The following is a 55,664-nucleotide window of genomic DNA, read 5'->3' on the forward strand; positions in this document are numbered from 1 at the left end:
GCCTTTTTGCTGCCTCAGATCTTGCTACCTATTTCTAAGTTCAGGTTCTCTGCTCTCTCCTTCCCTCTCTCAGCTCATCCCCCCCCCCCCCAGTTGTTATTCATACCACACTTGGAGAGAGGATGCTTGCTGCAATAACCATAAACCAACCATAAAGACTCTCCAATTGCATTTGATATGTAAAATCATTCCAGGAGATGAGAACTATAAATATGTCAAAGCACAAGCCCTTTGATTGCTTCTTATTCATTTTGTAACATAGTCATTTGAGTTCTGAATTTCTGTTTTGCTTACTGCACAGTTCAAGTGTTTGAATATTTTATAGTGGCTAGCAGGCTTCAAGGGAGAGAGAGAGGAATCTTTATATGAATCCAATTGTAAAGTTATTGCTGGGGTTTTATTGTCAGGTACCTTGAGATTACTTGTGATGAAAAAAAAGCGTATTTTTTTTACTTTTTGTTTTCATGAACTGCCTTTGAAACATATAAGCAAAGCAGACTTTCAACAGAGTCTGCGTTCTTTCTTATAAAGCAGTGTGCAGAAACCTAACTAAGGAAGAATACAGTAAAAAGAGAAAATACAGATTTACTCCTTCCCCCTGTCTCTTTCTCCCCTATCTCTCGCTCACTTCCTCCTTCTCTCTGTCTCCGCATGTCCTCTAGCCATTTGTAAACTTTCAGATGTCTTCCCATCAGCTGGCAGTGTGTGTCAGCGCTACCCAGGGCTTGAGACAGTGACCCAGAATATCAATGGCAGGTGAATCAATGCTATCTTTTTTTTCCCATGCCTATGCTGCTATTGATTTTTCGTTCCCATGCAGTTTATGTAACGCCTGAACTTTGCACAAGTGAACCGTTTAATTTGCAGGGGAAGAAATTGAAAACTATTCCCAGGTTGATGTAAAACAAAACAGCTTGGAATGCAATAAATAAGCGTGTTATTGCAGACAGCACTTTTTACCAGGTCTAACGTATATTTAAATTGTAAACAAAAATATATAGCTTTTTATCCCTTAGGATTTTTGTTTGCAAAATTGTTAAAATGTGTGAAAAATACAATTTTGGGGTCAATCGTCTTCACAAATACATGAAAGACAACTTTAACTCAGGGATCGTGTACATTTAGACTACAGCTTTTTGTAATTCAGCTGTTTCTTTGTTTATCTGAGCCACATTATGATCTATTCTATGGCATACATTCAAACCAGTGTCTTGAAATAGCACAATGCTACAGTGATTTAAATTTGTGTTCCTGTTGGATATATAAGCTGGATGTAATAGAGACATACTCTTGGTCGTAAAGAGGTTCTGTATATTTGCTGGTCTTGTTGGAGTTTAATCTAACACTTTCAGCACTTTCCCTGTAGTTACACAGCAGTTGCTGGGGCTGCCAGGAATTTTTGTTGGCTTCAGTAGTTGAGCCCTTCAGAGGAGATGATAAATGCCTGAAGGTACTGTGGACATGAGGCAGGTGTTGCAGCTTCTCAGAAATCCGCCTTGAGCCAGATCATCAATTTGTACCTCCATGCCTGACAGCAGACTGGAACCAGGATCTGCAGCAGCTCTGCTAAGCCCAGTCCAGCACATTGATATGTACAGTACAGCTAGCAAAAACTGGATAAGCTGAGACTCTGTGTGTACCTTTGAAATACAGACTGGAGAGTTGCTTGTCAACTCTGGAGTAAATCAAACCATTTTTCAGCTGAAGCAGTTTTAAATGTAAGAAGAAAATGTAGGTCTGGTGGTCATCTTGTTTTAAAGAACATTTTTGAATGGCATTGTCCCCAGGATGATGCATACCAAGTTAGGTGTCAGTTGGTTAAGCAGTTTGCAAACAGAGGCAGATTTGAGGTTTGGGCAGGTTTCAGTGAATTTGGTGGCAGCCATTTTGATAGTAAAATCTATCGCAGCAACTTCTGGTTGCTCATGACATATGCGAAGTTTCAGATCAAGCAGTTAACCGGTTTCCCAAGAAGAAGATTTTCAAAGGTTTTACCAAAAAAAAAAAAAAATGCGTCAGGCCGCCATCTTGGTTGACGCGGGAGCGCAATTTATTATTATTATTATTATTATTATTATTATTATTATTATTATTATTATTAGTAGTAGTAGTATTATTATTATTTGCATCTGACTGAACTGTAATCTAGACAGGGTGATACCTGTAAAGTTTCATGTTGATTGGTTACAACGAGTGTGAACAAGAGCAGTTTAAAATTTGGGGAGGGAAAACGAGAATTAAAAAAATAACCTTTACAATAACAATAGGCTACCCAAGCCAGCTTGGAACCCTAATAATAATCCGACATATCAATGTTTGAGTTACAGGCGGAGCTTTGCTGTAAACATGTCAAATAATACCCTACAGTGCTTTCTTTGGCTGAAGCTGGCAGTTAGGTAAATGTATTCAAATGAGTCAATTTTTGTTTTACATATAAATTGCCCGGTGCATGGATAACAATGACATGTAAATACAAAGCTCATTCAGTTTCATTTTTAATGTTTTCACACATTAAAACAAAACAAAACAAAACAATGTAATCGGTGGTATGCAGCGGTACAGTACTTTATTTATTTCAATAACTTCTTTATTCAAAGTATTTAAATTATGAATGTATTTTTTTTTCTTAAATAAATGACACTACCAGAGAAATAAAGAGATGCATAAATAACAAAAGGATGTCCAAAGAGCTTCTTACAAAGTACGCTGGCTAAGGTCACTGGCAAGCGCCTCGGGAGCGATTATTTTCCCTGGTTTATTGCGCTTTTGTTGAGCGCAAGTGCGAGATAAAACGGGCTCTTCAAATAAGAAAGGAGGAGAGGCCGGGTGTCAGTTATTGAAGGTGGTGATCGGGATGAGAACTGGGGCAGATGTGACTGCAGGCGGGACAGCTGACCGCCAGATATATCTGTATAAAAATTGTATTTTCTTCTCCTTCGTTCTTCTTGTAAATGCAGTTTATTTACCTTACTATTTTGTATATACATTGGTTTATTTAAACGTATGTAGATTTACGAAAATGTAGCCAACATAATATAAAACATGCAAACAATACTTCTAATGCAATATTAACAAACCTTCTTGTCTCTCTAAAAGTCGTCTTATCTGTACTGTGAAGTTAATATTTACTGTGTTGTTAAAGTCATATTCTCAAGATAGCAGGTGTCAACCAAATACACACTAATGGACGTAAGCAGAAACGGTTATACTCTTTAGAGACAGGGGGCATCTGGAAGTGTTTTCCATAGTAACATCTGGTCTAGATGCCTAAATGAAAGAAAGTTCATTAAACGATCTCCATTGGTTTTTGAGTTATAGAGACTTACACTAGAGAGCGCCGTGGCTCACCCTATAGGCTAGAGGTTTAAGTTTTTAATGTGATCTGTTTATTATTATTATTATTATTATTATTATTATTATTATTATTATTATTATTGTTGTTATTGTTGTTGTTGTTGTTGTATCTATTTGCTTACTTTGAATCTTCCATTCTCCCGAGTTTATTTAAAATTTTCCGCGAAAAACCAGCGTGGCTCAGAACTCGCCGCCAGAACGCTGACGGCATCTCCGTGGTGACCGTCTTCTATTACCTCCGATTGGTTGACCAGTGGAAATGTATCAATTCCCACTGCTGCAGGATTGGTCGGGGGGCGGTACCTGGGGCCGTGTGAGCCTGCAACGTTCCGGGTTATTGTCAGTTTCGGCCGCTAGTTGCGGGGAGAGGGTACGGCTGTGAGAGAGAGGCAGAGCAAAGCTGCCCGGAACATCCAAATAATCTGAAACAAACAGCGTCAATTCAGAATCAGCAAAGGATGAAAACGGAAACCACGGATCTCCGGTTGTACTGAGGACTTTGTGCGAAAACGAGACATTTACACTTCAAGAAATTTGGGAGAAAGCTGATTAACCAAAGGAAGACAGAGGTTTCCCGATCGAAGCAAGGGATTAAAGGACCTGCCGCGGACACTAAGAGCGTTATCATGAGGAACGCACCGCACTAACGCATCACTGGTAGTCCGGTCTCGGCGTCTGTTTCTGATCAAAGGGATTACATTTTAAATACAACAACTGCAGGCTGTGCCGCTGTTTCCCAAGTACAAGATCAATGGAGTATATATGCCATAATAAATAAATATATCAGCCGAGGGATAGATGCACCCTACACATAAGGTTTGAATTGTAATCCATTATATACAGACCGTATATATTAACCGTCGGTCTTGGGCAAAAACAGGAAACGGAATATTATGTTATCCCTCTGTGCTTTGTAATTGTTAATAACATGCACGCTGTTTTTTAGATGAGTTTTTCTTTTCCCTGGAAATTGCCGTGCATAGCTTAAAAAAAAAAAAAATCAAACTAAAGCAAAGCAACGTTGATTTTTTAAATTTAATTTTATTTATGAGAACGTGTCTCTTTTTTCCCTACACTTAACTGAAATGATTAACATATTTGCCTTTACGAGTTGGAATTGCTGAAATAAAGTAGTTTTTTTTTCCCCCCCCCCGAGAAAAGAAGAAATTTATATATATATAATTTTTTTTTTTATTATTTCCCCAAACGAAAGAAATTCATCTGTTCAAGATGGACCGATACTTTTGAAACACTAATACAGTGTAGTTTTTATCTGGTTCATCCGAGCTCAAAAAACCCAAAACCGAAAGGAACCCTCATCTTTCGCCTCCGGGAATTGTAATAAAAGGGATTATATATCTGAGTTCTGATGTTCAGGAATCGGGATCTCTCTGCCTGTCCGGATCACCGAGCTCTGAAGCCGACTCACGGCGCTTCACCAGCCTGCATTCACAGACTACCCGTCTTCAGTTAAAGCAATTTATGGTAAATGGCTTCTTGTTTAAGTTATTGTCCGTTTTAAATAGAGCTGGGTGTATAGTTCGCACACTGTATGGCTTTTCTTTTCTCTTTGCATGCCATTGTGTTTGCCGTGTTTTGGTGCTAGATGCAGTAGTACGTTACTTTCACTTGGGGAAATACAAGATGGCAAATGACATCGGTTCTGTATGAATTAATCTTATATGAGCTTGTGCCATTGACCTGTGAACGCATAGCTGGCTGACTACACTGTAGAGATTTTTTTTTTGTGTATCATGTGTTTGTCCAGTGTTTGTTTTAACTTTTATAGTTATCTTTTACCAGAGGCGTTAACCCTATGCACTGCATTGTAATAATACTGGTTTTAAATAGTGGCCAGTTTGGACTTTAATCTTTCTGCCGTTAATCTCTCAAAGATGTACATTTTGTGTTGTTGACGTGAAGTAATTGCCGTTTCCACCGTGTGCGACTTTGAGTGGGCAGAGAAATCTTTTATAACTCGAAGCTGTAAAATTTAGGTGGTAGGAGGAGTAGGAACTCCACAGCTGTAAAACTGTACACCGTTTTCTGAAGTGGCTCTTTGGCCTTCTAAAGTTTGCGTTGCTGTGCTGGAATTTTATTGCGTATCATTGGGTCTAGCATCACAGTCTGACCAGTTAAGAAGGGTCAAATCACAGTGTTGCGGAGATCCGAGTTACATATATAATCTTAATGCAACAAATACGTAAAAACGGATTTCAATAAACAGACATCCTCAATTGCTCGGGTGTGTTGAGCGAATTTGAGAAATCAAATAGGTGAAATGAGGTCTCTTGACACACAAGCGGGATTCCTTCTAATTTAATGTTTAATAATGCAGAATTCATGCCCGGTTCGAATACGTAGGCTGCCTTTAGTTTTAAGGGAGTGCCCAGTGCCCACCCGTGGAAGTGTTCAGTCTAGTGGAACTCTGCTCCAGCGGCTTTCTCTTGGTGTCACACAGGTGGCCTTTTATGTTTTCCTTTCATTATTTTAATAGACGACTGTATGTCGAGTTGCCCTCCTATACAAATTCTGGTAACCAAGACGAATGTTGATACTGTTTTCGTGTCAGGGATGTAAACTTTGACATGCAGATGCTGTTTGTTACAGCAAAACAGTGAGGTGGATACATGGAAACGGCGGAACTGCGTATACAATCGCGAGTACGCGAGCTGCGACTTTCCTGAATCTATGTGAACAGCATCTAACCTAATACAGTATGTTAAAGCTGCAGCATTGTTCCACAGTAGTGTTTCTTTTTACCCTAAATAAAAACCCAGTTCAGTCGTGGCTTGAGTGTTATTCCATAGTTTAACCTTTTGTCCTTTCACAGTCCAGTTTGTTTACATTGCTCTCAAACCCGCAATTCTGTGACTGATTTACATATTGCATCTTGCAGCGGTATTAATAACATCTTAAAGTTTATTATGACTCATGAAGCAGAGTATACATTTTACAAAGGGTCGTGTTGTCATGTTTAATTTTTTTTTTGTTCTATATTTTACTGGAAACCTGTGATTTTATATATATATATATATAAATAAATAACAGTGCTGTTCAGTCTGCTGGCTGTGGAGCATTCAAATTTCAGGTGAGAAGTTAAGAGCTTTGCACAACAAAACGCATAGCAGGCCAGATTATAGGTTTGAGGCCCCAAATTGCCAAGAGCTTTGAAGTGGTCCATCAGTGTGATTATCAAATTGCACAGGGGATCTCTGCACACAGCAGCACTCGCAGGACAGACAGGCTATGAGAACATGCCGAGCTGAGATTATAAAACTGCCACCTCGCAGACCTGCTATATTTATGCTATCGATCTGAAGATACTGATGAGCTTGGAGGAGCTGTTTCAGGGTTTGGCTACAATGCTGTGGTAATATCTTATAGTTGCTTCAAGTAATGACTATTGCATCAAGTTATCAGCCACTTACCCAGCCTTTATTTTGTAGGCTGATTGTAAAAACCCTTATAAAAATTCCCCCCATAATTAAAGCATAACATAGAGTAATAAAAACATAGGTAAGTATTGTAAAGCCAAGAGTGGTATGGGAATGCATATATAACAGAAAAACCCATCTCAATGCTTAGATCAGGCAGCATCTATGATATCGAGGGGGGGGGGGGGGCGACAGGATTTTCTATATTTTGCTTGATTTAATGGCAATGCCATTACACTCAACACATACCAGTATTAGGAATGGCACCCCCAGATTATTCCAACAGACATGAATCCTTTTAGATTGTTTTATGAGGACCAAACGTGTCACAGCTTAAACCCTCGTCAGCTGGTTGGTTTAGCGCTGCAAACTGCGACATACTTTAATGTTCCTGCTGCACAGGATCGTGTTTTGAAGAGCAGACATCCTTAATCGCTCGGAAAGCCTTTCCCAGCTACTCTACCTCGGGGGCGGGGGGCTGGCAAGCCAGGAGATGACATTGAATCAAATCTGAGACTACATTAAAGAGCTTGCTTTCCCAGCCTAGACCAGCACCTGCACTAGGGAGCTGTACCAGCGCTGAGGCAAGCCTGACCTGTTCCATTGAATAAAACATAATATAGTGATGTATGGAGGCCGTGAGATGGGCTGCACCTGAGGGGGGTGCAGACAAAGCTGCTTATTTACTCGCCTGCATTTATAACTTTTGGAAGGCAATTTCTGCCAGATTGTCTGTGTGCCCTGTTTTTTCCTAAGCAAATTAAGTACTCCTCAGCCCTTGCAGTGCTTAAGGGTACTTAATGCATCAGCTGTGAGGTATCCAAGGCTACCCTGGTACTGTTGTTCAGCTCATCTGTGCTTTCGTTCTCTTTCAATTGCTTCCATTTATACATCTTTAACTTTGGGGGTTCATTTCAAGATGTTTGTGAATAACGTCCTGTACTTTTTCACTCTCTCTCATTCTCCACCTTGACATATTTCTTTCCTCTGTTCTTCTGAGATCAGTCTCTCCCTCTCTAATTTGATTATGTGTTCATGGACACAGTATCCGGTCCTCTGACAGCATTGCATTGTTAGCATCTGTGGTGAGTGGTGCTTCTGCTGCTTGCTTGATTTGCTGTGTTTTTGGCAGAGCTGCGAGGCCGGGACCTCTTTGGGATTTCCTCATGGCCGCTCAGCTTGTTTCAGACCCCGGGACCCTGGCACTCGGAACTGTGTGACCCTGATTCTCACGGGACAAGACCTCTGTGCGTGTGTGTGTCCTGCATTACATTGTCCCAGACGCCCTAAATTTTAGTATATTCAATCGCAGGAGCTCATTAGTCTTGAAGTGGTTGAAATGCTGGCTCACTTTTAATTTAGGCCAGTGATTCAGCTCTGAGTTGAGTCAAGTCATCTACTCCTGCCAAAAGTTGGAACTCCTATAGCATTTAAAAATGTTTACAACTTCTCTACCTTTATAAGTAAATGGATTTAGTAATGTATTATCGCAAGCCGCCACGTATTCACAGTCCTTTGTACATTTCAGTATCATTTATTGGTAGACAGACTGGGTTCTATATTTTCAATAGGTACCATTGCATTAGATTCAGAGACACAAGCTGTCTTACCTCTAATAATACTGTGCTCATGGTGCACAGTACTGCTGTTCTTTACACAATAAGAAGATTGTTTGTTTTGTTGTGCTCTTAGTATTTGGCAGGATATTCCTATTGAGCTGATATTGGTAGGTTTGGTTTTGTACGTGCATGTTTTTACAGTAATAGTGTGGGATGCTTGTAGAGGTGTTAGTGTGTACGTGTGGGTGCGTTCTTCATCTGCGTAGGAGTAGACTGGAACATGAGCATGAGAAGAGGTCTTTGGCAGGAAACCAAGGCTGGAGCCACAACCTTCTGCCTCTTTTCCCACCTCTTGGTCAAAGCTAACACCCAGCTGCGAGAGTACACAACAGGCCTGACTCCTCCCTTACTCTGGTGTCTGTGAGAGTGGATTTATTCATGGGGGTTTATGGCGAGCAGTCCTTCGAGCAGTCATGCTTGACCTAACGAGGACGGTGAACCCCCTTGCACGATATAGAGGTGGGTCCATTGGGGATTTCTACAGAACTTTCAGGAGGTCCTTACAGGCTATAATCTGCCATCGGGGTCAGCACTCTGGCCAGAGGTACTTGAGGGCACATTCCAAGTGGATTGTTTCCAGGTCCTAGATTTACAAGCTGTTGTATATCTGATCCTAGAGTGGATGGGTAGAAGAATGCTCAGTGGAATGAGGACAAGGAAAAGTGTGATCCATTGAACCCTCCAGACTTCCCTGCATCAGACACTGTTACTGTACCAGCACAGTGGATCAGCCCCTTTTAAAACCACTGTAACTAATGCAGGGTGTCATTAATCTGTAACTTGCTGCAGTTAGATTCAGGATGCTTAATAAATTGCTATGTGTTTGGTTTGCAGAAGTGCTGTGTCAAAGTGGTTGGGGGTTTAGGGGTTGGAGTTTTGGATTGTACCCCAGGGTGCGGCTCCCGCTTGTCTGCTTTGATCGCTCGTTCACGTGGCCTGTTCTCCTTTAATTCTGTTTCATTGGAGGTGGCAATCATTTCTGTGCCGTTTCTGACTTGCTAATTACTGCCGATCATTTCAGGGTTCTCTGGTAGATGGACAGGTTTTAAAAGCAAGTGGACAGGTTTGTCTTGGAGTGAGGCTTTCTGACTCCTCGTTGTAAAATGCCGAAGGATCTAAATTGGCAGCGTCTCTGCAATGAGCCAGGACGAGACACAAGCGCTGTGTTTTGCAAGCGTACCAAAGGAAAAAACCTGCATCGTCTTGCTTGAAACAGACATTGATTCAGAACACATCAAAAAAATGTAATGTGGAAGCATGGACAGTTTTATATATGAGACATAGGAGGAAACCTTGAGATATCATACCAGAGACCAGGTATAAAACTGCTGGGGCTAATAATAGGCAAGCTTGCCTTTAAGACTATTTTATGGCAATGTTAGCACATTTTAATAAAGCAAACAAAGTTCTCCACAAGTGATGACGAAACAGGTCACTGTACATGAAACACTGTCGCTGATGCCTTATTCTGCATGTGCGGCTGTCTAGTAATAAACAGCAAGGTATTGTTCTATCAACCTGCTTGGCTAAGCGCTGATCAGAGAAGATCCAGGATGGTATATATCACCCTATTTATCATGCGACAGGTATGCAGTAATAAGAGGAAACAACTGGAGCCTAAACAAGGTGCAGATTAAAGCTTCCATCCTGCTGAGGCTGCATGCCGCTCAAAGACGGTCTATTGCTAATCGACCCCAAAATTGCAGAGACAGCCTGCTTGCCAAGGTTTTAAAAGCAGTTCCCTCATTGCTATAACAATAATACAAGTGCTTCTTTCAAAGTCACATTGATCTCTGGGGCTGTCTGCGCTCTCGAGTGCAGAGGGTCGAGGCTGTGCTTCCCGTTCAGTGCGTCCTCTGGACTGGCTGCTTCGGAAGTGGGATGGTGGAACAATGGGAATCAGTGTGCAGGGAGGGCGGATGCCATCACCTGAGTGCTTGATTGTACCGGGGCGCTCATGCGGTTAAACGCTGATTGCTGCACCCCGATTGTCTGACCAGAGCACTGGTTTACAATAGCTTTTCTGTAAGGGAACTTCCATTTTCAAACCAACTCTTCAAATGTATTATTCCACTGAGGTGCATTCAACAAGGGCCCCTTTGGCTCCCACACACTTGGTTACAAACACATAGGCAATGGGTACATAAACTACAATGTTGTTGTTTATTAATGTAGGTTTTGATTAACCTGTCCTGTTTTTCTTTTTTTGTTCCCAAGTTCAGGAGGCCACGGCTTGCTTTTCAGCCCCTTGCTCTTTATATACTTGCATTTGGGATTTGTTTCTCTTTCCTTCTATTCCATTGATAGCAGGACCTTGACCAGTGAAAAGAAACTCGGAATCCAGCCAAAACAGCGAGTAACAGGAGAGCTGGAAAGTTCAGCCCTCTCCCCTAATGATACTGAAACTGCGACTGAAGACACCACTATTCTGCCAGCCGCTGGGTCTAGAAACGCTTTGAGGCTATTTAATACTGGCAGCTGCAGTTTCTACCCTCATAGCCAGCACTCTGTTTGGGTTGAACTAAACCCATTGCAATACAAATAGGATTCTGGTTGTTTTAAAGTCTTTTAGAATTGCTCAGGCTTTGTCTAGAATTTTGGATACAGCAAACCTGTGCTTACATTGCAAATGTCTTCTCTAATCTGGCGTTGGTTTCAAATACCAATGAAAATAAACAGAAATAAGACATTTGATGTAGTATGAAAGTTAAACGAGAGACCGATCTTTGACCCGCAACCAAAGGTACCATGTAGCAACAAGCACGAAGACAGAGATGTCCAACTGCACACCCCATAATATCCAGGGAAGCCCTTTTTTCAGGTTCTGTGTTAAACTTCAGTGGTTGTAGCGGGATGGGCCGAGCCCCTGTGTTAATTAACTCTGTTGCCGCTGAGCTGCTGTGCACTTTATTCTTTTGTAATTAGTCCCATTCCTAAAGTAGAACTCACTGGCAAGAAGAAAACAACACACAAAAAACACCAGACTGGGGCCACAGTGCTGGCTGGAGTGGAGGTGGGGGGGGGGCAGGCATTGGCACAGCCGGCACTCTGTCATCGCTCGCCCTCGTGGCCGATTACCGGTTATTTAAAAATGACAAATGTAAACCTTGAGAACTTGGCCACCTAGCACATTGAAAGATAATGGGATTTCCACTGACTGGAGAAACCAATCGCAGCTCGGCAGTAAAGGCTGAAGGCTACAAAAAGAAAAAAAAAAAACAGCGAGACATTTTTATATCATTTTTGATAGTCAAGAATTTGTTATTTTTTTAAATAAAGCTAGGTATCCCTATTTTTGTCATCTCCAGCTAGCAGGCTTGAGTAACACACACACACACACACACTAAAGCACACACTTACGTCAACATGGTAATCAAACTAGAAAATTCTGCCATCCTTGACGTGCCGTCTATAATGCATACAAGCCTATTGACAGTGTTATGGCAGGTGTTCTGCTTTTATCAGTCACTGTGTACACACACACACACACACACACACACCTATGTCTAAGCATTTATTTAAATAACCAGGTGAATACATAGATCACTCCTAGACATACATGGATACGCACACACATGCAGAGCTGTTTTATTACCTCTCGCCTGCTGTTGGAATTGCTTTCCTCCCTCGAGTGAGCCTGTTAAAGCCGGCTTTATTGTGTTAACCTATCTATGTGTCAAGAGCTTGTGTGCCACTCTTTATCGGTGTTTGTATTTGGTTGGTGAGGGAGGGAGGAGAGAAAGGGGGACCTGAGTGAGAATGGATGGCTGGTCACCTCTGCATTCGCAGGGCTAATGACTGGTTGCTAAGCGATTTTTGCATCCACAGTAATCACTTTTTTATCTCTCAAAGATGTCATGTATAATTATAAGGCTGCTGCCATCTTCTGAAATCTGCCTAATGGGGGTTTTAATTTATTTGGGTGATAGAGAGAGAGAGAGAAGGGAGGGTTGCCACTTTACAGTCCCATGCAGGTTTTTTGTTTCTCCCTTCCTTTTGACTTTATTCCCAGGGAGGCTGCAGGCTGATTGCTTTTGGAAGCTGTATTATCTGACTCCACTGGGTTGGAAGCGGCAAAGGTCATTCTGGATTATTTGGTGGAGCAAAGTCATTTTCTCTTGGAAAAGCTAGATTTCCTTGCAGCCCGGGCAGAGATAGCAAGATCATTAAATGCAGTTCTCGCCATCTAAATGCCCTGTGGGGGCCTGTGCCCGCCCCTTTGGGCTTGTTCTTGGTTTTATTAAGATTTTTATTGAGTTGGAGAAGATGGTGACCTTTGCAGCGTAGCAAAACCATTCTGACAGTAAAACTATTCTAGAGTACATTCTCCCATTGCATAGCAGTTTGATCCATTCGTAGAAGCTGAATGTTTTGATAGTGTGCAAGCAGTAGGCTCATAATAAAACCTGGAATGGCTGTTTGATCTCCAAGATCTCCTGTTTGACCCCCCCCCCCCAAAAAAATAAATAAATAAATAAATAAACTGAATAGTGTGGCTGCCATTTATCTGAAACTTAATTTTCCGTTCGACAATCTGTAATAATGATTTACCCTGCTGTGTGGTTTAGCTTCATAAACTATTCATGCCCTATTATGAATGCAATTTTTAATTAGTTTTCTTTTTTTTTTTTCCTTTGTGATATTTAAACAAAATCATCTTTCTGCAGCATGTGATGTGTTTTTATTATTTTGCTGCTGGGCTACATTCTCAGTGGGCTCTGCAGAGATGGTAGCTGTGTGGTGTTACGGGGGAGGTGTACGGCTGGTCCTGCACAGACCGTTTTATTCGGATCCAGCTCTCCACAGGTGAGGGTCGCTGGTGTTGACTGGGTTAATTTACCATTCCAAGTGAAATCACTGAAGAAACAGATGCTTGGGTTCGTGCGGATTGCTGTTCTCCACAGTGTCTAAGAAAGGCAGCAATTGTCACAAATCCAAGCGGCTGTTTCTTCACTTTGAATGGTAAATTAGCTCAATCAACACCCATGACCCCCGCCTAATTGTCATCACTTGATTTCTCAATTTGAATAACATACAGAATGTATATAAAAAAATCTACCTGCAGAATATATGTGTTTGTTTTTGGAACCGTCTCCTAAAACGTAGTCTGCATGCACCTGGTGTGGCTGCTACAACTCTAAAAAACCGACTCCTGAAATGCCGTATGGATTTCACGAAACATTCCTGTTATTACAGTAGGTCTCTGGGTCGCTCTCGTGGAAATCAGTTTCTGGAACTCCAGGGCTAAATTCAGTGCAACTCACGCACGACTCACGCCCAGACGCTCGCAGAGAGATGATTCAGCTCTTTTTAGACTCCTGTCCTCTAGTTCTGCATTCCTTTGATGTCTCACCTCCTGCCAGGGGCTTGTCCTGCTTCCAGAGGAAAAGGGGTGAACCAAGCTCTCTATGGTGCCTTGTAAACACACTCCCAATGAGGGAGAGGTAATGGCCTGGAACTGACAAGGATCCACTGGGAGCTTTTTTTTTTTTTTTTTTATTAAACAGCAGCAGTACAGATTTCTCTTCAGAGACTGAGATAGAGAGTGAGAGCCCTGTAGCAAGAGCTTTGTTCCGTCTGCATGAAAAACTAAATAAAACAAAAAAGGAAGTCTAGACTGAGAGACTCTTAAGAGGAGATGGATGCATGGTGTTCGTTCTCTGGGGATCTCATAAGACTGAACCTCCTAGAGGCAATAGACAATAAGAGAGTTTGTGTGAGCACACAGTGGAAGACAAATAAGTTTCCTTTAACATGTCTTTGAAAACCACACACAAGATTTTCATTCTGATTTAGTTTAAATGAATACTACGTTCCTTAATTTATCGCAAGACTAGTAGCCTGTCATAGTGTAGGTGATTAACTTGTTTTGGCCATGCGTGAAGCCATCAGTTTCAAAATTATGCAAACGACTGACAATCATTTGCAAGTTCTGTTTTACGAGTGACACCTGGCTCAGCCTGTCAGTCATAGGTAGGTTGCCCTGATAAACAGATGGCCATTGACCCTTTTTATTCAAGCAAGTGCATTTTCATAAAACAAAGTTCCAAATGACTGCTTGCATCTTGTGAGGTTTGATACACCTGGAACTTTAACGCGAAACAGTCCTGATCCTGTTGACTTAAAGCTCTGCTAAAGCAAGGTCGGAAAAGGGTTCTACAGCTTTGACCGCGATTTTGTTAAATGGTTTTGCATTGAGCCTTCTGTCAAAATGAGGGCGCAGAGCCGTAAAATTGGATTTAATCCAGGATCAAGTGCGCGATTAACATGGCGAGGAGAGGAACGGTGCACAGCAGGGCAATGGATCCTGGCTGTGGTGTCTTTATTGTAGCAGGAAACAAAACCTGCTTAAAAATGGCTAATATTAGAAATCTAATCTGTCACAAGTGGTGTTCAAGGGCTGGATACGGCTTGCAATCTGCATGTGACTGAGCTTACTGGTTTTACTTGATACTCTCTGAGCCTGTTCTGTATAGCTGATCACTCTCGGTCGGCCCACATCTAGAGCAGGGACACCTCAGGATAAGCACCAAACCAGAAGGAGCTGCATGAGAGATCCCAGGCTCCCTGGAACTCAATAAGGGGTGCAACCTCCAAAATAATGACTTCACAGTTACAGCAGCACAGTATGGAAAATGCACCTCAATATTGAGATCGCCCATGGTTTTAAATGTTATTGCAACTTCACAATTGTGTAAACCGTTTAATTCTACAACCCTCCCAGAACCAAGCTAGATTATTTATAATGCCCCCCCCCCCCCCCCACACCCGCACACCCACTTAACTTTAAAGAATACAGCCCTTGCGCTTTGTATTGTGGAGCTCCCTTCTGACCTTGACCAAGCATCCTCTGCCGATGGCAACTCAATACTCCCTCACCTAGTGTCCCTGTACGAAGCTGCTTGATAACTAGATGTCTGCCATCCGATACTGCCTGCCACGGCCAGCAATCAATCTGGGGATTGATACTTTTTTTTCTTGTGGTGTGACCCAGGAATCTGTGTGTTTTCTGCAGCACCCTGCATTGAAAATACCATTCCTCTGAACACCCAGGGAATGGACTGTACAGCTCACTGCTCACCGCCCCCTTGGTTTTGTAAGAGAATGCCCCGCAAGGGGCTGGACTGTCCATCGTCTCCAGGGTGGCAGGGAGATGCCTGTTAGGAAGTAATGCCCTTTGTTTCACCTCTAAAACACCTAGTGTATGGGTTAAATGTGTAATTCATTACTTTTAGCCAGAATGGGGTTTTCTCAATCTGAGAAGAATGACCCTCAATATACATATTTAAAGTGGTTTGTAATGTGCTTCAAGATGTGCAAGCGCTGTGTGGGAGTGCTAGAGACTCGGCAGTGGGTCCCAATGGGAAAGGTCTGTAGTTGCGCCTTTTACAATATCAGGAAGACAGTGATCATGATTACAGCTCTGGATTGGGAGCCAGGCAATGCCCACTGGGAAATGCTTTTTTTTCTGCAATTTTGTCTCTTAATTCCGCTGCACTTTACCATTGTACATCAGAATGTAGCCAGTTCTGAAAGGAAGGGTGCGCAGCGTTTACACGAAACCATACTGTAGTAGAAACAAAACACCGAGAGTGACTGGATATCACTGACCTTGACAGCCTGTGTGCCTGCTGACCTTGCCTTCACCCTGTTCACCATAGGCCCGGCTTGAACTGGATATTCCAGCGACGGGGGTTTAGAGAAAATACAAACAGTTTTTTTGTGTCTGTCGACTTTTTAAAATAATACTGTTGTGATATTGGAGCCATTGCAGAGGTTGAAATGGCAGCAAACTGGGATGTTTCCGCTGTCCTGAATTACACCCGCGACACAAAAATAAGCCTCATTTCAGAGACCATCTGTGTTTTGTTATTTTTATTTTTAGTGAGGCTTTTTTAAATGTAACAATAACATTGTGCTGTTCTGCCCTGAGAGTGTGTGTGTGTGTGCGCGCATGCATTCCTGTATGTTGGAGAGTTTGATTGCTAGGATGAAACATCCAGGTGTGAATGTGGGATTGACTGGTATTGATTTTAATAAAGGCGTAATGCTTATTTAAACACCTGAACCTGAGAGCCATACTCTCACCACCTCCTATTTTCCTTTACAGTGGCACAAAGAACGCTGTCTGGGATAAAGGTGCCATTTGTTAAATAGCTCTGTTACTGCAAAGTATAGCTAATAGACACCGAACGGTCGTCTCTTCATTGAATGTATTTGTTAATATTGTCACGTTAGCATGCGTATTGTTTGAATGTTACTTCTGTTACCTTCCAGGAGTTTTCCTTTTGTGTGGAGTTCTGTGCTTGTGGGCAACAGATGTCAGCATTTTGTTTTTTGAAGTCGTTCCGCAGCGAGATTGTTTCAACATTTGACACTCCAGCCCGCTGTAAACTAACAATGCAGGAACTAACTCTGCTTAGAGGGGTTTGCCCTGAGCCTGACCCTGGCTGATTATTAGGGAAGGATGAACGCTCTCTGCAGTTGGAACCAAGTTGCCATGCTCAATAGAAGGCTCCATCTGTCCCCTGCTATCTGCTGGTTTGCTGGAGTGGTGTGTGTGTGTCTCTCTGTGAGCTGTGAAAAGAGCCTGTCTATGGGAGCACTTGTGAATAGGGGCTGGAGTGGGGGGGAGCAGTCTTTGTGTTTGTTCACAGGCTCCAGGGCTAAAGGGTTACCCCTGTCCCCAAACAAACTCCTCTCCGAGCGAGGCCAGTCACTCCCAGAGAGAGGAGCTTGGTTACTGAGTCATTTATCTGCCAGTCTATTCAGAAAGCTGCTTTCTATTCATCAAACTATCTAACTGTCTTTTCTCTGTCTGTCTTTAAAGGGAGGCTTTTATTAGCATTAAAGACATTAACAGAATACTCTGGGATGAAATCAATCAATACTTTATGAAGTCCTCTTTATTATATTTATATGTGTTGAATGCATATGAACATCCAGGACTGTGACAGGCTTCAACTCCTTATTAAAGCACAGCTAGTATTCAAAAGTAGCACTAGTTTTTTTAAAACTGTGTTTCTATTGGACAGTATAAACAGTGTCCTATGAAACCCCAAAGAGAAAAAGAGACAAAGCATCGTCCTTCTCGACCTCTCAGTGCGGCAGCTGGATAGAGAATTGTACCCTGACCCAATGTTTGCTTGTGGGTATTTTTTGGGGGGCATGTTGACAAAGTGAAACAGCTTGTGATTCCAGATTGGCCTAGATGTGTCCTAGATCGTTTTAACGTTGTCAGCTAAAAGTATAAGTAATATTCTAACTGCTGAAACACTTGAGCTGCTCGGAGTTAATGCTGCATGCAGACACAGTGCTGGGGTCCGTTAAACCCAGCCGTGAGTTTCAGCTTGTGGGGGTGGGACAGTAATGACTGTGGAAGGGCTGCTGTTTAATACATTGTAGCAAAAGTTACCAGTACCTTGGGAAGACTAGGATCAGAGGCTGAATGTATGTGTCTTGAGAGGTGTGTGGTTGTGAGTGACACATTCCGCATGGCTTTGCTATTCTGCTGTGTTTCTCTTGGCATGGAACAGATTCAGGTGTCCTCTCTATAGTGGAAGTACTTTTGTTTTACTAATTCTCCCAGATACTGCTCAAGTTGGATAGGTAATTATCCAGGGAATGCGATGGTGACATAAAGATATCGCGGTGTGCCTATTACACAAACTGCTGTCTGTTTACCTGCCACTTAATGACATGCCCTATGACAACTAGTCAACACATAGGACTATAGTTGAATTCTTTCACTGGACTTGAATGGATTTGGGTGGCAGACTGATTTTATTGAAGGCGAGTGAGTTAGTCCGTTGAGGATTATAGCTGTCTTCTTGAATCTGGACTGTGCTCTTGAAATCCCTTAAGAGAAATTACTTACAGTGGTTCACAATGGTTAAAGCACAGTTAGAAACATGCCTCTCCCTGGACCTAGCCCCAAGGCACCACTGCCTCCCAGTCCATCGGTTCTATACGTTGTGTCCCACTGTCTCCCAGTCCATCGGCTCTAACTATTAGGCCCCATTCCCTCCCAGTCCCTTTACTCTCACCACCAGGCTGCACTGCCTCCTAGTCTCTCGCCACTGACTACTCTTCTGTCTTAAATCTGAACAGCATTGTTATCTCCTAATCTAAACAGCCCTCGACTATCTCTCCTGGCCAGCAGCTAATTGCTGACCAGCTTGGCGAGGCTCTGGCTCTTTATCGAGGAGCCTCAGCAGTGAAACCCCCGGCTGGGTGAAGTAAGGGCATATCGTCTTTGTGTGTCTCTCTCAGCTACCGCCAGGACCCTCTGTGCTTCCTGTGCAATTAACATGATTTAAACCGGCATTACTGTCCTCTGCTAAATAACAGGGCTGGAGAGCTTTATTCAACGCACACAGGTATCGCCCTAAAGAGCCAGTGAGAAATCTGCACAGCCCAGACAGCCATGCTTCATTCGAAAGCAGACCTCAATGAGGGGAAAAAAATTGCAGTGACAGCACAATGAATAAATTGAATAGGCTCCCACAGTAAATTGTCTATCGCTTGTGACAAATGATCTGATGGGAGTAAGCAGGCTTGAGACGTTTACATCCCAACAGAGCAGAGAAAAAGCGACCTTGCTGCTGCTTAGCATGTGCTCCTGTATTTAATTCTGTACTGAAGTCAAGGTGTTTCTGCGGTGCAGAGCATGGCGCGTTGCAGCATCTCCTTTTCAGGAATGCTCAAGCGGTTTGCTCAATCCTGGCTGCAGGGCACTGTATATTTCATAACACTGTATTCGGTCAGGTGGCTGTGGTAGGAGTAATTAGTCAACTACTTAAAATGCTATTGTCTGTAGTTATAAAGCATCTCTTGTAATGTTAAACCGCTTGGTTGTATGTGGATCCAAGTCCAGTTCTGCAGCTGCAGTGTGTATTACCAGATTTCTACAGGTTGGATAGAGAGTACCTTGGGTGCTTCTTATTTAGAAGCTTTTTCTGGGCAAGTCACACTGCGGTCTTTTTGAAAGCAGCATTTTGCTTATATTCAGCTGCGATGCCAATTTATGCAAACTATTAAAAATTAACCAGCACAGTCTTTTATTATTTAATCCAAAAGTAATAGATTCCATTAAATAATGCATGAGCAAAGCTTTATAGATGAGACTGGAATTAGTGTCTGTCAAATGCCAGCCCCAGTCTCTATAGTGTGAGCTCAGCAGAGGGGAATGGTTCCAGTTAGGTTTTCATTATTACAATAAGACTTGATTTCCAGGGGATGTAGGAGTCTGATGTGGACCTGTGAAGAAATGAAGCCCACACTTGTCTGATGCTTGTATTTGCTGATGAATGGCAGCCCAAACGTTGGTCTACTGTCTAGGTACAAAAACAAGGGGAACTGACTGTTTTATCAGAATGGCAGTGATGCCCTCTGAATTAACCACCCTCATAGTACATTAAAAAACCTTCTTAATGTCTCTGTTCAGCAATACTGGAGAAAGCTCAGGTTTGGTTGCAAAAAATCGTTCCTGGAAACCTTGTTCCAGACTTATTAAATCTGTGTGCACGGCAGAAGCTTTGTGACTAGTTTCATTTTGAGACCGCGGTGAAACTTGCAGGCCACAGTGGAAGCAGACTGAGTGTAAAAGTGTGAGTTTGAAGTAAAGGGAGACGGTTTGACAGCGAGGACCGAAAGTGCCATTTTGATGCATGAAGTTATTAACTGAGTTTTAATTGTGATGCGATGATGATGCACCATTGTGTGTGCATCATATATAAAGTGAATCCAGACTCTGAAGCCGTGACGTCTGTATAACTGGAGGCATTACCAGTGAGACTGAACGCAAGCCATCAAAGTCGCTTTAATTCAGTTTAAAGATACTTGGAAAGTAAACGCTGAACAACGGACTTCATTGCAATATTGATGGTAACATTCAAAATAAATTCATAATTTAAAAGAATTGTTACTAGTATGCCACGCACTTCAGAGTTTTGGTACTCATTAAATCTCTGCCTTTACTTGACAGCTCCTTGAAACAGCATTGCATTTCCCTGAAGTTTCAGATTGTACTTATTAGGGCACTTCTTCTATAAAAATGCCCCTTTTATGTTCTAGCCATAAATCTCAGTTTGCATTATTAAAATTCAAAAGCCGAGGGGAGCAGGAATTAAAAGTTTTTAAGCCTGTTTGGTTTTTTTTAAGCCCTGGTTACCTTCAGTGCACCCTGACTAATCCCAGGCCTGTGATGTGGACACTTTCTCAAAAGTGAGAGAAGAATCACAACCTCATCCAGACAAGCCCCCCCCCCCCCCCCCCCCCCCCCCCCCCCCCCACACAACGAAAAGGATCACATGGAGCAGAGGTGAAGAAAATGATCATCCTGCTCTTGCACGCTAATGTAATCTCTAACTGGATCTTCAAACAGAAAAAAGCACAGCTAGAATTGCTTTTTAGATTAACATTTAATTATTAACAGGACCCCAGTTGAAAGGCCTGGGGGTCGTGTGTGTTGGAGAGAGAGAATTAAAGCCATTTCAGTACGCATTAGGCAGGGCCAATGGAGACATTTCAGAGCGTGGAGAGAGAGTGAAACAGAGAGTTGAGAGTCGAAGGTTGTTTGCCAGTACAACAGCAGCATGCCATGTTTTATTACTGCCTTTGGCAAGGTGTCGGGAGAAAGGTTGCTTTTTTATCCCCCCATTACATTTACTATGCTGGAATTTATAGAATGCGGCTTCTTGCCGTTTCTGATCAAAATATGCCAACTTCCATCTGCAGGTGTGAATTGCTGAGTCCCACGTGCTCCCTGGCTGTGCCTGTGTGAAGGACATGCAGGGTGAGGCCAAAGGGAAGACTGGGACAACAAACCCAAACAACAGTCCTTGAAGCAGGCTAGGAAAGACACCTAATACTACAGATGAAAAGGGATTAGACAACTCAAAAAGGACAAGGCACGCCTTTGTTCTCTAATCTAAGCCCTTGGTGCAATTCATTGAGCAGTTCCAAAAACCTTTGCGTTCCGACCGGCTGTGATTGTATTTCTTTATTTCTGTAGTTTTTCAATGCACAAGTGGTTTTTCAGTTTTTTGTTTGTGTAATTGTGGATAGCGGATGTTTTGTTAAGGGGTGGCTTCCTGAATCCTGTCTCAGCTGTAAACCACCTATGGTCTGTTGGCTTTTCCAGTCTGTGGCACTGATGGGAGTTGTCAAGTTGTCTGTGAACTTGTAGCACTGTAGACCTAGTGTTGAGTGAGGTATTTCAGGAGAGGTTGATTAGTTTTATTTTGTTTCTGAAGCAAGCAAAAAATAACTAAAACTTGATTTGGAGACCTACAAGTTTGCTTTCAAGTTTGCACTGACCTGAGGCGCTGAAAGATTTTGAGAGGTGTTTAAAACATGCACCTTCCTTTATTGCACCCATGTAACTGCACCCTGTGTGCTGCCAGCAATGAGACCCTGTTATCTTTTAATACAAGACACAGCCTGGGGAATTAACATTGCTCGCAGATAATAACCAATCAACTCAAGGCTCTATAATTAGACACCTTTTCAGGCTAAAACTTTGGGGGAAAATGATTGGCCTGTCAAAGGGAGCCTTATCAAAATCCTTGGGAATGAAAAGATCAATGGCGGGACGCGGCGTGTTATCTCCTTGCAGAAACCTTCGCCGGGCCAGAGCTCCCAGATAAGAGGGCCTTATCAGCGGGCTGTGTCGCGGAAAGTGCAAACGATTTTGTGTCATTGGGGCTCAATGCGTTATATAATTTATTTATTTATTTATTTTTTATTAAAAAACACCAAGACCTTTGCAGGTATAAATAGAGACTAGAGATCTCCGATTGGGTCTGGGAAATGAGGTTAATGAAATTAATCATGGAAATTAGCATGATAAAAAAAGAAGCGAGTCGCCTATTGAAAGAGAACAGTGTGTACTGGAATGACTGGAGCGTGTCTGGAGCCTGTGTGCTCAAGTGATCCAAGACAACAAGAGAAGGGGAACTAGCTCCGTTACAGACACTGTGAAATCTTTTACCCTCCAGAATCTCATGCACTGCTTTTACAATGCAATTTTTTTATATAGTACCCTTCACGCCATGGCACCTCAGAGCACTTTGCAAAGTATAAAACAAACTTAAACAAACTACTTAATTGACTGTAGCAGATTAAAGAAAATACCTGGCAGCTTTTAAGCGGGTCTGCTGAAACAGTCGCTTGTCAGATTAAAAAAAAAAAAAAAAGATTGCAATGTTCCCTGGAGTGCCTGCTGGGAATATATGCCAGCGTGGTACATGAAGTGAGGACCTGTCTATACCAGACAGATTAGAAAGTCTCTAATGAGAGCGAGAGATCCGGGATTCCATAACTGATGTTCCTTCAGTGTGGAAGAGGAAGCTGTTGAAGGGGAAGTGTGGGCTACTGTCTGGGCATCTGTCTATCTAAACAATCACAACAGTGTATCTCTCCAAACCTAGTTACACCTGCTCAAGCATATTGAGATGTATTGCGCATGCAATGTGTGGCTAGTTAACACAGGACCTTATTTTCCTTTTTATTGTGCGCTTTTATCTAAAGCAGAAATCCGCTGCCTGCCTGCTGTTCTGGTAGATACAGTTTGCTTAATTGTGCATTATTGATTGCTGCACTGTATTTATCGCTTTCTCAACAGCCCTTGTTTTTCCTTTTTCTGATACCAGTCTCTCCGCCTGGTGACTGATCGGTTTCTTTTGAAACGTCTGTAGCTTCTTGAATGCTTGTGACACAGTGCTTGGTTAGTTGCCCACTTGCATGCGTTCTGTTACTTCCTGCAGCGTATGTGTTGGTGACGGGTTGGTTTCTTAACCTCACCGTATTCTATGGGGACCCCCATTCCTTCCTTGTGAAAGGGGATCTGCCTACCTAGCAGGGAAGGGGGGACCCCAGTGAGCTTGCCCAGCAGAAGGCTCCATTAATCAGTGAGAGGGCTGGGACACGGGGCTCCTGTGGAGCAGTTTGTTCTTGTAGTGCACAGCAGGGGAAAAAAGAAAGGAGAAGCAGGAGAAGATTGAGCTAAATTGGATCAGGCTGATTGGAATTAGTTGAACTACAGACGGATCTAACAGAGATGATGTGGTGCCTCTGAGCTGGAGTTCAGCCAGGTGTCCTACACTTTCCTAGTGTCCCAGGTGTCCTACACTGCGTCTGTGCTGCTGAACCCTTTCAAAACTGCAATAGGGACCCTCCTTTGCATTTGCCTTCAAGCTGAATATTTTGAACATGTAAAAGTTCTAGAATATCAAACAAGCCTAGCAGTAATGATACAGAAAAGATTGTTGATAGGCTTGAGCAATGCAGAAGTGTGTCTTTTTGTATGTGTGTGTTTGGTGCACTTGGTACTGCATTTCTACTGTGTGGGAAGCTGGTTTCAACTGTTTTCAAAATACTTCATCTACCGTCTCTTACTGATCCCAACACGCCTTGCCTGGCTTCATTTTCTTTTAGAAGCACAGAGTTGATTCACTGCCTGATGTGTGTAAGTGTAAAAAGCAAACGCCACAGGACACAACAGACTATTGTTTGTTTTCGTGCCTTTATCCCCGTCTAAGCATATCTCGAAGATTACCTGTGTGACCCGTACTGAACAGTTCGGTCACTCTTTACAGTCCGAGACAGAGGCATTGCGATTTGTATAGCCCAAGGTTAGCTGCTTGTTTGTGTTTTGCATTTCTCTTGTGGAATGCACACTGCTTATGAAATGAAGCCCCCTCCCCCATGTACTTTTAATGAAGACAAAACAGTGGATTATTTACAGTACCCCTCCACAGTCATTCACAGCAGGGCTGTGTATGGCGCTTGTACTATATATGGCTCATTAAGCTCCACAATATTTAACTTTAGTGGTTAAGCATCCCATTCAAGACAATGACATTTTAAGAGAAATACAAGGATACTTTCCCACATACTGACATCATGTGTTCATCCAGAAAGTCCTAATCCTTTCACATTGTTTGTTTGTCACTATTCAGTTGTCTCTTTATTTTTAGTGCCCCTAACCTGTTTAATGTTGCAGTCTGAAACGTTCCCATTTGATCTGTTAGTGATTGTCTCTTAAGAGTACACTGGTCTTCAGCAAAGCTCTTTTAGCTCTGATTTACTGATGTTTTGTGGGCTGTTTAAAACTGCAGCGCTGTCACTATCGTTTGCACAGAACTTGGATCTGAAGGTAGGTGTTTGTAGATTGATATTTTTTTTAGATGCTTTGCCAAAAGTGCTTGGTGTTTACAGAACAGCTGTCAGCACATGGAACATGGCTTGAACCAGCGGATCAATGTTTTCTTATAAAGCAATCTGGCATGCTCATAAACTTGTATTGTACTGTGCAGAGAGCAGTAAATATTGCTCAAGAACAAAAAAAAGCCACAATATCAGGGAAGCAGAGTAATGTTGAGGTGTATTTTTTTTATTATTATTATTATTATTATCGATTTCACGAGTTGAAATGAAGATAACGTACCTCACTGAGTTGAAGTCTAATTTTAACAGCAAGGTCCCGCTGGCGGAAAGTTTAGCTGCAGGCGCGAAGCTAGAATAAAAAATAGAAACGTCAATGCCAACGGTCTTAGTTGGGAGAGTTATTGGTTTTGTTCTTGCTGGTTTTGCAGCATTGAAAGCTTTCTTTCTCCCATTGTAATGCTGCTATAAATGGACGAGTGATGAATGCAGTTGTGAAAAGATAATTTAGCAAGACACGACGGGAGCTGCTTCTGTGGTGGGGGTGAGAGGATCGATAGATGGTAATGCCTATGGAGAGATCCAACATGAATTGCAGCCCACGGTTTTGGCCTCGTCGGCAAATGCTAGCATTCTTTTTGCAAAGCTGATGATGTTTCTTCCCTTGATAAGATTTCCTTTACAATCTTTTTAAAGAATAGGAAACCTCATGCACAGAATTGCCTTCTACCAAACTGCATTTTAAGCGGGTTCTGCAGTTTGAGGGAGGTTGCACATCCAAGCTCTCGTAGGTGTTTGTACTCGCACATCCATGCCCTATTGTATGCCCCAGATACGGGACTGTTTGCTGTGACGGGGGGCTGGCAGTCTGGGCTCCTAATGGGGTCTTTCAAACACCCTGCATTCATCTGTCAGCGAGGGGGGGGGGGATTAGCAGGGACAGACAGTGTCTTGTTAAAGGGACACAGAATGGAAGTTTTGAGCAGGCTGATTGGATTAACTTGCCTAGGCTTATAAAGAGCAGGCACGGCGGCTGGTTAAAGGGCAGGCTAGTGTGTTCTGAAGCAGTCGGCAGGTTCCCATTCAGTTAGGGACAGACTGCCCCTGTTTGAAATCTGGCACTCAGTGCCTAAGTAATAGGGAACGTAGCACTAAGTGGACAAATATAGTAGCAGTAATTTTTTTTTCATTGCATGCAGCACCATCAGGTGGCTTAATATTGTAAATGCACAAATTATCGTAATGGGAAACCCACAACTAGGTATCTTTTTCCTCCTAATACACAAATACATATGAATCTTAAAAACAAATTCATAGGCAAAAGACTGTGGCAGTATCTCGATGGAAATGATAGATTTGAGAGACGCGCTGTATAGCTGGCTAGATACAATATAGATGGATAGATTAGACGGATGGCTGGACATGCAGAGATATCTGTCCCCAGTGATCTTTTACTGCTCCACCAAAACTTCCTTTCAGTCTCACCCCCAGCTGCTCCCTTCTCAAGGTGTTGATTTAGAGCTGCTCTGAATATGACCTCTGACTCTGGAGTTCAAAGGTGAGCAGAGTTGCATTGTGCTTCTCCCGAAGCAGTAACTCCTTATTTTTGGCTGGTGGATGGGCACGTTCTTCCAGGTGTCCTGTTTCTCCCGTGCTATGGTGTGTTGGGAGCTGGTGTCCCGTATGCCACCGATGGGAATTTGGGTCTTTAATCTCAAACCCGGCAAAATATTTGATCTTGCTATTCAAACATTCATCTTCAGAAATAACAAACTACTTCTTTTAGCACTAATGAAAGAAAGACATATATACACAATAAATAAAAACACCAATCCAGAAGTATTATTTTGCCACAGAGATCAACAGGATATTGCTTTTTGTAGCATGGAGTTCAGGAGTGTACAGGCTTTTTGAGAAGGTTTCAGTATATAATATTGAACATCTGTGTTTTTTTTTTCTTTTTGGTTTGTATTTTTAATCACAAACTCAGTGTTTACTGTAGATGTCCGTCAAAATAGCACTATATATAATGAAGAAGAAAAGCAACTGAAAATATCTAGATAATTTAAAAGCTAAAGCTTTTCATGTTGTCGCTCCAGTGAAGGTGCTGAAGAATGCAACCCCAAGTAAAGACGAGAGAGTGACAAACCTTACTCTCTGAAATGCAAATCTTTTTCCTTTTATTCTCTTAAAAGCAGTAATAGAAGAAAATTGGTTTTGAAACTTGGAAAAAAAAAAAAAAAAAACTTCCATTCAGAGAGGATAATGCCTTTTCAGAATACATTTGCTGAAGAGAAGATGGAGAGTAACACAACTGTCTTTCATTTACAGAGTCGGGTAGACTGGCAAGCGAGAGGAGATGGGGCTGGGTTTTCTTGTAAAAACTGCTTCTGCGTCTAAGGGCTTCAATGCAGATGTCCCTGTGACTGATGCATGAAAAGCAGGGTTGAAGAGGTTTCTCGTGGATGCTGTGGATTTGCCAGTGTCTTTTGGGTGGGGTGTTTGTTTAGACGCAGTTTGGTATTGACACACCAGTGGAGAGTGGGTGGCAGCAGTGCTCCGCATTAGTCATTCAGCTCTTAATTCTTCTAATTGACCGCTTTCAGAATAAAACGCTCAGAAGGAAAATGAAATAATGGATCGGGGAGATTATTAGTCCCTTTTAAAAAATAAATAAATAAACAAACACAGAAAGGAAATGAAAAATAAACTTGAATTGATGCAGTGTACATCACTGCTCTAGACAGTAGCGCTGACAGCCAGAATGAAATATTTGGTTTTGTTCTTTTGTTAGAGACTAGGCAGCGTGGCATGTCTGGAAATTAAAATGTTTGATGGTGACGGGAAGTGACAGAGGAGCTGCGAGACAAACACACACAGAAGAGATGCAGGCAACGAAAGCTGTTGTTTTTTTTACTCTTCGCTAATGTGAACGGTGGTCTGCACCGGCTCTCAAAACAACATAGCCTTGCTGCTGCCTGCGCTGTCCTGCACACTCACTCAGTTTCGGCTCCAATGGATTTTATTTGTATTGTTAATTGTCGCTAGTAGTGTTGATTTGAATTGGATCAGACAGTAGCATCTTCCAACACTTTGTATTTAACTGAAGCACTTTCAGTGAGGTTAATTATCTGTAATAAAATATTGTCATCTTCCATTTTGCAACTGGTTAAAGGAGGTGGGGCTGAGGAACCCTACACTTGCTATCAATTGGCTTAAGGCAGCCACTGAAGAGAAATCTATAGAGGCTCTCCTTAGCTTTCTAATACCTTTCTAATACCTGTTTTAATCTGCAGTTTTATGTCTATGAAGAATACAACAAAGGTGGTCATTGTTTTAGAAGAAACTCCTTAGCCCAGTAGACAGGCATTTAGCTAATTCAGCTGCCTTCATCATAATTCCAAATGCATCCCAACCTGGAAACGCTAATGCAGTAACAGGAACACAGTTGCTTTAGCAAATTGGCTTTGTTTGCTGTTTAATTGCGGTCTCATTTTTATTTTTTCATTTTTTTAGTGTGTGTCTGTGAATTCCTCAGCCCGCGGTTTCCTTGCCCTTGTTGCAGCACCCTGGCATCTGCAGGAGGGAGCTGAGAGGAGATTTATGGCTTGATGGGAGATTGATTAGAGCCATCAATGGTCCTGATGTACGCTTGGCACTCTGCTCAGCCCCCCTCCCCTCTCTCTGCTGCCGCCGAAATCCACTGGCTGTCACACAGGGGCTGGAGTTGCCATAGAAAGAGTGCTGTTTTAGCCATTTTCATTCCCTGCACTCGATGGATAAAGTCATTAATCAAACTGGCAACACCACCCAGAAAGAACTAGCAGATTCAACAAGGGCTAGCGTTGCTGTGACCTGTAAACAAGTGGATGGATAGATGACACGGGGAAAGCCGTATCCACAGTGTGTTTATCGGGTGCCTAACTTTAGAGCTGGCTTACACCATGCAAAAAGAGCCTTACCAAAAGAGCCAAGAAGCTTTCAGGAAGTCTTTGTTGTAGGTGGATGTAGAGGAAGGAGATTAGTACTTTAACCCTTTCAGTCCTGAATTGTTTTTGATTATTGAGTACACAAGAGAACAGGACAATTTTGTGCATATGTTTCTACGCTAGATCAAACTGGGACCTCTGAGTTCCAGTGTGATTTCCAAATAGCATATGCCAACATGCGCGCCAAGATAAAGTGGGACCTTGAGATCCACCCAGGACAAAGGGTGAAGTGACCCTTCCAGCCTTTTGTTTTTTTAAGCCCATTCCTGCTTTCCACCTTTTGTGTCTCTAAAGCTGTCTTTCTGGTGAGAGCGAATTACAGAAAGCGATGTGTTTCTAGCCTGGGCTCCTCTGCCCATGTGTTTGCGATGGACGCTGATTTAATGCTGTTTTTTCCCCCCTGTCTGTTTCCACAGATCCCTGTGTGGTGGCGCTCCCCTTGGTAGTCGACCCCACGCTCCACCATGTTGGCCTGTCTGCAGAGAAGGCAGAACCCCCAGCCTCAGCATCTGGCCTGCCCCAGCAAGATGCTGGAGACACCCTCCACCACCAGCCACAAATGTGAGTCAGGGAGTGGGAGGAGGGGTTGGGGGCTGTCTGCTTGGAGGTCCTCAATATATACACAGTGTAGACTTCTAATAACCACTCAAGTGCAGCCACCCTGCACGTTCAGCCTTAATTTGAGCCCTTCTACATCAATTTGACATTTATTTCGCATATATTGTTGCAATGTCTGAAACACAGTTCATAAAAAAGGCAAAAGGCAGTAGTGGGTGGTGATGAGGGGCTGGCTACTTTATCATATTGTCTTTGTATTGTTGCTGCTTTTGGCCTTTTGGTCAAGGAACTCTTCCCAGCTCATCCCCACGTTTGTAAATTTGGCAATTGTAAAATATATATGAAGTTGCTTTTACAGTCGATGCTATTTGCGTTTTCCTGTGAGGATTGCAGTGTTGTGCTAATCTTATAAACCGCCCCGGTTTCAGATCTACCTTTCCTTTCTAATCCTGAACTCATTTTAAAGGCCTGTTGGAGTCCGGCCTGGGGGAGCACATTTGGTATATAAATATATATATTTTTGTGAACGTGACACTTCAGCCACCAGCTCTTCTTCAGCATCAATACTATTAAGTGAGACCCGACGGCAGGCTGCGAGACCCCAGCAGCATTCCTCACCTCTCCAATAACGTTCCAGCTAATCACTCCTTCAACTCGAGCCCTCCACGGCCCGCTTGCTCGTTGGGAAGAACTAGGACAAGGTTAGCCTTTTCTGTACAGCTTTTATCCGCACTACATTTACAGAGAAAGGAAATGGAATTTGCCGTGCAGAGGGCAGAGTGCGTGTAGCCAATAGGCTTTATTAATGAGGTTTCAGAATCGTTTAAACGGGGCCCCCAGAGGACCGATGGGGTGAAACCCAATGCAGATCAAGTGCTGCTCTTATTTACTGCTTTATTTCCAGTTGTTTAGAAAAAAGTTAGGCTTTTTTTCCTGGAGCTTTAAGACCCTCTCAACCCATGCTAGGCTGGAAAAAAAGATAATGAATACGTTTCTGCTGTAGGCTGTAATGGGGAGACCCACAAACCCAGTTCAGACATGTTCCCATGTGACAGTTTCAGCACATAATCATTGATATACCGACTAATAACTAACCTCCTTTAAGAACCATAAGGCCATAAAAATACAGTATTGATTTTCTATGAAGTGATTCCAACATTTTTTTTTTAAAGATTAGGATTTACTGAAATTTTAAAGCTTTGGAGGTGAAGGGGGTTTGTAGCCCAGAATAGTAATGGGGTATTGGAATGCACCTCCTTTTTAAGAAGGCATCCTGCAGTATGATGTCATCCGGTCTGTAGTGGGGCAAGTGCCCCATCGTATACAACCTACCATACTATCTTCATATGCAATAGCCATGCTGGCGTGCTGAGCATGGCTCAGCTTCTGAGATTCGTGATGTGGTGATCAGCCATGGATACAAAGTAAAGAGTACAGGAGAAGAGACCGAGTTGTATTTATTTTTGCTGCACTTTGCTCAAAAGCAAGAGGAAAATATATAAAATAACCCTGCATGGAGAGCTGTATTTCTGTGTTGCGGCACAATTCATTGATGGGGCTCCCATTAAAAAAAAAAAAAAAAAAAGACTCCTGGTTCCCTCAATAAAACAAGGCTTAACTGGTTCTAACATCCGCTGGAAGCATTGAAATCAGCTTGCCAGACAATCAATTTCCAAGTGCTGGGCCTTGCGAACGATTCAAGTGAGGCAGAGGGACGTTTCCATTATCACAGTCGTCTCGCAGTCTCGACAGGCAGAGAGAGAGAGACGAGCGTTTTAAAAAGCCATTGACCGAGTGCCCTGGTAAATATCATATCGGATTAGCTTCACCGGGGCGGCCTTTTGATTTTTAGCTCGACTTGAATTAAAAGGAATGCCGAGCATTACTTAAATTATAAATCATAGCGCTGCTTTCAGCTTCTCCAAATCCCCTGTCTACGGCTGCACTCCCTGTCATTTTAAATTAAATTCCTGCCAGTCCCCCCCCCCCCTTTTGTTTCTGGATGTCGACTAATGTTGTGGAAGTAATAAATAAATAAATAAATAAATAAATAAATCCTCAATGGAGTTGTATCCTTCTGTTATTTTAATCTTTTATTACCAGGCGCTCATTCTAATAAGACTCGTTTGCATGCCTGGCATTTGCCTTGCAAGCATTTAGGAAGCCATACCCTTCCCTTAATCATGTTCCACATGCATCTCTACTGATCACTGTGGAACTGAAGTTTTCATTGTGTGTTTTTTTTTACCATCTTTTTGGCCCTCAACCACTAAAGGAAAACAGTGGAAGTCTAATCCATTTTACCAAGGTACTGTTTTTTCTCCCCAGCCCCAATCAATGTGGAGTTTTGTAGTCTGTTTGTGTTAATCCACCTTCTTCTGCCCTGATTGGGGCTTGTTAGTGGAGTATTGACCCAGGCTGAGGGAGTGACAGGAAAAGATCTTCACCGGCCCTTGTCTGAATCAAGGACAGAGCCCTGCTTGCTTCCAATGACACCCCTCTGTAAAAAGCACAGCTGTATAGCAGTGAACTGCGCTTGCTGTTCTGGTTGTCAGCTGTGTCCATCTTCAGGGCCAGTTTGCAAACGGTGTTGGGCAGGAATCAGGATCTTGTGCCTGCAGCTGAGGTCAACTGACTTGACTGCTGTTTTAATTTTTTAATTCAGCCCTAAGCAAAGTAAGGAAAACAACTTGTTTGCAGGGGGGTAAATATCCCTTGTGTCAGGGCTTTAGTGTGACGTGATATGTATAGCCGTGTGTATGCTGCGTGTTTTGATTACGCCTTTTGAACTGCTCACCCAGTTATGTTGAAACTTGGTTTGGGCATTCATAATCTATGCATGATTCCTGGCTATTGAATGTTCTATTCCAGATTTGAACATTTTTGCATGTTACTCCAGTCCCTCCACATACTGTGAAAGTGTGATCAGCATGGCTGTTGACAAGCCAGTTCTACTGTTGTTTGGTACCAGCGGTGACTCGGCTTAGCCGAGTAGCGGGGGGATCGAGTCAGTTGCTGCCCTGCCCTGTTGATGGCTTGCTCTCTTAATTGGAAGTGAGGCTGGCTCTGAAATCGGTACATATGGGACAGTGATATCATCCCACTGCTGCACAGTGAAGCCTGGGGAACGGTGCAGCCCCTTGCTGGGTAAACGTGGGTGAGCTTAAAGCATGCAGCATGCCATGTGGTTTAAAAATATGTTTTTCACTTGGGGGTGATATTGGTACCTTTTTATATGCCCAGAATGTATTTGCATGTGTGTTCTGTAATACAATGGCGATCTAAATGTTTTAGAGAGGGAGAGGGGCAGGGCCATCTCCCTTTTTAAAATGTGTAACCTTAGATTACCTTAAAAGTATAGGGCATTTCAAGGGGAGTGAGTGTGTCCTTTCGAGAATGTAAATCAACTCGATTGTCAACCATGCATGCTTGCTGATCTTGTAGCGGGTGCATCCATCATCAGTGTAGTTCTCTATTTCAGCATGAAAGGCCGCATGATGCTCTTGGCGCAGGGAGTGTAGTAGCAGTGCACTTTTTCCAACTCGGGAACATTTGGGCCTCCCTCTCTGCATGTTACTCACGCCATGCCTCCCAATATGTTTGGCAGAGGGGTGCCAGGCTGTTTGATGGCATCATCTTTTTGTATTTTTGTAGATGATGGGGAGCTGGCATCGCTTGTATTCCCAGTTCCCTTCCTCGTTCCAGCCTGGGGACAGGGACTCTCTTGTAAACATGCTCAGCTAAAAAGGCTGGTGTACAGCAGAAGATATACAGAGAGAGAGCGACAGCGCGCTCGCAATGAAATGTTTATATCATTGCTCTGCAGGGTTCCCTAACATAAATTAGCTAGACTGTGAGAGTCAGTCTTAGCCGGGGAGCGGCAGGGTAATGGATTGGGGACGAGACCCAAGGTGCTGGTTAGGGGGCCTGGGAGAATGCTTAAAGTGAGCTGGCTGGCTTTACTAGCATCCTGTTCGAGACTGATCTCCTCCTTTTTGATTTGCAATCGTTAAAACCAATACACATAAATCCCTAGATATCTTGTCTTTTAAAACCAGATGTTCTCCAACCACGAAGAGACCCTGTAGGTTGTACTTTTACTGTTAAAGGAGTGCTTTTATAAATGGATTCTCATACTTCTCTGCAAACATTTCAGCACTGAAGATAAACTGCTGCATCCTGATCCATTTGTTGTGCTGTAGGTCACATGGACAGATACCCGATCGGCAGTTAGAGGGAAGTGTTCAGTGTGATCTGTTTTGTTTAACTGCAGTGTTGTGTAATATCCTGTATTGCATACTGTCTTCAGACACCCTTATGAATAAGTCAGCTCATCATTAGATTTCCTTCTCTTCAGTAACATTTAGGACATTCTCTATAACTTTATTCTTAAAAACCTTTCCACGTTTGCGCTACACTTTACCGTCCACGCTAGATGTTGTTACTTTTTCTTTGTGCAAGAAAGAAAGCAATCCATGAATTTTCATAACCCAGTCTGCAATAAAAGCAGGGTGAAAGTTGGCATCAGATTACAGGAAAACGTTGGCTGCGATGTGAGAATTAATTTATTGAGATATTTATGCTTCTAATTAAAGTGTGACGCAGGGGGTCACTCTGCCCTTTCTCAAATTAAGTTTGTAAAACATTGAAGCAATTTGCAGTTCACTGGTGGCCAACAGGGAGCCGTCTCTCTCCCTCTGAAATGTGCTGTTTTCTATGCAGTATTAAATATTAATTGGAAATCAGTGGAGGACATGTCTCCTAAATGATAGAACAGAAGGGCTCAGATTGCCTTGGGCGGCCTGCAGGCTCCTTTCTTCTCACATTTACCTGCAGCCCTGTGCACGGCCGCTTCCAATGTACTGACAGGCCCAGGGAGAAGTGTTCTCTCTCTCTCTCTCTCTCTCTCTCTCTCTCTCTCTCTCTCTCTCTCTCTCTCTCTCCACTCTCGCCACCACTGAAACCACCCCCTCTTTTAATCTTACACGTTTTATTCTCTGCCTCTCTCGTATACAGATGCTATTGTCTGACTAAAGGCAGTAATCTGTTTTTTCTTTTTTTTTTTTAATTATATGTAGTCTTTCTTTCATTTACCGTCTCTGAAGGTACAGAATGCATGCTTAAATATTATCAATGTGCAAAATTAAGAGACGGAGCGAAGCTTGTCTAAGATAACAGACTGCTTTCCGTCATATTATTATTATTATTATTATTATTATTAAGTCATTACATGTACGTTAAGTTAATGCTACAAAGAAAGTTCGAGTTCACTTCAGACTTCAGAACACCCTCCTTTGCCCATGTCTAAACTAAGTTTACTAAATGACTGTTGCTCAAATCCAGTTCTTCTCTTGCCTTTGAATGACCCTCTAATTCTTATTCAGCTGCGTGTGCTGTACCGTCTGCTTTGGCCGACCTTTTAAGTCAAAGAAAATCATAAACCAGTTTTGCTGTGGATGGAAAAGTGCTGGCTGCGATTTAGAAGCTCTTTAAAGTGATTGTAACCGTGTAAAATAGCTGTGCTTTCATATTGAAGTTTTAATTAGGGCCCTGAAGTTTCAGAAGCCTTTTAAGTACAGCGTGTTCTTGTGCTGGTCGAGCACTGGCTACAGCATGTGACGTTGCTATCGCTACTCTGAGGTACCCGTGTTAACAGTGGTAACAGTGGTAACAGTTTTATGTTTTTAATGACAGGACGGCTCTTCCCCTGGGTGTTTTATGCTTTTGCTTTTTGAATTCCATTTCAGCTGCGCTTCTTTTTGTGGTGTAATAAACCAAGGCTTTTGACAAGCTCTCGCGTAACTCTGCCTTGCTGTTATGCTGTTCTGCTTTCCCCTATTGCATCTCACAAACCGCATGTGTAAAGTTACATTTTAGCTGTGCAGTACATTTCTTGGGTGATGTAGTGAATCTTCATTCTGTTTCCAGAATTATTGCTCTTGTGATCTGCATGTCTGCAAACCCCCAATGTGTTTTAGGAGCTTGTTAACCCTCTGACTCATTGGATCATTTTCAGTACACCGTGAAGATTAAGTACATCGCTCTGTCCCTATGAAAATCTTGCATTTTACTTGAATTTATGTTCTCTTTAATGCGTCAGGACAAACGGTACCCATATTGTAATCAGTTACTGACAATTTTTCGAGTTGTCAGCTGCAGGCTCCTGGCCCGGGATTGGCTGCTGTCATGAAAGTGGTGAGCTAGCTGTGAGAGAGAGGCTGGAACACAAATCAATTCACAGACCCGTGAAGTGCACATCGCCGGCGCTAATCAGACATGACAGCACTGGCTGTTGTGCCAGTCCTAGTCCGGAACGTTTCTCTGTTTGTGCTTCCCCTTGTACCGAGGAGCTTGTGATGGGGACTCCGACAACTCGTGAAACAGGCTAAGGGTACTGAAGCTATTGGGACTTTTCCTTACAGTTTAAGATGTCATGAGCTGCTTGAAGAAGGCAGATCCCCTCAGCAGTGTCTGTCATTGAAAAACTAAGAACCGGGTGAGCAGCTGAATAGCTCTCAAGGATTCTCAATGTAAACAAACTAGACTGCCCACGAGCTGAACTTTGTGATGTGGTTCTGCTTTAAGCCATAACATCTAATAGTGTCCAACACGCCTGGGCTCAATTCCAGCTGCTGTGCAATTCGTAATTCATTGCAATTAAAATGCAACGTTAATTGTAGTTGAACCTTGGCACACCTGTGGAATTGTTAATGTGTGTAGTTGTTTATGTAACTTTTTAGCATAATTGCAACTGATAATTACTGCAGCGTAATTGTCATTCAACAAAATAGCATTGCGATCTCAACAAAACAACCCTGCTGTAACTAATGATAACTGACCCCGGGTCTGGTATCCAAAATACAAAGATAGAATGAAACCATATATTGTGTGTGTGCATGTAGTGTGAGATTGCTGCTGTTTGTAAAGGATGTCCGTATGGAATGTGCAGAGCTGGCTCCTTTGCTTTCCCACGCTGTTTGTCCCCCTCTGCTAGCCGGTTTGAGATGAGAGCACGCAGCGGCCGCGCTCGTCTAATACCTCCGAGCGGAGACAAATGGAAAGTGACACTTGTGTGTGTAGAATGGTATTTGTGCCGACGCTTCGTCTGCAGATAATAAAGTGTTCGCCCCGAGGTGACTGCGTTCAGCGAGCGCCTCCGATGAAACTCACTTACTCAACAGAGGGAGAGAAAGGAAAGAAAACCCAGACTCCTCTGAAATGACAGTGTTACCAGAAGGAATAGAAAATAGAGGGCAGTCGAATGGATGTGAAGGCATGGTTTAGGCTGCTTTGAATCTTGGTTGTTTGTTCTTGATTGGGCTGGGGGAAGCGCCATTCATGGTGCAGAATACCTCATTACCCCAGCCCAGTTTGAGACTGACGACTGACAACTGAACCAAACATACACTGTACACAACATCAAATACCATCAAGCCACTCTGACACGTGCACTCAATGCATACCCCAGCGTTTCACATACACTCCCTTACATGTAAACCCTATTTCACACACACTTACCTGCTCGCACACTCCCACACACTGCCTCAGCAGCACAGCATGTGGTTTTCTGCTTTACCTGTGCCTGTACCTCTCTCTCCTTGCTCTTATTGGTGCTCTCTGCTCTATCGGCTGCTGCTCCTCTCCCCATCTCTCGCTGCAGCTCTGTGGTCATCACACACCGATGGCCTAGATAGATTAAGAGATTGAGGCTGCAGCTGCTGAGCTCGGAGCAGGGGGTGAAGGAGCAGGCTTCGGAACCACAGCAGGCATCAGAACGCTTCCCCCCCCCCCCCCCCCAACTGTCTGATCAGGGCTGTGGCTTCCTACCAAGCACACAGCTCACTGGCAGCTCACTGGGGTCACAAAAGAGAGATAAGAGGTGCTATTTTTTATTTTTACAAAGCTGTGCACTACCAGTGTTTTTCCTTTAGTAATTATCAACATAAATATAACTGGACCATACAGAGAATATTTCAAGTCAAGCAGCCTTTATAGATAGATCAGGGATGGAAATAAAAGCCCCGCCCCTATTGCATACTGTAGCTGTTTGTTCCATTCGTGGTTTTACTATGAGGGTAATTGGACACTGGAGCTAATCAGCCTTGTATTAGAACCTAGAATGGGGTGAAATAGCTATCAAATGGGAGTCTTATTTACATCCCTGTGTACCAAAGGCTGTCAATTCCCACCCCCAATTATAAGAATTTAATGAAACTGTCCCACGGCATTTCTTTTAAAATGTGTGTCAATCTCTGCGCTGCCAGTCATGTTCACCTGTTCCCCAAATACTTTCCCCCCCTTCTAGACTGAAAAAGTGAAATCTCAACAGCTTTTAAATAGGACAACAGCTTTTAAATAGAGTAAAGTTTTCCAATGATGGCATAGTGTGAACGGAAAACCGAGTTTGTGTTTATTCCACCCACGTCCGGAAAATAAATGTTTTACACATCCCTTGTATGCACACAAAACAGCCCCGGGTGATGGGGCTATTGATTGAAAAACAGACCTTGATGAATCATCTTTAGTATTTAAAACCTGCCTTGTTGGTCCATAAGATGAATCACCTTGTCTACATTCAGAACCGGGTCAATATTTTTTTTTCTTTAGTGCCAGTGAATAAAGCCAGTTTGCCCCCCTATTCAAAAGAGGTTCTGGTGTTTGTCACAGACGCTTCTTCATTTACAATGATTGGAAACTCCTGTGGTGTTCTTGATGCTTGATTTGACTAACAGCTTAGAAAGCAGGACCACGTCTATTATTTGAATTGAGAGACCGGGTTGCACTTCGCTGAGACCGTGTTTCGGGGGGCCTCGTGGTTATCCCTGCCTAATATCTCTGTGCTTAATGAATTAAATCAGCAGTGGTTTAAGCAGAATGGAAGCTGGGTTAATTGTGAGGGCCTTAACAACTGACTGAATCAGGGCCTATTGTGTTCATACAAACAGTTGTCACGACGATTGAGGCCTAGCTTTATTCGCCGACTGATCGGCCTGTGCCAGCTGACCCCGCCATGAACACAAGGCAGGTATTGTTCAGGGTGCTACAGGGTGGCTTTTCTGCCTTCACATTCCGATTTAAGCTTATAGAAGGTGAAAACATTAAAAAAACACCAAAAGAAAACGGAACAGTAGATTTGGTTAGGTCAGCCTTCCTTCATTTATGGCTCATATCGCCCCCATTTTCTCTCTGTCCCTGCCTCAGTTTAATTGTTGACATTGACTGGGTAGTGCCCAAGATATCATACCTAAGGTTAAATTATCACGTATGTTTAATCTTGCAGTTCTCTTTTGATCGCCTTGCTCTTAAAATCAATTAAAAAATTCCCTGAATTTTTTTAAAAGCAATAACTTGCAAAGCCAAGTGCCGCTAAACCGTATTTCAACACCCTGGAGTGTGTTATTGGGCTTGAAAAACAGCACGCCCATCCTGTCGCACCCTTACTAAAGTAATGGAGTGTCCAGTTAATATGAGTTGTTCAAAAAGTTCCATGCTGTACTGTTACAGAGGATGGAACACTTGTTAGTCAGTGAGATTACTCCCATTTTATAAACCTGAATATATCGTATAACGCTGGGTGCAGGTAGACTTTATGCAGATGTCTCAGCCAACACAGTTTCCATCCTTCCATTCCTGCTATTATAATTACCTTTTCTCTCGCTCTGTCATCTCTCTCTCTCTCTCTCTCTCTGGCCCGCTCGATGAGACACAGCTGCCTTTTGATTATCGCAATTACAAAGATCCTTTTTAAAAAAAGCTCAAATTAAAGTCTTTTTCATTTTTTTTTCTTTCAAAACCCAGCTTCTTTTGCTGCTTCTCGTTATCTGTCTCCTGAAATGAGTTCATCAGAATTCAGCGCATGTCAGCGGCTAATTAGCAGCGTGTTAATTGAGTATTCAGGATCATGCCACCCCAAGGACAGCCGAGCCTGCATGAAGGAGAATGCAGCTGTGAGCGCTGCACAAATCAAAGGCTGTCTATTTTGGGGGAGGGGGTACCCCCTTTGTGATCTATTACCCCCCTCACATGTGCACGCACACACACACACACACACACACACACACAACCCTTAAGCAAGTTAATCATACATGGCTATACAGAGAAAGCCTGACTTAGTCTCAGTGGAAGATGGCCCTGTAAATTCTGCACTTGAGTCCAAATCTTTTGGCTCCTGGCTCTTGACTCTAAACGTTAAGCCACTATCCATTGGCTATTTTTCAAGGTGCATGTTTTGCTGTTTGGTTATAAGAAGCGAATAGATAGTTGGAGAGAGAGGGGACTGCTATCTGAAGCCTTTGCTGTATGAGGTTACTGTACTGTTTAGTTTAGGGATTACTCGACCAGCACTGTTTACCAGCTCCCCAGAACTGTGTATGGCCTTGTTTAGTATAGGGATATCCCCTGGAACAGCCAGCCAGATTGTGTGTGTGTGTGTGTGTGTGTGTGCGTACGTGCTCACTGGAAGAATTAGACTGTGCTGTTTTGATGTATAATAATTACATTTCTAAAGCTGGCTGGAAAAAACCTGTCGGTAAAACCTGTCAGGTAGCGTGACTACACAGCATTACAATTAGTGTGAACTCAAAGGGCCACGCAGTCACTTAGTACAAAACATGTGACTTTTAGGCCTAATAACATCAAACCTTGTTTACTGTGCTGAAAAAACTCTAATCTCCATAGCCTGTAAAAGGTGAAACCCTTTGAATTCAGGCTGGCATTTGAAGCTCTAAATGTTTACAAATGGCAGGAGAGGGAGAGATGGTGAGCGTGAGGGAGTGACGCAGGATATGAGTCAAACGTGTGTGATATATATATTTAGTGTAGTTCAGTATATTTGAACAACAGTAAACCAAGAAACGACTTAAGTGGATGCAAATAAAAGTGAACAAATATAAACAAATTCTAAAAAGATTACCCTGCCCTCAAATTAGAGCTTCCCACCACTGCTACTACTAAGTAATAATACAAAAATCTCCCTTATTTTGTTTGAGTTTGTTTAGACAGCTGTCCTCTAAGGAGATGGCCTGGTCATGTCTAGGTGTGTGTTGTGTGTGTAGGTAGGAGTTTCAGAGTACAGTACGTTACTAGTGCAGAAAGGTTCCTGCAGCATGCGAGCACTGCAACACTATCCTGCCTCTCTTTTCCTTTTTAAACACACAATGTATTTCCTTTATTGGATAGATCTTGTAGGTTTTTAATCATTTTCACAGTTGGAGGCTCATTGGGTGCTTGAAATGAAGTCTGGGTGAGAGCGTGAATGGGAACAACAAATGAGTTCTGGCTGTAGAGCATTGGGGAGTCTCTAAAATGGTTTTGTTAGAAGAAAATAAATTAGTTTATTTTTTGTTTCTTCTTCCTAGTCTCAGTGGCTTTAGCTGCTAACGGTGTTATCACAGTTAATTGTAAAATTGCGTAAGTCTCAATCGATTTGTTTTGGGTGCTTGTAATTTGCACTTGTTTGATGTATTACTTGTAAATGGAGCGCCTCCTTTTTTCTTCTTTTTTTTGTAGCGGTGAGCTAAGTAGCCATGAAATTGCCTGAATAATGTAGTTTTTAAATCCAATCTCACAGAGAGGTCCCCCCCCCCATCACCACCCCTTTGATTTCTTTTTGCGATTCCGTTTCCCTGCACTGAAGTCTGTCTCAGGCTCATTAACCACTGGCTTTATAAATAAGGTACAGTGTGGGGCCGTGCCTGGTGTTTGTTCGCCACGGAATTGAAAGCTGGGTTCTGGGATTAGAGTCACAACAGTGTATCCGCACACTGGAGCTTAGGGATGCAGGAGTGTGTTTTGTTTTTGTGTACAGTAGTTGCGGTGGGGGTGTGTGCTTGTTTTCAAATACAGAAGTAGTTTTCCTTTTACCACTTTGTACAAGTATTGCACTGGAGTGCAAAGCTAAATGAAGCCCAAAGTCAGTCATTGATAAATGTAGTGCCACTATTGAAATTTCCACTTCTTCGTTCATTAGGTCTGCTCTGATGTAAACATTTAGGAGGCAAAGTGACTGAGGGCTGACGCTGAGGATCGGGAGTCTGGAGACCTTGGTTTTGAATCTCAATTAGGCCACGGAAACTAAATTGACTGTTTTAACTCGGGATTTCCCAGGACAGTACTGATAATTTTATATTAAAAAAATAAGTCAGAATTAATTTTACGTGCTCTGATTTAACAATGCCTAAGGTATAGAACTGAGTTTTACAAGCTGCGAGTTTCAATGGATAAATTGCCTTAAGGATATAAAAAAACTTTTCAGTTCAAAAAAATATTAAATCTATGACTGAAACTGATTGATAAATTGCGTCTATCAGCATTTCTACTGTAAGCAGTTTAAGTGATGGATGTTTGTTTGTTTTCTGTTGCAGGTGAGCTGGTAGCGCCCATGCATTCCCCTCGGTACCCCAGCGCGGCTGAGCTAGATGCCTACGCACAGAAGACAGCCAGCAGCCCCCTGTCCATCAAGATCTTCCCCACCAATATCAGGGTACCCCAGCACAAGCACCTTAACCGGACTATCAACGGCTATGACACCACGGGCCAGCGCTACAGCCCCTACCCACACCTGCACACGGGCGGCTACAACGGCCTGCTCGCCATCGTCAAGACCACGGCCCCGATGACAACGGGAAAGGGCGTGGTCAAAAACTCGGAGGGCAAGCGGACTAAGCTGTCCCCGGCCCAGATTGCAGTGGCCCCTTATCCTCCACCAAGCAGCAGCACTTTATCCCAGGGTCACGGGCAGATACAGTACAGCACAGGCCACTCCAAACCCCCTGAAGCTCCCGCAGTACCGGTACCTCCTAACGTTACTCTGGCTGCTTCCTTTATCCCCATTGCAGGGGGCCGTGGCTTGGCCTTACCCCCGCAGTCGAACCTGCCCTCCATTCAGAGCATCATCTACCAGATTAACCAGCACTGCCAGGCCCAGGCTCTGCAGCAGGTATGCCAGGGGGTGGTGGTGGCAGCAACAACCGCCAACCCCAGCCCAGCAAAACAGGTGGCGGGAGCTTCTGCAAACTCTTCTGGCAGCATGGCAGGCTTCCCCGGCAGCGTGATGGCCCAGAGCGGTTTGGCCTACACTGGGGCGGTGTTGCCTACCCAGGGGGCTGAGCTTGTCAAAGCTGGAGCAGCCTATATGGACAGCATGGATTATATTATCTGGCAGCAAAAGCAGCACCAGCATCACCAGCATCATCATCAGCAGCAGCAGCAGCAGCAGCAGCAGCATCATCATCAGGCTGCACTGAGGATGTACAGTGCCGGGAGCGGAGGAGGTGGAGCCATTAGCAAATCTCCGGAAACATGTGTGCCGGGGAGCGCACTGGGGGTGGTCGGCAGCGCCCTGGTATCCTCCAGGCCTTACGCCCTGACTGCAAGTGCCGGTTGGCTGGAGAAAGTGAGCTCCTCTCCGGTGAACTGCGCCGGCATGCACGGCAACTTCTCGGTGGGCCAGTACTTTGCCCCTCCTTGGAACAGCGTGCTGGTGACCCCCAACAGCGACTGTTACAACCCCCAGGACATTGTGGGGGCCAACACGGGGGGCGGAGGGGGGCACAGAGAGCTGGGTTTCCCCCACCATCACCATCATCATCATCACCACCACCCCCCCTCCGACAGCGGCCTGTGCTGCAGCCTGCCCAGCAAGACCCTCTGCAACACCTCCATCCTGAGCAGCAGCCTCCAGTCGCTGGAGTACCTCATCAACGACATCCACCCTCCCTGCATCAAGGAGCAGATGCTGGGCAAAGGCTATGAGACGGTGTCAGTGCCTAGGCTATTGGATCACCAGCACGCTCACATTCGACTGCCGGTATATAGATAAAAAAAAAAAAAAGAAGTAAATAACATTGAAACAAAAAAACTATGGAAAAAAGTTATTAAAACAGAAAAGGAGATCTTTATTATATATAAATATCTATAGATATGCGATTGGAACTGCTTTTAAAAGTGAAGGATGGGTAACAAGGTGGACTGATTCATCGTGGAGATGGTTCCAAAGCTCCCCAAGGAGGAGGTGGCTCTAAGGGGCAAAGGTTGAAGGTGAAAGGGGAATAGCGCGTGTGTGTGTCTGGGGTGGTAGGCAGTTGGAATTCAGTTCTGAAGCTGGGAAAATGGAGTGAGATTTACTAACTGGGGATGGTTTGCTTTTGCTGGTTTTGTTTTTGTGAGCTTGCTACTGGATGAGGTGCACACAGGTGAAAGAAAAATGCACATAAGCGCCCCCTACACCTCGGAGGACCAACACAAAAGCCAAGGCCTTGCAAATGGTTCCAAACAACAGAGAGAAGATGAGAATCGTCTTTTGCCGGTACACAGATGACAGCTGCAAGAACTGTTTTGGTGGGGGGAAAAAAATAAATAAATAATGTGAATTGCACTGCTTGGAGTATAAATGCTAGAAAATGGGTGGGAGGGAGAGCGGGGAGATCTGGAGTAAATATATTTAAGAAACTTGAAAACTTGAACCTGTTTTATTTTTTTTCAGGTTGATATACAATGTATGTGTTGGCTGCTAAGGGAAAGGGTCTTTATTTCTTATTGCTTATTAGATTTTTCTGTTTCAGGGTTTTAATTGTTGTTGTTTTTTTTTTTTTTTTTTTTTTTATAAGCTGTCTCCAGCTTCCTTGAATGAAACAAGGCTGTTGCTTTTGGTTCTGCAAGAACCGTTGGCTTGAGGTGTTTGGAGGTGCACTAAAAAAAAAAAAACAACAAGCAAAAAACAAACCATGTATCATGAATGGTCTCTCCACTGTTCAAATTTACAGGTTTTCCCCAGACTTGGTATATGTTTGCCTTATTGGGGACATATGTTCAAATAAAGAAGAAAAAGATGCCCTTGATTCTCTTGTTTTGAATTGGTTCTGAAGGTTGTTTTTAGGTTCATAGGGGTAAGATTGAAGAGCTCAGATTTGATCCTGGTTTACACGTTTTTCACAATCAGAGTTAAGTGCAGAAATCAGATTGTATACGCTGAGGGAACAGAGAAAGCTCCTTTCTAGTAATATCTAGTAATAACAGCATGAATGGGATCAGGGAAATGCCACCTTTTGATCCCAGATCAGTTTTGAAGGCAGCGGAATTGCATCTTTGGAATTTTGATTTGTTACCCAAGTGACTGGCTTTAGTCCCAATTGTGTGTGTGTGTGTGTGTGTGTGTGTGTGTGAGTGTGTGTGATATTTACCTTGGAGCCAGTTGTATCCAGTCAAGTGACGGCAATCCAGGATCCAATCACAACTTGTCTGCCCCCAGCTTCTTTTAAAATTCTTCTAGAAAAAAGTTTTCTTTTAAAAAAAGACCAAGCGACATTGCTTGATAAACATTTTATATGCGTTTTATTTTCAAGCCGTGACATGTTGGATGTAGTGTATTGCACCGTGCACTGGCTTGGGCTTGACAGAACATTATTAATTCATTGTCTTTTCTACTGGTGTATCACATAGACCTGGGCTGTAATATAAATGTGCTGTAATTAAGTAATTATTAAAATGCTTGCCTTTTTTTTTTTTTTAAACTGAACACAGTAAAGATATGGCAGAACAAAACCTGCAAGAGCCCGAGAACCTGAAGATTGAGGCTTTTCTTTTAATTTGATCCATTCGCCCTCATAAGCAGGTCCAGTCTTCCTATACAGCATGAGTGACTGAACTTGTACAGACTGTCAGACAGTATTTCCCCACTGTTTGTGCATCACACACGGCCTCTGTGTTTCCGGGTTCGCTTTTGGAAACAAGACATTTGATCCCTGCGTACTTTTTCTAATCCAGCGTTTTCTTTCTCCATAAACTTCTCTGGATCGCTTTCATCAGTCCTATTTCGTTATGCTAATCAGGACGAAACCAGGCTTGCCACAACCTGTACTGCACCCAGTGCTCTCTTCAGGAGAGTTGTCTTAAAAGTGATTGATTGAATGATTAACTACTGAGGAAAAACAGGATGGGTTAGTTGGTTGTTTAGATTAATTTTAATGCTGATATAACCCTCCTTCAAGCAAGGCATTGCATTCTGCCTGTCATTATGGTTAAAACTAAGAGAACTAGGGGAGCGACTGTATATCTCTCCCAGATTTACAGAGCAGACAGGAAGCTGTATTGACATCCATTTCAATATGATTGGGAAGATACCAACTCCTATTCGTTGCACATAAAGCTGATGAGACCTTGGAAGCTGCAGCAGGGCAGTGCTGTATTCGGGCTTGGGAGTCGGGTTTTGTGGTGGGCACCTGGTAGCTTTCACAATCAGATAGTGAGCGGATTTTGCTAGTTTCTGATATATATTCCATATATTGGAGAGCAAGCTCAATATGGTTTAGGGAACCGCAGAGAGAGACGTCCCGCCCTCATTGAGCAGGGGGGAGTGAAATGGCTTGCAGTGTCTGTTTTTATACTAGGACCTAGATAAATGCCCAAGTTTAACAGTGGCGGGACAGCATGGAGCCTCAATACAGCGTCTTTGTCTTCAGTAGATTGAACGATGCACTCGGCTCCACAGAGGGATGGGGCGGGGGTGGGGGTCTTTTTAGAGGCTCCATGCTGTCTGCTGCGCGTGCCATGCACTCTATACCATAACTGTTGATGGGGGGGGAATATATTCCACCCACAGTGACCCTCTCCACTCTAGCAGTGCAAGCAGATTCCTGACACAAACAATGAGCTGCTCGCATTAGGATAATGGTATTAAATTCCAAATAGAGTTCAGCTCAGAGCTTCACTCATCCACACTGGGTATTCTCAGCTGTTGAAATGCAGTGACATATGGTGGTGTATCGTTATCTGAACCCCCTCCCTCTTTACAGGACAGGCCAGTGAAAAACACTTACTGCTTAAACAAACTGAGAGCCTGTGATTTTCGGGGATAATGCTTAGCGAGTGGTGTCTCAGCTCAGACCACCAGCCCACATTGCTTCCCAGTCCATCTGCTTGGACCACTTGAGCCGCCCTGCTGTCATTACAAAGCACTTGGTCACGTTGCTTCCTCGTCCCTCAGTACTGATCTCTTGTTACACATGCCTCTTCAGCTCAAACAGTTAAGCCCGCCGGCTCTGGGCTTGACGCACAGTTCACGGTAGAAGATTTCACAGGTGTGAGGTTGTGGAGAGGTGGTTTTGGGTTAAGGGCCTGGTGCGGATTTTGTTTTGAAGTCTTCTGTAGTCCTTGAGGCAAGAGGTTTGTTAGGACCCCTCTCTGCTCGTCTCAGTGTTCGGCCTCAGTGCTTTCAGCCATTACTGGGCCTAGTCTCGGGGAACGGGCTTAAGCAAGCAAGGGCCTCCTCTGTTAGCCTGCAGTGTGCATCTGAGGGTGTAATTAAATCACAGGGAAGAGGAGGCTGTGTTTGTATAAAGTAATAAATGACTTTACACCAAGAGATCTCAAAGTGAACTGGGTCGGTGCCTGGCTGACAGTGCATATGCATTACTCACCAACCAAATATAGGTAGTATGTGTTATTATTACAGAATGTTTTTTTTAAACTAACCTCTGTACTGTGGTTCCCATATAATATTTGGCTTAAAACAAAGCAGTCTACCAATACAGTAACTGTTAAAGATATAGCCTGTTTAAGTTTTAATAGCAGTTACATGAGTCTGTAACATCATGTAAGCGCCATTGATTTTACTTGCAAATGTATTTTGTAATTCAACACCCCCTAGTGTTGAAATTAGGCATAGCCCCTTAACTCAATAGTACACCTTCACGCTCGTCTTTCACTTGCCCTCTTCCTCCTCCCCTTCGCGAGCGCATCGTGTGGCTCACCTCGGCTTGTTTATCCCCCCCAGGAGAGTCACTAATCAGCTTTCCCCCGAAACCTCGGCTACTCGATACGACAACTAGCTTCATCAACATTTTCAAGGGCACAGCGTTGAGATAGACAGAGCAAGAGGGATAGAGAGCGCTGTGAGGGCAGTGGGAAGGAAGGGCTGCCCAGAAACTGCCTCGTTAGCCGTCTTTCTTCCACCCATTTTTCATCTCCTGTTTGCAAGGGACACAAAGAGGGAAAAACTGTCTCCATCCTACACAAGGATTTGTGGATTTATGATGCCGGATATATATATATATATATATTAGGCAATGTCTGATTTTGATGACAAGTGGCTAATCAATTTAAGGATTTCATAAACTTCTAATATATCTCTATATTGACCGATAGGGGAATCTGGTCCTGATGTGATATACACCCTGGTGTGTTGAGTCTGTAACATTTTATTCAAGGCAATCCAGCCTTGTTCTCAGAAGAGATTTGATACTGTTTGTTTATTTATTTATTTTTTATTTGTTTCTTTTCTCATAATCAACGTGGCTGTGAGAAGCTCAAGGCAAACCAGCGTGTGAATTCAGCAAAAATGAGACACAAAGGGGACAGGCAATGAGGGAAGGAAGGAAAGACGCTGAAAAACAGAAAAACAAAGGCAGCTGCTCTCTCTGTGGAAATAAAATCCACCCAGGCCAGCGCTGGCAACAGGGAGGGCTCTCTCCCTCTGGTACTGCGCAGCCCAATCCAGCAGTGTTGAGAAATAGCAGGCAGATTTGAAGTGTGCATATTGTCCCATTCCATCTGATTGCTTGTTTGACAGTTATGCAGTGGCAGGCAGGAAACGAAAAATAAAAGATCCTAATCATCAGCACCTGACCAATGGAAGAATCTATTAAGCAACAAACTTGCTTAATACATCAGATTTCTAATCCCACTGGTTCTCTCTCTCTCTCTCTATCTCTCTCTCTCTCTCTCTCTCTCTCTCTGTCTCTCTCTCTCTCTCTATCTCTCTCTATCTCTCTCTCGTGTCTCCATTAGCTTTTGAAATAGACCCCTGGGGAAATACAAACTAAAACTGAAAGAATGGCTTTAAAAGCATGTAATATGGTTGACAAAGACAAAAAAAGGTTCATTTCTAATAATGACAGCGTAAGTACTAGAGTAGTAGTTGTGTATTTACTGTCTTAATTACATGCGGAATTACAAAACAAGTGTGTGGGAGTTAAAGCATTTTTTTCAGCAATTGATTTATTTATTTTTTTAATCAACTAAATGTGAAATAATGCCACTTTTAAAATAAAAACATGCCTTTTTTTTTTTTTGCATGTGCTGTATGTAAACAAGTAGTACCATAGTCCTTACCCGCATACTAAGTCTGGGGAAACCTGCCTTGCAATTTGTTCTTTTCGGCCAATTCAAGGAAACTTAAAAGTTTGCTTGTAGAAAGCTCTCTTGATACCTGGGAACAGCCAGTGGCTGGGGCAAAACAACCTTGAGAAATAACAAATGTATGGAAACTCTTTATTTAATCTTCTTTCATTGCTCTCCCTGCAGTATTGTATTTATGTTTTGAAAACTGTACGTTTCCTCAGGATAAATGTATAAAGAAATATGACATTTCATTTTTTTTTTTTTAAAGAAGGATTTATTGGAGGAGCCTGACTCAAAGCTGTAATATCTTTAGCCTTGGGATTCTCAACTCTTGAATGTGCCTACAGCCCCTTTGTCTCCCTGTGATTGCTTACTTTAACCACCACCCCCCCCCCCCTCCAAAGTCTTCAAAACCACAGACTTCCCTGAATATTAGCAACATTATTAATAATTTTATTGTACTTTCAAAAAAAAAAAATGAATCCCTGCTTTTTTGTCAATCTCAGGACTGAAATCTCTTTATTTTAATGTAGATGTTTAATTTATTCTCTCCTCCTGTTATTTTATTATTGTTTGACTTGAAGCAAATAAAGCAAATTCCTTGTCCATTCCAGCCTCCATCTCCTTTCTGACTTGCTGTGTTTTATTTGAACGTCTTTCCCTCCCCATTGACCTTAGAGGCTGCTTTCAGATCTGTGCTGCAGATCAGTGGTGGGCATGAAGAGGATTTCATCTTTCACGTTGTAATCCAGTAATAAACTGGGTCTAGTTTCAAAAAGCAGTTCTAGGCAGCAGTCTGCTAAATCCAATTCGCTTCCATTAAAAATAAATAAATAAATTGAAGAAAATTATTGTCCTTTAATCATATAGAGTGGATTTGTACTAAACGTTCTTGTTCTGTCTGAAAATGCTGTTTTTTGAAACTGGTTAAAATAAGATGGCTTGCTAGCTAGCAGAATGCTAAGTGCTGGAATGCTTTGTGAAACTGGCCCCTGGGCGTCAGTAGCTTACTGGATAGAGCTCCTGCACAAGTCGGTCTCGCTAGGTGTCGGTACGTGCAGTGTACTGGGCCTGAGTTTTCTCTTGGAATAAATCCTATGGATGTTCAAACTAATATCTGTTTTGAAGGGAGTGTGTCACAGGATTTGCTGAAGGCCTGAAATCTCCCAAACATCCTCCCATTCAGTGAATTTAGAAAGCTAAACCGAGACTGGCTTTCTCAACCCATTGAAAAAGGTATAGTCCCCCAGTTTCTCGACGCCTCTGAAATACAAGCTCGCACAGTGGGGGGTGGGGGTAAACAGGAATGTTTTGTGAATTTTAAACAGCGCTTAATTGTTAGAAAATTGCGGCTGTAAACACTGTTGTTGCATTTGTCTCCACAGTTAAGGAAGGTGAGTAGCTCTGTGCTTACCCAGTTACAAACTCCAGCAATGACAGGTCTATCCTGGCCAGAGCTAGTACTGTACTTTTTGCTGTTTTTCAACTGAAAAATGAAATATTTAAAAGGAACTTGTTTCACCTTTTTTTTTTTTTTTTTTAAATGAACTTTTGCCACGTGCTTCTTGTTCCCGTACCGCAGCCCAGGCAGACCCCCTTGTGCTGATTTTTAGTTCCTTTTAAAGGTGAAACTACTTCCATAGTAAATATTTAGTTTTAGGCTGTCCCTTTTAGGCAGAATTCTTGTCTTGCACACCTTGCCCATTCTAAAGTCAGTTTATTGCTGTGGGATCAACCTGAGATGGCTGCTGTACACAGTGTTTGCAACTGTATACTGCTGTTCATTTTATATAGTTATTTATTTTAAAATTATGTTATTTAATATAGTGCAGCTTCCAGATCCAGACCGCACATTGCTCTATACATAAATGTGTCTCGGGCGGTGTGGTGTGCATCATATACATACTGTTGTACAAGTGCATTGATTCGGTCTGGGAGAAGAAGGATCTCATTAATGCACTGTAGGCATGAAACCACCAATTTTGATTGTGGAGCACTTGTGTTCTGCAGAGCATGGAGGAGATACCTTTTTGATTTGTGCAGTGGGAGAAAATTCCATTCTGATTAGTGCCGACTGGGATTAGAAAAAATGGGATTCACTGGACCGAATCCTTGGGAACCTTTTCCCTGAGATTAAGGAGAGGGTGAGATAAGGGTTTAGCTTCAGATTAAGTCCTTTTCATGCTAAGCCTACAGGCTGGCCAGATGAGTTCCCTGGTAAGAGCCAAACCCTCAGTAGGAAAACAAACCTCTTCAGAGCAGATGTGCCTCGTCTCCATGTATCCTGGATCAAAGCAGTACAGTATGTACATCTGGAATCTGTCCTTATTATACAGGATCAGTAGTGTAAAAACTGGGAGAACTGTATAGCCTGCTATCATCAGTAACTCAGATTGTGGGTGAAGCAGTGTTGCAGCTAGATTGCAGTCTAACTACACCAACATCTTCTCATGGGTTCCAAGTGAATTCTGAATCCCTTACACTAACTCGGTAGATTCACATGGGTTTACTCACAGGCACAAACAGGCTTTGAAGCATAAATGCATTTCTTATTAGCAGAACTCATTCAGCTGCAAGCAGCTCTGAATCTCTCCGGCAATTTTGCAATAAATCAACACTCAGATCGCTTTGCTAGGCATTCACTGAGCTGTCCCTTTTGCTATCTGGAGGTGTTTAACTGGTTTGAATTTGTGTTCTGTAGGAGCTGCCATGTCTGTGCGTCAGGGGAACATTGCTCTGACCTTCCTAGACAATACTTCAGTGAGTCTATCTCTGGATTCAGGTAAGGATCACGGGCAATATCAATCGACCATAAAATCTATAGGGAAATAATTGTATTATTATTAATAAAATTATTATTATTATTGTTAATATTATTATTGTTATAGGTGTGCCTCAAATTAGAAATTCACTGTCACAATTCTGGCATTCAGCCACAAAGCCATGCATTGAACTGAACAAAGACGGCCAGTTTAACCATTCCTTCTTGCAGCTGCATTGTCAGTTGATTCTATGTTTCCTGCTATGGTTTATTTCTTCAGAATTTGCCTTTGCTTCAATATACTTGCAGGGCCCTCCTTATTTTGACAAATTGATCTCTAGGGTCTTTATAGAGCTCAGGGGGTTACACATTTTAACAGCAGCAGTTTCACAGAGAGCGGACCGCTGGCTCCTGCAAACGTCTTTGATCCGAATGAACAGTGAATGAAAGGTCTGAAGGCAGACGGGGGAGCAGTTCACACAGCGCCCTCGTTCTACTGATCAGCCGATTGGCTCGTTTGTCAAGCTTGTCCCACTTGAGTGCAGTATTTCAGCAGTGAGTATGAAACTCTCTGGAGTACCTGCCCTGGAGGGAGGTTTGTTTTGACACTGCCTCCCGAAAGAAAGAGCAAGAGAGAGAAACAAACAGGGGGACTGAAAGATGCTCCCTTTTTATAACCTTAGTTTATCATTCATGTAAAAATACACCTGGCTTGTTATAATACATTTCTGAAATCTTTGGACAGTTGGCCCATTTGATGCTTGTTAGTTTTTCTTTTTTAAACTGTTTTCTCCAAGGTGTCCTCTTTTAATAGAATGACCTCTCTCTTGTTAAACCAGCACAGTATATTTGTTATTCTCGAAAGGATCACAGCAACCAAAGTGATTGCAATTTCATAAAGAGATTTCACATTATTTCTTTGAAGTGGGAGGTTATTGGAGGCTGGTAATTAGTTGGCTTACTTGGCTACTAATTGCATTGAAATCCACTGAGATGCAGCGGTGTTGTGAGCACACATCTGTTGGTCATTCGCTAACAATGCACATGGGGTGAAGGTTAACGAATCAGACACACTCACCCCATTAATTAGCTGGTCGTGTTTTTCTTGTCTCCATTTTATTTCAGGTTAGTTCTTTTTAAAGCAGGATATTTGAACAAAATATACCATCATACCATTTTCACGTGGAGTACCGCCATTTTACAATGAGTTTTTGGACCATTTCAAATATGATGCTAATATAATATAGCATGTTTTATACATCAATACTCCTGAGGGGTTGTGACTGTAGTAGATGCCATGAATGCGGGTGGGATACAGTGATGCATGAAACCCCAATTCTATGCTTACCGGCTTTAAATAAACCAGAAACCTTATTTATTGAGAGATCTATTTCCTAACAAAGAAACACTACACAGATTTGTGAAAATCCCAGTGATAAAACACCAGAACATTTTCTACGGCTTGCTGTATCAAATCCAGTCCTTGAGGTCTGGAATCATGCACCTGTGCTCTACAGGTAAACGCTGTTTTGTTATAAAGCTACAAAAGATGAAACGGACCGTAGAAGGAGTAACAGCTCTTTAATGAGTTTACTCTAAGGAAACACAATGCTCTGTGTGGCTTTACCTCTTGGCTGACCCCTGGAAGTCAACCTGATTAATACAGCATGCCTACAGGCTTGGCAAGTCCAGCTATTCCAGCGCAGCTAGCCAGGCTGGGGAGGCCAGGGTTCCTCTGTGGACCAGGCTACCAAACCAGCAACCTCCGAGAACAGACACCAAATGAAATGTAGGACACCCCAGAATAGAGGAAGGACAGTTAAAAATACAGAACCCGATTGCTTTTCTATAGAGACGTGTGAAGTAATTTCAAAACGCTTATTTTACTGCATCATTATTAATTATTAATTTATTAAATAGTAATTTTTTTTTTTTTTTAAGTATATATATTATTTTAAACTTAGTTATTCAGAGGATTGTAGGCAATACTTTGACTTGAAGTAATTAATACTAGTATTTGTGAATTTCTTTAATAAATTAAAAGTTAGAAGAAATTGTGTCATTTTTTTAATAACTATTTAGTAAAAGCGAGTGAAAGTGTATTTGTCAGTTCAGACAGGTGCTGTAGTTTTCCTGGCTGCTGTCATGCAAGTCGTTGTTGACTCACATACTGGAATCTGTACACAAAACCTTTTCAGAGTTTGTGTCGGACAGATTTTAATATTTTATAACATGGGGGGAGGCAGTGAGTGAGGCAGCAGTTAGAAGCCCTGGGTTTAGATCCCAGCTTCATTAATAATCCATTACAAGCTGTTCTTTCATTCCTTGTACTGCCTTTTCCGCTGTGCCACGATTCCGAACTGCAGCTCGGACAGGCACTGACGTTGCACACCGCTTGCAGCACTAAGTGGTGGCACCAGTTTACAGCTTCTGAATCGCACCAAACTTCCGCTTTTAAACAGCACTGACAATTCCACAGCAACCTTAAAGAAGCGATGTAGGGTGTTAAACACAGCTGCTTCATGCACTCTTCCACGAGCGCAAAGTTTAATCTGGAGTTTAGTCACTCGGATTGCAAACCTGATATTCAGTTTGTATGTGCAATGGTGTCCACACACTGCAAGCGAGCATCGTAAAGCAGCCGTTCTAGAGCTTTTGACCTTTTCTCAACAGTGCTGTAGAAAATCTGCAGTGGCACGGCATCGCACCACACTGAGCGTTAAAACATACATTCTCTTCAACTGATAATAATGTGGTTAAGTGTGAGTTTTAAAAACCGTTTGTATTGAGTCAGACTTGCTGACTGTGACAAATCGCTGCCCGGTCCTGTCCTACTTAGCTGAGCAGGTGGGTGGGAGGATTGTCAGCAGCTAGGTGCTCATTGCTTGATAAACCGCAGGGATTATTGTCCTAGTTTAACTTCAGCAAAGAGGCTTAACCTCCCTGACAAGGTGGCAAGAGAATCCTCGTGTCTTTCAGATGCAAAATCTTGAGGAGAGGAGAGAGTGGCATGAGGTCTATCAACAAAAATGCTATCCTTTCCTCAAGATATTTTTGTTTACCAATTCGCCCCTTGATGTAAAGTGACGACTTATCCAGTCTGTACATCTCAGGAGGGTCTTGGGACCATCTTAAAGTGAATGCAATAAAATACAACGTAGACAGTAACTTCCATGAATGAATAGCTCGCCAACAGACAGGACCAGTTGCTATTTTAAAATGTTTTTTACTTCAGTCTCAAAACCTTCCATTCTGGCACCAATGTTTGGCACAGACAACAACATGACAAAAACAAAATAAATCCGAAATACATTGATTGTACTCCACTGTACAAGGCAGTTTTAACCCTTTAAAAGTTTCCCCATAGCGAAAGTGTAGTGAAGTCTGGTAAAGCACAGGCAAGCATTGTAAAGCATGTTAATAAACAGGGCAAGCGTCGTGTAATCATGGGGAAAATGCAGCCATGCAGGGCAAAACTAGTTGGAAATTTTTACAAGGGAAGCTCTCTTCAGTATGAATATTCATGTCTCATGCTGGTTTAGATAAGTCACTGTGGACCGGAAATGAAATGAAACAGGCAGCAGTCTGTCCTTGCACTATTACCATATTTGTAACACACTCTTCTGGTGCAGATATTTGCTTATGGACATAAAAGTTTGCAGCACATAATCTAAATAGAACAACGTCCCTGTAAAATAAAATAACAATAAAACAATTACTTGAGGATTGATTGTGTAAAAAATTGTATAAAACAAGTTTTAAAAGAGCCCCATCCACCATACCAGAGGGGTGGAGTAATATACAGTACAAATACTCGTCAAAAAAGATGTGCAGCATGCTGTTGCATGACAAGCATTTTTTTTTTACAGGTTGTGTACAGTATGTTTGTTAAATCCAAATTTGTGAATCAATAAAATCGGGTACAGTACAAAATGCACAATTACACAATATCTGTGACTTAGCTTTTAAACTGCCCTTCTGTGCGCGTGCATTTTAGGATTCATAAATAACCCCTGCGGTGCTTCTGATAAAATCAGGCAGCGCTTCTTTAAATTCAGGTTAACAGGTGTCTAGATACCCCCTCAGACCTGGGGGAATTCCATTACATTTCAAGTGTTAAACTGCCCCCCAGTGGCAGAACGCTGTTAACACACGAGCACGTTGCTTCAGACAGACTCTGCAATTCAATTTCTTCCTGGAATACATTATTTTACTTTCTTCTTTTCTTTGAACACCACAGGGGAGGTAAAGAAAATTCCTAATTACTCTCAATAAAAGACACTCATAAGAACATCAGCCTCCGTATGACATGCTAGCTGTCCCATGTTTTGATGACAAATGGTGACCTAGTTAATCGAATCTCTGTGCAACATTAAAAAAAAAAAAAAAAAAAAACCACACATTTACCTGGGATTTAATTCCTCTTTTTGTACCTGCAATAAAAGGTAAATGTGAGACGCAGCTGCGGTTGTCTGCTCAAGAGAGGAGCGATAACAGAACAGGATACCTGTACATTGCCAGTCGTTGGTGTAAAGATACAACAGAAATGCAAAACATTAAAAAAAACACCAAAACACACTTAAAAAGACCCATCAATTGATCCTACATGTCTGTACTTTTAAAACAAGACAAAATAAAACTGGCTTCTGTGCAAATCTGCAGT

General features: G+C 42.7%; 1 protein-coding gene across 3 annotated transcripts; it reads left to right on the forward strand.

The window, feature by feature from the left end:
* Nucleotides 1-3,716: 3,716 nt before the first annotated feature.
* On the forward strand, nucleotides 3,717-43,643 carry LOC121300033 (protein FAM222A-like). 3 transcript variants are annotated; one of them, XM_041228379.1, is made up of 3 exons: nucleotides 3,717-4,170; nucleotides 28,983-29,127; nucleotides 41,487-43,643. In XM_041228379.1, the coding sequence occupies exons 2-3, from the start codon at nucleotides 29,031-29,033 to the stop codon at nucleotides 42,941-42,943; spliced, it is 1,554 nt and encodes a 517-aa protein (XP_041084313.1). In that variant the 5' UTR covers nucleotides 3,717-4,170; nucleotides 28,983-29,030; the 3' UTR covers nucleotides 42,944-43,643. The 3 variants fall into 3 exon arrangements, with proteins under 3 accessions (XP_041084313.1, XP_041084312.1, XP_041084314.1); XM_041228378.1 differs by lacking the exon at nucleotides 3,717-4,170 and adding an exon at nucleotides 4,177-4,839; XM_041228380.1 differs by lacking the exons at nucleotides 3,717-4,170; nucleotides 28,983-29,127 and adding an exon at nucleotides 4,177-4,839.
* The last annotated feature ends 12,021 nt before the right edge of the window (nucleotides 43,644-55,664 follow it).

This window comes from Polyodon spathula, chromosome 25 (genome assembly GCF_017654505.1).
Source record: "Polyodon spathula isolate WHYD16114869_AA chromosome 25, ASM1765450v1, whole genome shotgun sequence".
Taxonomy (NCBI): domain Eukaryota; kingdom Metazoa; phylum Chordata; class Actinopteri; order Acipenseriformes; family Polyodontidae; genus Polyodon; species Polyodon spathula.

What these genes read in the sequence shown, in the direction of transcription:
- LOC121300033 (XM_041228379.1), top strand. Translation starts at nt 29,031, where the DNA reads ATGTTGGCCTGTCTGCAGAGAAGGCAGAACCCCCAGCCTCAGCATCTG. An exon ending in CTCCACCACCAGCCACAAAT is followed by an intron (nt 29,128 to 41,486) that starts GTGAGTCAGGGA and finishes TTTCTGTTGCAG; the next exon opens with GTGAGCTGGTAGCGCCCATG.